This window comes from Monodelphis domestica, chromosome 5 (assembly GCF_027887165.1).
Source record: "Monodelphis domestica isolate mMonDom1 chromosome 5, mMonDom1.pri, whole genome shotgun sequence".
Taxonomy (NCBI): Eukaryota; Metazoa; Chordata; class Mammalia; order Didelphimorphia; family Didelphidae; genus Monodelphis; species Monodelphis domestica.
Window position 1 is genome coordinate 30,137,814 of NC_077231.1, and position 65,148 is coordinate 30,202,961.

General features: G+C 42.1%; 1 protein-coding gene and 1 long non-coding RNA gene across 7 annotated transcripts; one reads left to right on the top strand and one right to left on the bottom strand.

Annotated features, from left to right (window-relative positions):
* Positions 1 to 17,076: 17,076 nt before the first annotated feature.
* On the top strand, positions 17,077 to 32,030 carry GTSF1 (gametocyte specific factor 1). 5 transcript variants are annotated; one of them, XM_056797991.1, is made up of 9 exons: positions 17,077 to 17,231; positions 19,209 to 19,330; positions 23,166 to 23,266; positions 25,106 to 25,232; positions 25,697 to 25,780; positions 26,248 to 26,311; positions 28,504 to 28,598; positions 30,332 to 30,368; positions 31,898 to 32,030. In XM_056797991.1, the coding sequence occupies exons 2-8, from the start codon at positions 19,315 to 19,317 to the stop codon at positions 30,346 to 30,348; spliced, it is 504 nt and encodes a 167-aa protein (XP_056653969.1). In that variant the 5' UTR covers positions 17,077 to 17,231; positions 19,209 to 19,314; the 3' UTR covers positions 30,349 to 30,368; positions 31,898 to 32,030. The 5 variants fall into 5 exon arrangements, with proteins under 5 accessions (XP_056653969.1, XP_001380321.2, XP_007506456.1 ...); XM_001380284.5 differs by having other exon boundaries at positions 31,924 to 32,030; XM_007506394.3 differs by lacking the exon at positions 17,077 to 17,231 and adding an exon at positions 18,223 to 18,436 and having other exon boundaries at positions 31,924 to 32,030.
* Positions 32,031 to 34,276: 2,246 nt separating this feature from the next.
* Positions 34,277 to 57,951, bottom strand: LOC103099878 (uncharacterized). Of its 2 annotated transcripts, none has more exons than XR_008912016.1 (2): positions 57,649 to 57,951; positions 34,277 to 34,744 (listed from the first exon to the last, which is right to left on the bottom strand). It is a non-coding gene; the product is annotated as an uncharacterized LOC103099878 (long non-coding RNA). The 2 variants fall into 2 exon arrangements; XR_474320.3 differs by lacking the exon at positions 57,649 to 57,951 and adding an exon at positions 36,591 to 36,886.
* Positions 57,952 to 65,148: the final 7,197 nt, after the last annotated feature.

The window sequence follows — 65,148 nt, forward strand, 5'->3', positions numbered from 1 at the left end:
CAAAGTCCAGTGCTTTAAAAACCTTTAAAAACAATACTATATTTTCTTCCTTTAAAAAACAATACTATATTTTATATGCAAAGTATTGGGGTCTAACAGATGGCAAACTAGGCATTAGCCTACCAAAGTCCATCCACAATTCTTTCGAAGTTCTTGGTTACCAATATCCTGCTTCCCAAGCAGAAAAACCTAGGGGGGGAAGCATCAAATAACTAACTGGAATGTCTCGATTATCAAGTAGTCTTAAGCCTATTTCCAACTATGATGCTTCCCCAAAACAAAGGGACTTTGAGGCTTCTGTCCCTTTATGAATAGGGTGAACTGTGTAGAAAATTACTGGGGGTGGAGGGGGTTTAGGAGTGGGGGGACAACATTATTTACATCCTAGACACATACCAGAGCTTAATCCATTGGTTCCATGTCATTACCCACAAAGCAGTTGGCTCTGTCTCAGTAGGCCTTTTTTATGGGTTCTATAGGCAGCTGGACTGCATCAACAGGGAAAGGAAAGAGTCAAAGTGATTTGGTTTCTTCTTCCCATGTATCCCCTTACAGGACACTTAATAATGGGCTTTGCATTTGCTGAAGCTCATGAGAAAAAATACCTGCGTCCTCTGGAGAGAGCAACCATTGCATAAAAGTTATTTTTAAATGGCAAAAGAATAGACACTCAGAAATGTGTTTCTGACTGTCCAGTCAGTGAGAGACCAGAAGAAAATGAATAATAATGGTTGGCATTTACATTGCACTTTAAGGTTTGCAATGCCCTTTACACATTATTGCATTGATCCTTACAACCATCCACTGAGTAAGATCTAGTTTTACTGATGAGGAGACTGTCAGATTCACATTAAGTGAAATGCCCATAGTAAGTGATGGAGGCAGCATCCAAACCCAGGGCTCTCCTGACTCCGGGTCTAGTGTTCACTTGTTTGATTGTACATTCCCAACAGAAGAGAATTTCTGATCATTCGTCTGTTATAAGAAAATGAGCAGGAGGGGATGCTGCAAAGGAAGAAGCAGGAAGGTTCCAGAATTCTGGAGAAGTGACAGGACTGTTCTGGAACCTTCCTGCTTCTTCCTTTGCAGCACACCCCTTACTTATTTCTATATCAGAGCAGAGAGGCTGGTTGATTGTTGTCCTTCAGACTTGAAGAGGATCGAAGGACATCACTCCCTTGGGGTGAGCCTGTACTCTGTCTCACTATGGCTGGTCAGACCAAAATGAGAAGGTGAGCACAAATAGCCCATGTGGACATTTGGGATGGAGATCTCTCTGACTTTGCATACTCGCTTTTCTTTTGAGCTACTAACTATTCTGCGTTGCTCGTAGAGCTCTGCACTTTTCTGATTCACAGCATGCCGGACAGTCCTGTGCCAGTATCTCCCATGTCTCATAATCAATACCAAACGGCTTCAGAGAGACCCTGAGGGAGATGCGGGAGACCTTGTATCATGTCTTCTGGTCCCTGAGTGAGTTCTCCATAAAAAGAGGTTTTTAGGGCAAATGTTTGATGGGAGTTCAGCTTTCTGCAGTGGAGCTCGAGAAAGGACCTCAGTGTCTAGTACCTAATCTTGCCAGGTTGTCTTCAAAGTCTCCCTAAGACAATTCAAATGGAAGCGATTCTGTTTCCTGGCATGGCGCTCGTATACCATCCAGGTTTCATGCAACAATGAGGTCACCACAATGGCTCTGTAGACCTTCAGTTGAGTAGACAGCCTCATCCTTATCTCCTACACTTCCCTTCCAAATCTTTCAAGCACTGAGCCAGCTCTGGCAATTCACACATCAACCTCATCGTCTGTGCGCATCCCTGAAAAGTGTACTGCCAAAGTAAGTGAACTTATCCACAGAGTTCAACATTTCTCCATTTGCTGTAACCATATGGATGGTGCAGTGCTGGCTGGTGTTTCCTTGGTGCTGTCGAGTCAACATTAGCACAAGCAGAAGGGAACACACACACATTTGGTTGTGTCTCAGTCTCAAAAGCTGAACTGAGTGTACAATAGTCTGCAAACAGAAAGCCACGCACCAACTCTCCCTCCTCTTTAGTCTTGACTTGTAGCCTTTTCAAGTTAAATAGTTTTCTGTCCGTGTGGTAGCTAATCTCAGCACTATTTTCATCATTGAAGGGGATGCCAGGGCAGGAGCAAAAAGGAGAAGCTTGCAAATTTGTACAGCACTAGGAGTGAGAATATTGGGAAAGAAGTGAGGAAAGGCAGCTGAGGTTAGAGACAAACCCCAAAACTGCTTTCTCTGGGGAGGACAGAAATAAGCCTCTCTTCCCAGCCTCCTGGGATCATACCAGAAGACCTCCACGCTGTACCTTACTGCCTTCCATGCTATGAACTAGATGAAATTTGTCTTTAATCCCCTTCTCTTTTCCCCCTTCCTTCTCTGGGATGTTTCCTGCCTTCCTGAAATACCCTTCTTTTCCTAAACCTTCTTTCCAGTTCCCAAATAGGTGTCTATGGTATTCTCAGCTGTCAGAGCCAGAGAACTGGAGCCAGGAGACCTCAGTGCTAAACTTGTCTATCACCTACAGTCTGTGAAAATGGATACAACCCCCTCCCTAAGCCCCAATTCTCTAATCTAGATAATGAGAATAACGCTATGTACGTGATCTACCTTGCAAAGTTATTGCGAGGCAAGACCTTTATCAAATTTAAAGCACTACAACATATAAATTGTTACTATGGTCCATTATTCCTTTCTAAAAGAGCTACCTGGCTGTGGTATGCTTCTAACTAGAGCATGGATAGGAAGCTATCTACTCTGGGGTCTGCCCTCCCCCATCTTCAAGGGGGATCATAATTCCCACTTTTGTGTAGCATAGAGAAAAGACCATAGATATGCCACTAATAGCCTTTCAGGGGAGGACCAGGAACTTTCAGGAAGCCAAGGAGTTGCTGGTCCTTCTATGGAGAAAGAGTTTACCTAGACACCTAGCATTGGCCAGCGCAGGCAAAGAGAACAGAACAGCAGGAGACCTCAATCAGAGGGGGAAATGGCTTGCTTAATGACATCGCCGAAGGCAGGAGCTGTCCCAGACCCCCATTCGCCCTAGCCACATGGGTTCCCTCAGGTATGCCCTGCTGTGCATTTTCCCTTGTGTGTGATCCCCACATGTGTATTCCTTCCCCTCCCTCCCCTCCTCCTACTAGGGGTATGATTACTTGTAAGAGAGTGAGCCCTTCTATGTACAGAAGGAATCTTTTTTGCCATCTCTATTGTTTAAATGTCTTTCACTTTGAACTTTGTTCTCTGGTTGGCAGATAAAACATCTGTGTGGGGGCAGCTAGAGAGCTCAATGGATTAAGAGCCAGGAGGTCCTGGGTTCAAATTTGACTTCAGACGCTTCCTCGCTTGGTGACCCTGGGCAAGTCACTGAACCCCCATGGCCTACTCCTTACCGTTCTTCTGCCCTGGAACCAATACACAGTATTGATTCTAAACTGGAAAGTAAGGGTTAAAAAAAAGAAACATAAATGTGGGCGTGTGAAGCAGGGCTTTTAGACTGCAAAGGGAGACATGAGATCAACCTCTGGGTACAGTGGGATTTGGGGGACTGTGATAGGTTGGTACAACCAGCGCAGCCAAACGACTTACGGCTGCCAATTTGCGCCCGATTCCATCATCGGAGAGGAAGAGTGGAGGCTCTTGGTCAGCTATGGTCTTGGGATCCGAGTTCCATTGGATTCTGCATGGCGCGACGATGCCGAAATGCACACGAAGCCCACGTTGAGCCTCTGTGACTACGATGGGCAGTCGGGAGAACAGGGGCATTCACCGTGTTCCCAAAAGCCCCCCCTTGGGCACAGGCTTCCCGGCAGACTCTCTTCCCACTTGCAACTCTTCCTTTGGCTCCGTGCGCTTGGGCACCTCCCTCCAGTTTCCCCATCTTCCTCATCCTCCTCAGGGAAGGACCAGCCTAAGGGGGATGGGCTGGGAGCATCTTCCCTCCTGTGAGTCGTTATCACATCCATTAGGTACAAGCGCTTTCAATACAGTGGGACCAGCCATCTGGCCTCCAGTGCCGTCAATGCTTCTCTGATGTCAGAAGCATGGCACTGAAGCGAGCTTCATTGGCATGTCGGTCCAGACGCGCTTGAAGTTCTCGCCTGTCTGTCTCCTCCAGCTTGGAGGTGAAGCACTAGCTGTGAACTGAATGCAGATGCCCTAGACGAGGACTGCTGATCACACTTGGGGTGCCGTGGGCTTGTGGATTGAAACAGCCAGATTTTCTTTGCCTCCCTATCTGCCCCTTCTCCTTATCTGCAGTCCCCCAGCATCTCTGGGGCAGGGACTTCTGATCGTGGCAGGCCCAGCCTACCTTCAGCCGTCTTTCATCTGCAAGGTCTGTTTGAACCTCCCTGGAGTGAAAGCATATGGTAAGACTAAAAAAGGAGAACACAAAGAGAGTTAAAAACACAAATCTGAATGTGAAAGTGCCAACAAGGAACCAAACACAGGCTGGCATCTATGGATTCCAGACAGCTCTCCCTATCAGATCAAGTCAAAAATTAAACCCTGCACAGCCTGCCAAGTCTGTGACTCCTTAGAAAACCCAAAACAGGATTTCGTGGCTCCCTGGAAACATTCGATCCCACTGAATGCAGAACCTGCCGGGATAATCAGTGGAATCCACTTCCGGGGGTGACCATGAATCATGTTGCCAAGGAAAGTAACCAGCAGGAATCAGATTCAGGTTTCCGGTTATTATTTAGCTGGCTCCAAGAAGGGCTGTTGTATAATTTACTTGACCACTCCCCCCCCCCCTTTAAAATACAGTCAGCTCATCCAGTCAGCACAGCAGGAACCTCAGATAAACCAGGTATTGAACTTTCTGGGTTGGAAAAGGAATGAAAAAAAGAATATAAGAATAGATACTTTAGGAACTGTTATTTTAAAATCTCTGCTGAAAGACAGACCCAATTTTTTTTTCCTCTAAGAGCTGAGACGGTGGGGCTTGTTCACCGGGGCTAAATGGAACTGCTTTATCAGTTGAGGATTCTGTCACCCTGATGAGACATTATTGAATTCAGTCAAGCCTGGCTGCGTTGTTTTCCTTTTTTTTTCCGTAGCTATTCTTTCTTCAGAAATTTCAAACTGCAGGAATCTGAATGAATAGTACTTATGGGTCACAGAGTAACAGTGTCAACAATTTCACAAAGATTACTGCAATTTAAAGCCTGAAAAATCTTCAGCATCTGGGGACAAATCATACAGGCCTATACAGTTGAAGCAGTGATAAAGGAAGTAGCTAAGGGCTTCATGAGGGTTGGATTTAACTGGGTTCCTTTGGGGGGGGGGGGGAACAATTGTTTTAAAATATCTAAAGATCAAAAAAATGGCTGCCAAGAATAGAGTTATATATTTTTAATGGTTTGGGTTAAAGCTACCATGAAGCTTTCAGTTTTAGCAATTATCTTTCAAGTAACATACTAAAAGCCTCTTCTCTGGCAACAGACACCTCTCATGCCCCCTAGTCAGAAAGAAGAACAAGCTTTACAAGCTTAGGACACAGCATTTTCATCAGGCACCCCTTGGGTTTCTGCTATCAAATCCACATTCAGGCCTCCGCTTCAGTCCCTAGAGGTATCCCTCCCACGTCAGTGCCTGAGCTATGATCTCAAAATTAAAGTGGGCTACTATACAGGTAGAGATGGTTATTACGCATTTAACACTCAGAGCTCTCGGGCTCTAGTCCTTTTCACTTAGGGCTAACCTAGACCCTACCTGTTAAGTTGTCTTGGCCAACCACAAGAAACCTCCTGCTTGGCACTTGCTGAGATGTGTTTATACTAGCCTACAGCTCCCCCCATCTTCTTCCCTTCTCATCATACATACTTCTATTCATTTATTTCGTCAATAATCTACGCGGCCAAACATTGAGCTCCCACTCCACGAATCACCTTTCAAGCAAAAGGACACTTTTTGAGTATGTTAAAAAGAGGATTCTTGCTCAGATATGGTTTGGACTAGATACCCTCTAAGTCCCTTTCCAACTATGAAACTGATTTTGTAGCATTTGTAGAACCAGATTTTAAAAATAAAAACCCTGACCTTCCATCTTAGAATCAATTCTGTATATTGGCTCCAAGGCAGAAAAGTGGTCAGGGCTAGCTAGGCTTTGGGGGGTAAGTGAGTTGCCCAGGGTCACACAGCTGGGAAGTGTCTGAGGTCACATTTGAACCCAGGATTTCCCGTCTTTAGGGCTGACTCTCAATCCACTGAGTAACTAGCAGCCCCCCAGATGTATATAATTTTGATTGATAGGTAGAAAAGATTAAGGAGAGCTTCCTAGGTGGAAGAAATGCTGAAGGTGAGTGACTAGTTTGGCTAAAACGGGGATGAAGAGTAACAAAAGCTAAGGTAAGAAAGGTAGGGTTGGGATTTTTTTGTCTCCATTTTTTCTAACCACATCTGATCAGTCACTAGATCAGGTGATTTTTTTTCTCCTTTGAAAATTCTCATCTATGCTTTTTTTTCCCCTTTCTATTCTTGTATATGTCTCATACTCAGGATAGTTTATAAAGGCTTCCAGAGAGAGATTCATAGAATTTTGGAGTTAGAAATAACTTTAGTGATCATCTAGGCCAAACTTATTATTTTTATGGAACTTTAGAATTGGAAGAGACCATAAAGACTATATAGTCCAAATTCTCTCTCCCAAAATTATGCAAGTAAAGGATGGAGAGGCATGGCTAGACAAAAGTTCCTGTGCAAAATAGCTAGGGGTATTTTCCAGAGGACTGCAAGTTCTCTGTGAGTCAACAGTATGACATAAGAGCCCAAAAAAAGATAATGTGACCTAAGTCTACATTAATAGAAGCCCAGTGCCCAAAAGAGATGTCCTTCTGGGTCCTACTGTACTCTGTCCTGGCTAGACCAGCTGGAATAGTATAGTCAGTTCTGGCCATCTGCTTTTAGAAGGACAGTAATAATCTGTCTAAATAAAATTTAGAAGAGGGCAAGCAAGAGGATGAGAGAGCTGGAAATCATGTCAATTAAGTTGAAGGAATTTGGGATATTTAGCCTGGAGAATAAAAGGCTTAAGGGAAGATACTTAATTGTAGTATTTCAATTCAATGTAGTTTAAGAAAAATTGATTATTGCATTAGTGCAAAGCACTATGCTAGGACCTAGAAAATAAACTGTATTGATATACAGTTCCTGATCTCATGGAAGCAGCAACATAATGAAGTAGATAGAATACTTGGCTTGGAATCAGGAAGACTCATCTTTGTGAGTTCAAATCTAGACTCAAACATTTAATACCTGGACAAGTCACTTTACTCTGCTTGCCTCAGTTTCCTCATCTGTTAAATGGACTAGAGAAGGAAATGGCAAAGCGCACTAGTATCTCTGTCCAAAAAAAAAAAACAAAATAGGATCAAGAGAGTCAGATACAACTAAACAATAACAAAAAGGGGGATCAACCTTAAAAGAAATGTAATGAGGATCTGGTGCATAGGCAGATCCCATCATGGAGAACCTAGAAGCTTGTTTCTCTAAGAATCATGATGATATGTGAGGAAAAAGTTTTTTGGAAAGACTGTGGAGCATGTATGGACATTCTGTAATGGGTTTTATTTGAGTAACTAACATGATTGGGAGGACTCTCTTTGATTGGTTGCAGAAGGGCTTCAAGATAACCCATCAATTTTGGCTACTTCCTCCATCTTCCCCTTACTCCCACTGCCCAGGAAAAGACCATGAGGGCTTTCTTGCCCTTTTGAAGCCATCTGGCCCCAAAGAAATAGATTGGGTCCTTGGCTTTTTCCTTTGTTCTTTTTCTATTCTAGGTGAAGAAATGGAACCTCACAACCTAGTGAGTTCATTATGAGGATACTCTGATCAACAAATATCCAGCTTTATAACATTAAACATATTAACAAGCTTCAGAACAAAACTGCTAATGGTGGTCCAGGGAGGAAAGTCACTAGAGGTGGAATTTTCATCCAGCTTTAAGTTAAAGAAGAGGTGAGAATTCTGAAGGCAACAGGAGTGAGAGGAGCTTCTGGCAAGATGGCCTAATGAGTCAAGCCTAAGCCCAGTGCCACTTCAAAGAAGGAAAGAAAAAGAAAAGAAATCTTCACAGGAAAAACCTAGCAGGAAAATTAACAGAATGACTAAATGAGCAAAACGAAAAGAGGCCCCACTATGAAACCATGACTAAAATGAAACTGGGAAGCATGTCTAAAAGGAAAAAGAATTAAACAAACAGTAAACCTCTAGAAGACTGAGTGTACATACCTAAATAACCTTTAGAATGTTTTAGAATAACAACAAGAGAGATAACGGCTGATCTACCACCTAATTTCTTTCTTGTCCTTAATGGAGATTTCAAGGATGTTAAGAACTCTGGGATTCTGAAAGGAAAGCAATTCAAGAGGAATGATGGAAATCTATCAAGAACAAGATTATAGTGATGGAAATATATAAATTATTTCAATGCAGAAGAATGTGGGAGACAGAACAGAGAGAACAATAACTAATTCAGATTTTTTAAAAATAGTTTTTAAAATATGGAAGCTGGAACTGAGAATAAATGTTGAGAGTGCATGAGACAGTGTCAGGAAGGCTAAAAAATCCAGAATAAGGCAAAGCTTACCAAAAAAAAAAAAACATCAAGTGTGAATTTCAAAACTATTCCACCCTAATCAGACCATTCTTTAGAAGATCTGATTTAGCTATTTCCTGATCAATAACAATAGAGATACTTGGAATAACAGAATCAGGTCTTAGAAACCCACATTCTCCACCCTACTCAGTGTAACAAGATTGCATCAAACTCAAGATTTAATTATTTGAGAAAATGGCCTTCAACAGACATGTACAAAAAAAGGACAGACCTCTGGGCAGTCCTAAGTCAAGCTTGAGACATCGATCCTGGAGCTTGAGGTTGGAGGAGCCCCACAGACTGCTTTCCTTCAGATTGGTCACATGAGTGATAAGAACTGACCTCTTTCCCTGCCTTGACTCTCCAATGCCTTAACACTGGCGTTGACTCAGCCTGAGCCAGAGTGGTTCTGAGTTAAACTCCTTTCCTTCTCTCCCTCTTTCCTTCTCTTCCCTCTCTCTCCCTCTAATATTTTCTTCCTCCTGTTGTAATTAAATCACCATAAAAATTTGTCAGCTGACTTAGGTATTTTATTATTTGGGATTTCCCTAGGCAACCATTTAAATTTAGATTTTTTTCAGTCTCAATTATAATTTTAACTGTTACACAAGATAAGCAAAGATTTTGCTGCCAAGGTGGTGGAGGTAGTGTTCTGTTAGGGGCAAGACACGAAGCATATTATGCCATATCACAAGTTAATATGGAAATATGTTTTGCATGACTTCACATTATTATTGATATCATATTACTTGCCTTCCCAACAAGTGAAGGAGGGGTTGGAGGTAAGGGGTGATTTGGAACTCAAAATTTAAAAATGAATGTTAAAATAAAGTATATTAAATTTTTTAAGTGTTTTTTAAAAGACAAGAAGAGAAGAAAAGGTTAATGGAGGGTGAGAAGATAATAGAAGTTGCAGAGAATATAGAACTACTCAACTATTTAATTCTGTTTTTTCTACCAGGGAAAATTAGGTTCTGAGGGAGAAAGAAAGGGAAGGGGGAAAGTCATTAACAAGGTGTAATAGGAATTGGGGAACTGACTGGTATTCTGGAATTTGTAGTTCAAAGGGATAAGAATTCCCTGCCAGCCCTGAGAGAGATTTAGACTAACACAATCTTTAAGCCTGGGACTCAAGCTTGAATCATGCCTGGGAATTGCATGAACTGAGCAGCAGAAGCAAATGGAGAGGAGGTGTCCCCAGTTCTCTCCCTCCCCCACCAGGGAATTAATGAGCTGCGCTCAAGAGAAAAGGTGATGAGGGGTCATGGACAATCTCAGAGAAAAGAGACTGAGAACAGAGCTAGGCTGCAACTAAGAGGGGGAAATGACAATGAGAAATCAGGACTTTACAGGCATTTTAAAGCAATGAACTAGGACTGACTGATGCCAATCATCATCATCGCCTCTTTAAGGACTGAAGGAAGCTCCAAATAGTCTAACTGGTCTATTCCCCATCCTTGTCTGATAATAGGCACTGTTATATACTCATTTCTTGTTTTTTTTTTAAGCTACCCCCTTTGTCCTGATTTTTTGCTTCGTATTAAAAAAATATATGTGGTTGGTCACAAAGATTTTTATTGAATTGCCTATATATTTAATCTTTGCTCCAAAAAGAATGGAGAAAGCCAGGGGCTTTTTGGAAGCATAATAAATTTAAGTGAGGGCACTGAACTAAATCTCTGATGGGTTATGAATTTTCCTAACTTGGGGCTCTGAGGGATTATGATACTATTAACAAACTCCATAAGATGACAAAGAAAAGGGCCACACCGACCTGATGACCATTATATTGCTGCCAATACTTTAAAAGGAGTCAATTGTTGTAAAGAGGATGACTGATTGAATTGCCATGATGTGAGAGGGTAGAGAAACAAGCAGGAGAGGGCAGTGAGCAAAGGGAAGGACCTACCCTGAATTCTCCACGTGGAAGGAGGCAGTGAAGTGCCCGGTGAATCTATCCAGGGCTGGTCCTTCAGTAGGTAAGGCTGGGGAGATTTCAGCTCTAACTCCTTTTCAGAATGGAGAAAGAAATAGAAAGAAGCAAGTATGGGCCAGTCCCACTCTACTTCATGGCATACCTACAGTTCACAAGGGAATTAAAAGTCACAATAGTTAAAAATATGACAATATGTCCTCAGTGAGTTCAATTCTTCAAGCTCAGAGAAATACAATCTCAAAATACTGAAATAATTCATAGTGATTAATGAACCACTGTCATTAATCACTGAAGAAACATGGAAAAAAGTAACAAGGAACTAGAAATGGGAAAATGTCTCTATTTTTAAAAAGTGAATTCTCTAAATTATAAGTAAGCATTATACTCATTTCTCCAAGAATACTAGAAAATTATTAAAATGGAGCAGTTGTGAATGAGAGGGGATATTAACTATGAACTAATACAAGTTCTTTGAGAATAACTCTGGCCAGACTATTATCATTTCCTTTCCAAATATTAAATTAAGACTACTATTGAAATGAGGGCTCTTTGTGTTAGTCTGAGGAGTTTTAAAATGAGATGATCAGTTTCTCCTACTCATTAAAATTCCAACATTTGGTGACCCATTTTGACTCCCCAAATGTGGTTGACAAATAAATATCCACCCTGGAAGGAATGGGGAGAGGAAATGACCCCACTGGAAACTTACATGTCTAAGAGATTAAAGACTATTATTTATAAATAGCTGGAAATTTAAGGCAGTTGTTGCAGTCTTCCAAATCTTTGTCCAGATTGGGGTGGTGGTATGGGAGCTCCTCCAAATAGCTTCCCATCTGGATGGGAAAGTGCCATTTCTAACATGTTAGAGACATGAGGGAGGTTTCTAGGATAGCAATTGGTGGAGATGAAGGTGTACTATATATTACCTGTGCTTTTAAATCTATACTTTGAGATTTCTGAGATGTGAGTATGAGACTTAAGTTATAATTAGGGACCCCTCCTCAGCTGATTTCAAGGGTGAAAGCTGTAAACAATTTAAGATACATAGGTATATAGGATAGTTGCCAATTAATTTGAACACGTTTTTCCCCCAGCCTCAACTTGTTTAGTAATGGACCTGAAATAAGGATCTCAGAAACCACAAATCAAGCACTATTAAATTAATCATGGCATTCATAGTTTAAAATATTCTACAATTGTTAGCACAAAAGTCCTGCTTTGAAGATTCATCATGGCATGACAGTGACCCTAGATTCTCAAAGCCAGAAAAATGTGAGCCCTGGCAGGTTTCACGGTGCTGGAAAGGCTTGGAATACAATCTCAGCAACAAGCAGTGTCTTTTATCTGATTATCAGTTTCATAAAGGGCTTTGGTCAGAACATGATCAATTGTTTGGCCTTCACAAACTATGAAACAAAACATACAAAATGGCCCTCAGGCCTGTGTGGGTCCTTTTCCATTTATGCAATTATAGTACCAATATAGCAGAAAAGGAAATAGAAAGCTTTAACAGTTATGGTTTTTAGACTTTAAAAAAAAAAAGATCTAGGGAGACACCTCCCCTACACCTTCCCCTCCCCCCAAGCAATGGGGGTTAACTGACTTGCCCAGGGTCACACAGCTGGGAAGTGTCTGAGGCCAAATTTGAACCTAGGACCTCCCTCTCTAGGCCTGGCTCTCAATCTACTGAACCACCCAGCTGCCCACCCACACCCACACCCACACACTCCTTTATAGAAAGGTCCACACGTGTATACCATTGCATATTTTTTCAGTCTTTTTTGATGTATTGATTGGTTTTGCTGTTTTTTTTTCTTTAAAAAATATTTTTTGTTATATGAAATGGCTCTGGTAAGGCGAAGAAGGAAAGATGCTGGGAGAATGTAAAATGTAATGTAAAACAAAATAAAAAGAACAGTAAACAATTGGTTTTAAGAATCAGTTTTTTAGATTTTATACACGATGATAACCAATTGCCTGTGACAATATGCATACCTTGAAACTCAATGACTTCAGTTAGAAGGTGGCATAGAAGAGGGGGAAAGATATATTGAAAAACAGGAGGCCATATTAAAAAAAAAATTTAGATCTGAGGTTTATAATCTACCCAGAAATCTCACACTTGTAAATCATAACCTTTAAGAAGGGACAAGTTGTGACTCTAAAAATGGGAAATGGATCCAAAAAAAGGCATTAAGATTATCACCAAGTCTTAGAAAATATTGACACAACAGGGTCAAAAATCTCCAGAAATAACCTGAAAGTCAGTGGACACCCATCTCTTTTCCAAGCAGAGATATGTGGCAAGTAAAGACAATTGTAGTTTAGAATACAATCTAATTTACAAAATTACAAGAGTATGGCAGAATATTATAAGTATTGCTTACCAAAACAGAAAAAGGAGTGTTACTTTCAAAAAAAAAAAGAAAAAACAATGGGTAGGATAACATTCTTTTTTAAAATTTTAAAATATTTTTCCTTGTTTGCATATTTCATTTTCTTTCCCTACCTTCCCCCCTCCTGGATCCAATAAGCATTTTCACTGAGTTATACAAATGTTATCATACCTATTTCTATATTACTCATTTTTGCAATAGAGCAATCTTTTAAAACAAAAACCCTCAAATCATATATCCATATAAACAAGTCATTTGTTTTTCTTCTGTGTTTCTACTGTGACAATTCTTTCTGTGGATAGCATTCTTTCTCCTAAGTCTCTTGGGATTGTCTTGTATTAGCAAAGTCCATTACATTGTATTGTTCCACAAAATTTCACTTTCTGGGTATAATGTTCTCTTGGTTCTGCTCATTTCACTCTGCTCCTGGAGGTTCTTCCAGTTCATATAGAAATAGGATAACATTCTTACAAAAAATGTATTTAACATGAGACCCAACTAAGCTAGATCATCCCAAGAACATTTGTAGCTAAAGTTAGGACAACAAATTCATGAAAAAAAAGAGCAGACTTGCCAGTGTTTCTATAGGAAGCTATTATCACGACCAAAACATGAGAAAGTAAGAATGATTCTTAAGAAGATAAAGTTCAGGGGGCAGCTGGGTGGCTCAGTGGATTGAGAGCCAGGCCCAGAGAAAGGAGGTCCTGGGTTCAAATATGGCCTCAGACACTTCCCAACTGTGTGACCCTGGGGAAGTCACTTAATCCCCATTGCCTAGCCCTTACCACTCTTCTGCCTTGGAGCCAATACACAGTATTGATTCCAGGATGGAAGGTGAAGGGTTTAAAAAAAAAAAAGATGTTCAATTCAACAAACATTAAATGTGCTAATTACTGAGAATGCAAGGAGAAAAATGAAGAAGTCCCTGCCCTCCCAGGGTTTACAATCTAAGAGTAGCTAAGAGAACTATGTACACATGCCAGAAATCTATGCTGGTGATTTCATATATCTAGGGTGATGGGGAGAGGAGAAATAAGAAAGTTCTATTTCTTACCTTCTTGATGGGTGGAGGGAGAGAATTTGGAACTGAAAATAAAAATAAAAATAATTTAAGAAAATAAATGAAATTTGGAAATGTGATTTCTGATGGACTGAAGAACTGATTTTGGAGAGAATTCAAAAAAGAAGAGACACTAACACCAATAATTATTTGAAGATGATTCTATTACAAAAAGGAGACCAAGAGGATATCACAGCATCTCTCAATCTTTATCCCTTTATTATCTATAAAATTTTTATAAGTGATCTATATATATATATATTGAAAACAATAAAAGAACAGACTCAGAGATGCTTTCCTACAGACCACGTCAGTCATATAATTGGTATAGCGAATCCAAGATCTTACTGCATTTACTTTTTTTTAATCTTGCCTATATGCATTTGTCTTGTGTCATTGCCCCTTTGTCATCTTTGTGAGCCAGTGCCTAGCTTGATCCTAAATGTTTGATTGATTGGCAAAGGATCCAGGATACAATGTCTGACCAACAGAACCAGAGAGGAGTAAGAAAAGGCTGAAGAGTGTTGTGCTTCCTGTGAGATTTAAAATGGTTGAGGTCTTAAACTGTAGTGAGTTAAAATGGTGGAAGATATAAATTGTGATAGATATAAGAGAGGGTGAGTAAATTTGACCCCAGAAATATGTTTCACTACAGTGTCTTGGGGTTTTAAATCAAATATAAGGTGGTCGCCAGGGAAATATTCCCAATTATTCAAATGCCCAAGTCAATTGGGTTTTATAGAGATTTTAATTAACAATACAATGAGTAATCAAAGAAAGAGAGAGAGAGAGTAAGAAAGGAATAAGTATGAAGGGCCTCAAGTCAATATGGCCTAGACCTGAGTCTTAAGAGAGAAATCAGTCAGATTTTTAACACTCACCACAAGGTCTGACTAAACAAGGATTCTAGTGACATCAGGCCAACTCCATCTCAGCTGACTTCACCAGAGAGCCTTCCAGCCAGAGACTGTTCCAAAAGCCCTCTCTTAAGAGATTCTTCCCAAGCTGTCCTCATCAGAGATCCTCCAAAAGGCTCTATCCAAAAGGATCCTGCTTTTTCTTATATAGGGGTTTTTCTCCCATGTCACCTCCCCTAAGTCCCTACATCTACCAATCACTGTAGACGTTTTCCAAAGGACTGCCCATCTGAATTCCTGCTAAGTCGACCAATCTCCTCAGTAAATCTGAACCAGTGAAAACACAGCTGAGTCAACTAATCTCATCAAGACAAAACTTGCCTGACCCTTTTAGGTACCTAGCATCTCATTGTATCAATTCTAAAAACAGGCCTGGCTCAAAGAACTCCTTGCCCCACCATAAGCATGGATCCAAGTACTTTCTTTGTTTAGCAAGGAGTTTTCTGCCCTAAAGCAGTCTTAAGTAAGGTTGGAGTAGAGGTCCTCCCATTTCTGATCCTGGCGAGTTCTCACATCAAAATGGGGAATGTTTCTCAGTAGGGAATTTGTTCCAATTAAAAATTCTCCGATGGGAAAATTTTTAACATTCACAAGTCTGAGAGATTTCAAGATTTACATTCCTGAAGCCTACATAGCAAGACCACTCTGCAGAATGTAATTTAAAGCTTTTTTTACATGCAATTCTCCTACAAGACTGTAAATTTTATTAAAAATCTATGACTTTTCTACACTTTATGTCCTCCAGAACTACCACAATGCTCATAGCCACTTATATTATAAGCTTGTTCAGTTGAAATTAATTGAAATTACTGTTTGCATTAAAGCAACAGTGGACTCTTCTAATCGTTAATCCTTTATAATCTGTTCAAAGAAGTCCAAAAGAAAAAAAGCAATGAATTTTAAAACAAAAGCAAAAAAAACAAGTTATGGGGGAAGCAAGGTACCACAGTGCCAGGCCTGGACCTGGGAGGTTAAGAGTTTAAATCTGGCCTCAACTGTGTGGTCCTGGACAAGTCACTTAACACCATTGCCTAGCCTTTACTGCTCTTCAGACTTGTTTTGGAAAGACTCTGGGCTTTTCCCTACTACTAAGCCGCCATCTTGGCTCCACCACCCCCCACCTTCCCTTTTGCTTTGGAAAATATAATTAGTACTGATTCGAAGACAGAAGGTAAAGGTTTAAAAAAAAAACCTCTGTTATCTAGAAATAGAATGAAATGCCCCTAAAGCAATGCTTTTATTCTCTGCTGGTCTTCAAATAAATACTGGGGACAATTTCTTTTTTTCAAACAATGTTAGTTTAGGTTAAACCAGATGACCCCTGGTCTCTACCAACCTGAGGAGTCTGAGATGTAATCATTAAAAACAAAACACAGTAATAACCAAAGCTTTAGGTTTTATTAACATAAGTAAAGGGTATTCAGAATGCAAAACAAAGAAGTTTTCACTCCATTGAACTCAGGTTCTCAAGGCTACACCAAGGTCCCTTCTAATTGGAGGGTTCCGGAGTAACAGACTTGATTTGATCACCACTGAGCTCTTTGAAGCACTCTCCCCTCCAATACTTTCCCTCTGGTCTACACTATCACATATTACCCCTTCTGGCCTCTAGAGCCCCAATCTTCAGGAAATAAAGACTACTCCAAGCTCAAAGCTCAGGCGGGGAGCACTGAAAATTGTCTTTCCTCCTTGCCCTATTCTTCCTCTGATATCCTGCTTTTCTATTCTCTCTTTTCACCTTTTCCTTCTCCACTTTTCCCTTCCCTTCTACTTTTTTCTCTCCTCTCACTAATTTTTCCCCTTTTCTCTTTTCCCTTTGTTCCCTTTGCTTTATCCTTTAACACTTTTCTTTTTTCCATACTTTTTCTTTCTCCTCTCCTTCTCACCTTTCCTTCCGACTAACCTTCTTTTTCCTTCTTTCTTTTTTCCTCCCAAACCCCCTTTCCCGTTCTCTCCTGGCTCCTCCTCACCTCCCAAGACCCCGGAGCCGAGAAAGCGCCATTTTCCCTCCCAAATCATAAGCAGCCCCCTCCTCGCCTCACCAGAACGTTCCAGAACAAAGGACAAGCTAACAATGGTGCCTCTTTCTGGGTTCTCGGGCCAAGAGTGGGGGAGGGGGCCGAGAGCCTCGCTCTAAGCTTCACTGGGAGCCTAGGGAAGGGGGGCGGGGACGGGGAGCCAGCCTGCCACCGGAAGTGGGCTCCGCCCTAACGCCAGAGGCCGGAAGTGGGCGTTGCCTGGGAGCTGAGGTGCGGCTACCACAACTGGGAGCTGGCAGTGCGGCTGGGCTCTGAGGTAGGGTGCGGTCATGCGCCTGGAGCGGGCTCCGCTTTAACCCCCTTTCCCATGGCAAGAACTCCCCTTCCCCGCTCCCGGGGACACTCCTCTCGAGTGGCCCCTGTCCTGCCCAGACCCAGGTCCCTCCTCCAAACCCTGCCTCCATGTGCCTCGTTCTGGAGCGCCTCGCTTCTCTCTCCCGCCCTTTTCCCGCTGGCGCCGCCGCCGTCGACAGCGACGACCGTGGGGGGCGCGCTCAGCCCCTGGGTGCCCGCCTTCGCCCCGGGGCGTCCTCCCGCCGCCTCCCTCTGGCCGCCCGGCCCCCGCTGGGTTCAGCTCTCCCGGGACCTTTCTCTTTTAAAGGGAAGAAACCCCCAAGGGGTCGCTGCCGCCCAGCCCCCCAAACTCGTGCGAGGGAGGTAGGGTGGGAGGCGGAGAAAAAGCGGGGGGCGAGGGCACGGGCACAAAGGTGATAAACCGCGTTGTCAGAGGTGATGGTGTGGGATTGGGAGGTTCCCCCGGACCCCTTTTACAACTTTTCGCACCTTTAACCCCAAAGTCCAGCCAAACCGTGGTCGACCCCCGAGGGAACTGGTTTGGCTTTTTTCTCCCCTAACCCTGTGTTCTCTTCTGTCAAAAACCGGACTACTCGCACCTAGGAGCCCCCAGGCGCCTTTGTGGCTTTTTCGATTCTGTTCCCCACCCCCCACTTTTAAAAAACAACAACTTGGAGGACCTCTCCGGCCAGAGCCAGCCTCTTAATTGAGTTTGTTTCAAAGCTAGAATGGTATCGAGAAGCCCCACAGGAATCTCCCCTGCCCCCCCCCCCCCCCGGACTGATCAGAATTTCCGGGGGGAGGGGGAGCCTCCTCCCTGAGTGAGTGTAATTAACCAATCAGCTCTAGAACGGTTACGCTCCGAGGGTTCCAGCGGGCCATTTGTGTTTTCCAACAGGGCGTTCCAGGACTGTTATGTCACAGAACGGGGGGAGGGTTACCCGGGGTGGGGGGAGACAGTTCCCTAGAGAAGAGGAGCTGTTAATCCAAGCCAGCACTTGGGCAGGGGTGCTGCTGTATGACTTAGAAGTAGTTTTTGTTTCTCTCTCTCTCCCCCCCAACCCCTCAACGATAAGCATATTTCATCACAATACCCACTAATGAGACATCTCCTCAGATGGAAGAGGACTCAGACACCAGTCATACTTCATTTTCTGCCCCTTTGAGGTATCTGTTACAAATCGTCTCACATCTGGTGATATCATCTAGGAAATGGACAGCCCTCTCGAGTCGTCTTACCCAGAAGTATTCCTGTTGAGCAAAAAAAGAGAATGATTGTTACCTGGAGGAACTTAAATATCACCACCGTTAAGCTCTGCATGAGGTGGGGGGTGAGGGTGGCTGGGAGAAGCTCCTGTAGAGTGTGGGTGAAAGAGCAGGTCGCTGAAATCATTCAGTGACTGATTTTGCCCCTTCAGTGTTCAAGGAAGACGGCTCTGGATGAATTCAGGGGGCTGACTGAGAATCTACTGCCTGGAACTGGTGTCTTGTAGTTTCCAATCAAAAAAGGAGCACATTTCTTTCCTTCTTCCTACCCCCTTTTTAAGAAGTTGAGCAGGGACTTTAAAAACATGTTTATTCCTGTGTTTTTATAATCAGGTGTTTAAATAACATGGTACTCTTCTGTTTTTGTTTTTATTACCTTTAAGCAGCATTTCAAAACTCAAGATGGTAAAGAGGGACAGGTAGTTGTCATAACAGTAAAATAAGCCTGCCAGTTTATCACCTGAATACAATTTGAATTGGTTGTCATCTTCCATTTTCCTTAACTGTTGGAGGGCCTGAAAATCTGCTTATTGCAGTGAATGTGAACCTGGCTGAGTTATATAAGTTCTTTGTTTAAAAAACAAGCCGAAAAGGGTTGCACATATTCAAGGGATTTGATGAGGGGTTTTTGTTCTTTTGCTTGTGCCCAAGTTAAATCTGATTTTAATTTCAGTTGACTCCGTTTCTTTGAGTTGGAGCCTTTTGGTGGATGCCATTTCTGGTTCCCTGAATCACAGCTTTGAGAGAGCACTTGGGTCTGCCTCCTTTTCACTGCAGACATGGAAGACAATTATGGTATGTCCTTACTGATAAATAGATCTCTGCTTGCTCTTAGAAAAGAAAGACCTTGTAATTCTTTCTGACTGACCAAGACTTCTAGCTTGCTGTAAGTGCTGAAAAGGATAGCAAAGAAGTTCCTTCTAGGTGCTTGGGGCAGGTTGGCAATTCACAGGGGGAAGCCTGGTAAAATTACTACTGCCATAATGATATTTAGAAGTACTCACATTTGAAATAAAGGCATTTTAAATTTTGTCCAAAAGGGATATTTGAAGTCAAAAGAAATAGAAAAATCAGGAGACGTGGTTTAGTTCTCCACTAATTCAGGGTTCTAGTCACTTAACCTTTCTGGAATTCAGTTTTCCCAACTGGACCATAGGTAAAATAATCACTGAGCCCTTCTATTTACAAAGCTTATAAGAGTATAAGGTAACTGAGGCTAAAGTTCAATGAAGCCATAAGACTATAGAATTCTTGGATAGAATCTTATAATTCAACAGACTTGGGGCCGTCAGGGAACCAAAGGGAATCTGGTATCTAGAATGAAAGCATTTTAGAACTTGAAAGAGCCGTAAAGATGGCTAGTTCAAGAAGTGTCCAACTCACAGCTTAAAATGGTAATTGGGAAATGTTTAGCAAAACAAAAATACAATCCAGCATAGATGATGTTAATTTCTGGTTTTCTAAATCCAGTTGGCAGTTAACCATTTCTGTTGGAATTTGACACTACTGACCTAGATTTGCTCAGAGTCACACTGGCAAAGTTGACAGAGCTAGTTTTAACTTTTGTTTAAATAAACATCGTACCTTATCTTAATGTCATCCAAGATAGAGAAATGTATTGTACATACTTAGAATCCCCATCTAACTGGAAAATTGTTCTTAAGGAGTGAAAGTCATATCTCTAAAATAAGGAACAGTGATGTTAAGTTGATAATTAATAGATTAAAAAGTCTAAAATGAGGTAGAAATTGCTCTTATTGACTATGTAGAATTGTTACCCTTGGGACTCCTTCAGTGGATCCATAAGCAACTTTTAAGAAACTTATTTACATTTCAAAAATTCCTGCAGATTCATTGCCACCTGGATTTTTTGGTTTGTTTGTTTTAAACAACCTTTCCCATGTAACTCTTCTAGACAGTGTCTGTTACTTTATCCTACTACTGGTTATTTTCTGATGTAAAGATGCCTCTTCACAGGATGTATATTTTTCAAATGTTCAGTCAGTAAGCACTTATTAAACAGTGATAAAGGCACTGCCCTAAGTTGTGGGACACAAAGGCAAAAAAGAAAGGTCTGGCCTTTGGGGAGTGTGCACTCCATTGGAAGAGATAATATTGTACATATATCAGTATGTACAAAATACTTAAATATGAGGTAATTGGGTAGGAAGCACTAGCAACAAAAGAGATCGGGAAAGGTTTCACAGAGGTGGTGATATTTTAGCTAAGTTTTGAAGGAAATTAGGGATTCTTTTTTTTTTTTTAACCCTTGCCTTCCATCTTGGAATCAATACTTTGTGTTGGTTCCAAGGCAGAAGAGTGGTAAGGACCAGGCAATGGGAGTTAAGTGACTTGCCCAGGGTCACACAGCTAGGAAATGTCTGAAGCTTAGGGATTCTTTCTGATAGGCATAAGTCAGAATTGTTGCAGACATAGAGGACACAGCCTATACAAAGGCCTAGAAATGAGAAGATAAGAATATTGGGAGCAATAGATATTTTACCAGAGTGACAAAGAATTAAATCTCTTAATCTCAAATAGGAGTATCTTTGGGACTGCCATGACTAATAATGCATTTGTCTTTGAAGTCTCCTTCATGTTCCATTTCTTCACCATTCACTTTGGCATATTGCCCAAGTCTGAGAAACATCAAAGTGAGTGCCTCTGAGCAAAGTTTTACAATGGAGGTTACCCTGCTAAGATATCCCTATTTAGTCCTTCGCCCAAAAGGCCATGAAGAGCAGATTGGAGATTACATAAGTTAACAGAAGCAAAACATAATAGCAGAAAACTGTCATTCTGTCAGCTCTGACGTATGCAGCTGTATGGGCATGAATCATAAGATGACATCCATTCTGTGGGCTAGTGACATGGTCTAACATTTACTAGTTATGGAACAGAGCAAATGAGGGGAAACTAATCAGAATTTACATCTGTAAACTCTCCCTTGATGTCCTGGAACATTAGACTCAGAGACTGCCGATCAAGAAAAGGTTGGTAGGCATAATAAGCCTCTGTCCTCTAAGACTTCCACTCCTCTCTGCTCTCTCTGTCCTTCAAGTCTCCTCTCTGGCTCATTTGCATCATGATCATGGTTAGCAATTTATTCCATGTTTACCACTCTTCCAGTGAAACTGTCGGCTTCAATTCTCTACTGACTCCTGATTTCCATAGCTGTCCCCTGGCTTATAAACTTCATTGTGAATGGTTTATCTTTTTTCACTGTTATCAAACCTTCAGTGGCAGTAAGGGCATGTTGTTAGGTTATTATAATCCATGAAGAATAAATTTAACCTTTTCACTTCTCCCCTTTCCACATTTGGGACAAATCCTGGATGTCTTCACAGAATTTGAAGGTTGAGAGACCTCAGAATTCATCAAATCAAATTCATTCCTTTCAGAGTCATACCTAATAATTGGCCCAGCCTCTTCTTAAAGATCTTTCAAAGAGGGGAACCCACTAATCCTCAAAACCACCTATTCTACTTTGGATCAGCTGTGTAATTGTTAGGAAATTTCTTCTGACTAATCCTTAAATTTGCCTCTTGTCAACCTCTACTGATCTCTCCTATTCTTTGGGTGCCAAACAGGTCCAATCCCTCCCCATATGATGTCTCTTTAAGGTAATTGAAGACCACTATCACATGTCTCCTTGAGTATTCTCTGCTCCAGGTTAAAATTTTCCTTGGTATTCTTTCGTGGGCATCTTATGATATACTGGGGGTTGTTTTTACATTCTAAACCAGACTTAAAGGTCTCTGGAAAAAAATGTGTGTGTGTGTGTACACACTTGTAGTAACTGACCACATCACTTAGAGCCTGAGGAAGTTAAAATCTTGTACCTCTGTCACTGATCTTTTATAAGACTGATTTCAACTAGATTCTTTGGATTTAGAGAAATTAATACAGTCCCCTCTGTGTTAGGTCAGATAAAGTAATTATTCTAAAACATGAACAATGAAGATGCCTTTCTGATTTAGTTTCTGCTTTCATTTGAGTAATAACTAGATTGTATATTTACTAAATTCTTTTAAATGCCTTGAGAGCAGGGAACAAGTTGTACTCTGTACAGTACCTTCCACATAATAAATTGTGCGCTTAATAAATGGTTTTTGGGTGAACAAACAAGTAGCTAAGATTAGGAGCTCTTCTTGAGAACCTATAGAAGAAGCAGATCCAAAGGAACATTCTCATATTGTTTGTTAAACATATATAAGATACCTGCCTAGACTAAGTACTATAGGACTGAACCCTGCATTCCTTTTTCTCAAAAAGAAAAGGTTTCATTTAACCATTTGCTTTTATAGCCTACAAGTAAACCACTAACATCTGCAGTTATGCATAAAATCAAAGAGGAATGAACAATTCAGGGTGTATGTATGGTTCTGCTAGGCTCATTAAGATTCTCTGACATCTTTTTGTCTGCATTGAGCTGTGATTCCATTTTAAAAGATAGTCACTTTTTTAGATACCTTGGTTGTTTTTTTTAGATTGTCTTATAAACTGAAAAATAGAAAATGTTTGCAATGATTAAACCTTGCTGATCCCTTGAAAATCCAGCCTGCTTCATGAATTGCAGTTTTCCATGTGCCATTTTCCTTTGTATTCATTGTGTTTTTCTCTTTTGCAGTTGATTCTTTGGATCCAGAGAAGCTGATACAATGCCCATATGATAAAAACCATCAGATCAGGGCCTGCAGGTTCCCTTATCATCTGATCAAATGCAGAAAGGTAGGGTATTGTTTCCATCACTTGACCTTTAGTGTTGTCCTAACTTATCCCTTTTTAAAAAGTAAAAATCAGATCATTTAGTGCACAATTTTTAGTGGACTGCCTGATTATTGCTTGATAAATCTTTCTCTAAATTGTCACAACATTTATAGGAGGGACTTTCTTTTCCTCTAGGTATATCAGATTATTTTTGATTGTTTGGAGATGTCAGGAACAACTCTAGAAAAGTGATGCTTTTCACCTTTATTGATAGAAGATAGAAAACACAAATCTTTGCAAGCAATAGGAAAAAACCCTCCTCCTTTATGAATTTAATCTATTCATAGTTTTGGAATGTAAGGGTCAAGCACTATTAGAAGTTTTTTGTATTTTTTAGTTAAAGATTTATAACTTTATTTAAATTTGGCTATCTGACTAAAATTTAATTTCTAGTTCAGTCTCAGGAAAAGATTATTCTCCAAAAATCACTGCTTCATGAAACTTGAGCAGTAAGCATCTTTAGAAAATACCTTGCCAAGCTTTCTTTCTTGAATTAGAGTAGCTAGGGTTAACCTCATTGGTGGTATATTACTAAAGACACTGTCATTGTTGTTGAAATTCAAACACCTGAGACAAGAAAGTTCTACCAGGTGTAATGCTGTGGAAGTGTTTATGTTCATTCGACTTACTCAGCAATAAATTTAATATTAATCACCAACTGGAAGGCAAGGGCCCAGTTTCTCAAGTTCATAATGGATTCTTAATAAAGAAGTGGTTGATTAAATCCTCTTCCCCTCTAGAGACTACTCTTGAGCAAAATCCTTGACCTGTTCTGTGACCATCAGCTCTTGAGGCTACTTGAGTCTACAGGTGGCAGCGGTCTAGACCCTTTTCCTTCCCTTGGCCCTTGGACACTTCTGATGGTGGGGAAGTAATAGATGGTTCCTGGAAGTCACAGCTATGCCTTCCTTTCCACTGGAAGGAAGCAACTCTAGCTCTTCCACCCACCCAGATTGGTGTCCCCATGTGTCTTTGTTCCCTTCTTCTCACAACTCCTCCTTTGTGCTTTTCCCTTCCTATTTCTTGCCATCTCAAGCCTGTGTTAGCAGCCAAACTGAATTTCTTTTGTTCCTCATTTGTCTTTGTTTTGATGCTAGGATTTGGGTAGAATGACATCACTGACACTGTATTTCAAGAACTGGTCACCAGTTCTCTTTTCATAACTCTTCCTAAGGTTGCAGTAAAGGTCAGATTGTTCAGACCCTTATCCCAGGACTCATGTCTTGAGATGTGCTTTATTGTGTTAAACCTGAACAGCCCTCTGCTGCAGCTACTTGAGCTCCTTCCCAGCTGCTTCTCCAGCCTTCCAGTATCTACTTTAGTGAAGGCTCTGCTGCAGCCTAGGCTATGCATGTTTTTGACTATGGCCATTGATCCTAAAGATCAGCAATCTGATGTTCAGAGATTTGTATTCAATTTCAGGTTGAATCCTCCTCTCCTGGAAAAAGTGACCTTGAAATTTAAACATGGGGATTGAGAATCCTATTCAAATAGTCAGTTCTGTGTTGACTTGTCTTTGTTGATAAAAGCCACTTCAACCCTCCTCAGAGTCCTGAAGCTCTATCTACAATGAATATAATTATACTTAAATTGTGGGGAGTTTGTGAGGATTAATTAGGTAAAATCCAAAACATCTATGAATTGTAAGTAATCACTGTTTTGATTTTCTGCTAAGGATTTTTACCCTAGTTAAGCCACCGACTCAGAAAAAAATTTATAAAGCATTTGTAGAATAAAGCTAAGCCAAGCCCTCATCAGAGGGCTAAGGAACAACAGACTTCTTGATTTTTGCCTCTATAGAACCACCCTGATGTTGCAAACAAATTGGCTACGTGTCCCTTCAACGCTCGTCACCAAGTTCCCCGGGCTGAAATCAGCCACCACATCTCCAGCTGCGATGACAAAAGCTGCATTGAACAGGATGTTGGTAAGGATCAGCAGCTTAAGGTGCTTTGATATTGGGACCTGGCACCTGGAAAATTGATATACCACATGATTAGTTTGATTTTTTTTTTGGTCTTTCCATTCCAAAAGGTCATTACTTTTCTGTTTATGAGATTTTATCTCCTAGCAAGGATAGCCTGTCATGCTGTATTTGTCAGGCCCCTTTCTCTTCTGAACAACCTATTTTTACTAACAATTTATCTTAAAAATAAAAATCTCATATTATTGCCATTAATATTATGTTTGACTTTCTGTGTTCTGGTTCTCTCCTTGGCCACCACCCCCCAATCCCCATGGGGTACCATGAGAGAAGAGATAAGGTCCCTTTGTTTAGATTTGTCTGTCTTTCAAAAACAAAGAAGCATTTGGCTGCCCTGCCTACTAACCCCTTGAAGCAATATAACTTGGCAGTGCCCCGTGCTCATGTAGGAATCTATTGTTTTGCAGTCAGCCAGTCCAGGAACTACAGATGCGAGGCTCTGACTGTGAACACATGGCAATGCCCTCCTTGTGATGAAGACTGGGATAAAGGTTAGGTACCATTACTTTTTTCTCTTTACATAGCTTCTCCATAGTCAAACTGATAAGCACAGAATGAAGATTTCCCTCTTTTAAGGACATGCCATATTGTTTAAGATGCCTGATAATTTTTATTGGGCCCTAGAATGAGTGCTGTTGTATTGCGTGGTAAACACGTGGAACAGCCCATCTCTTGGTGGAAAAAAAACCCTTCCTCACATCTGTTTTTTCCATAAATTGTGTTGCACCATCTGTGTTTAGTTGTTAATAGACACATTTATTATTATTTATGCTATGTGCGTTTATATCTTTCAATTAAATTCCTGCTACACTGTCACTTAGTCAGAACACTTGATCAATTTTTACTCCCTTCTTTAAACTCAGGCGCTTGATTCCCCATTTCACAGCTTCTGCCTGCTGGCTCACACTGGTGCCTTCCTAAATAAGTGTCACAAGCTGTGTTTTGCTTCCCTTGGCAGATTTGTGGGAGCAGTCCAGCACTACCTTCGTCTGGGGCACTGCTAACTGCAGTGGCAATAACAGGTAAGGAAACTGGTGACTTCTTATGCGCCTCCTTCACACTGAATATTTGGTTAAGTCGCCCCCTGGTTGTCTGGCTGTCTCTGTAATGGCCTTGATGGCTCCATACTCTATAAAGTGCAATCTGACCTGTTCTTGGGGGGGGGGGGGGGGGTCAGGACATTATGTAACATTGGTAAACCACACAGTTTTACTACTTGGTTTTTCCTGATATATTTTATAAATAGTCTTTTTAAATCCCCAGTTTTCCAGATTTGATAGTTATTTTTTCCTTTGGGTTGACAAATAAAGATTAAAGTTTTTTTCTAAAGTATTGGACTTTCCGGGTTGGGAGATGTTAAAAATTCCTAAAGGGAAGAGATCTGTCTCTTCACTAGTTTTATTTCTAACTTAAAAGTAATAAGATGCATTTCACTCTATTCTTGAAATACTTTATCAAGGCTAGAAACTTAAGTAGCAAACCCAAGGGAGAATTTGGGAATGGAAAATGAGTGGCTAGTATCCTCCGGGAAAATTTCCCATTTGTGCTTTTCTCTTTTTCCAAACGAACTGTTGAGACTTCTGATTCCTAGCCTCCAAAGTCAATAGTAACTATGCTGTGTGTCCACTGTTTTGTAAGTTCATGGAAGTAAAAATCATGTAGATTTAAATAATAAATTCCATTAGAACAGCTTTTATCCTATTTTATAGTTTTATGAGGCTCACTACCTTGGACTTAGACATCTTGACCTTTTTCTTTGTCTTTTATGGTCAGTCAGTGAGTGATTTGATGGGCCCATCATGAATTTGAACAGTAGATGGCATCCCTGTTTATCTCAATTTCAGTTAACATATTGGACAGTGAAAATGGCTAGAGTTGCCTGAATGCTGGTACAGAACATTGAGCCATTCAGAGGAGGGGTAATCATTCTGGAATCAATCAGGAAGACCTGTTTCGATAGAAATGTTTTTACATTTCAGTTCTGTGTGGGTTGTTTTCTGATTGGCCCTGTATGTTCTCTTATCTGAGATATTGAAAGTTAATCCTCACATGACCCCAATTTACCAGGACAGTGTAAACCTTAAAATCTCTTAGACTTGTGAATGTTAAAAATTTCCCCATCAGGGAATTCTTAATTGGAACAAATTCCCTACTGAGAAACATTCCCCATTTTGATGTGAGAACTCACCAGGATCAGAAATGGGAGGACCTCTACTCCAACCTTACTTAAGACTGCTTTAGGGCAGAAAACTCCTTGCTAAACAAAGAAAGTACTTGGATCCATGCTTATGGTGGGGCAAGGAGTTCTTTGAGCCAGGCCTGTTTTTAGAATTGATACAATGAGATGCTAGGTACCTAAAAGGGTCAGGCAAGTTTTCTCTTGATGAGATTAGTTGACTCAGCTGTGTTTTCACTGGTTCAGACTTACTGAGGAGATTGGTCGACTTAGCAGGAATTCAGATGGGCAGTCCTTTGGAAAGTGTCTACAGTGATTGGTAGATGTAGGGACTTAGGGGAGGTGACATGGGAGAAAAACCCCTATATAAGAAAAAGCAGAATCTCTTGAAGATATTCCTTTTGGAGAAATCCTTTTAGAGGATCTCTGATGAGGATCACTTGGGGAAAATCTCTTGATTCTTGATTGGCTCTGGAGAAGGGAAGCTCTTGGAGGACAATCTCTAAGGAGGTCTCCCTGGAGCTCCTCTAAGGGGACTCTGTCCCTCTGGAGGCTCTGGAGAGAGGCCCTTTGGAACAGTCTCTGGCTGGAAGGCTCTCTGATGAAGTCAGCTGAGATGGAGTTGGCCTGGTGTTACTAGAATCCTTGTTTAGTCAGACCTTGTGGAGAGTGTTAAAAAACTGACTGATTTCTCTCTTAAGACTCAGGTCTAGGCCATATTGGCTTGAGGCCCTTCATACTTATTCCTTTCTTACTCTCTCTCTCTCTTTCTTTGATTACTCATTGTATTGTTAATTAAAATCTCTATAAAACCCAATTGACTTGGGTATTTGAATAATTGGGAATATTTCCCTGGCGACCACCTTATATTTGATTTAAAACCCAAGACACTGTAGTGAAACATATTTCTGGGGTCAAATTTACTCACCCTCTCTTATATCTATCACAATTTATATCTTCCACTATTTTAACCACTACAGTTTAAGACCTCAACCATTTTAAATCTCACAACAGTTAAACTCCTTTTTCTTTTTGCAGCCCTGCAAACAACGTAGTTGTGGAACATAAGAGTAACCTGGCTTCAGGCATGCGGGTTCCCAAGTCTCTGCCATATGTATTACCATGGAAAAGCAGTAAGTAGGATATTGAACTGAACTGAAAGTGTCATTTTCCCCATGGTGTGGGTAGTTATCCTTGATTATTCTGGGGCCTGGTTCTGCTGTTTGTTACGTACACCCTTCTCTGAACTCCATACCATTAGAGGGACCCTTAGACAACCCATTCATTTTATGCCTGTCTACCCAGACACATTCTGAGGTAAAGAACCCAGTTCTCAAATCCATAACTAAAAAAGACTGTGGAGAACCTTCCAGAGAAAGCACAGTAGGACCAGAGATGACAAAAGAAGAAAGCTATAGCTAAAATTGATGCTTACTAAAATCATTCAGTTAATGTAATAAAGTTCTCCATCTGCAGAACACGGACGACCAGCTAGACTGTATCTCAAAAGAGAGCAAAAGTCTAGGAAATAGGTTTAAGCTACATCATGAAGCCTGGTGGACCAGATGTAATAGAAATGTTTCTGATACTGAAGTGGGAAAATAAGGCAGTTTTGAAAAGTCAGTTTTCTGAAATGCTCTGTTTGTCCAGAAAGCACTTATTAAGAAATTAGGATGGGCATTGGCCCTGATGAGGATACAGAGTTGGACATGTCTGTCCTCAAGGAGTTTACAGTGTAGTAGGATGGAGAGAAGTACAAAAATAACTGATACTAGTAGAGTATAATAGGTAATAGTTAATAAGAGTTTAGATATAAGATTATATAAGATAGATATACATGTCTAAATTTAGATGTAAGATAAAATATAAGAGTTTAGAGGAGGGAATTTAGGCTAGGGGAAATAAAAGATTTCATAGAAAAACCGGCCCTTAAAGGATAGAGATTGGATTTCAGCAGATTAAGATGAGAGGTGGAATGTGGGAGAGGTCCAGGCATAGAGAATGGTTTGTGCAAAAGCTTGGAAAAGGATGGAACCTGTTCAGAAACTCTGTGTCACCTTGGCTAGTGTAACAAGAAAGCTGAAGTGGAGGAGTAGTGTAGTGGGGAATAGGACTAGAAAGATTGAAAACAGAGTGCGTATGAAAAGATCTTGAATTCCAGACTTGAAAAAGTTTAGACTTAATTTACCATAAGGAGTAGCAAATCACTGAAGGTTGATCAGGGGAGTGACATGACCAGATGTCCAATGCCTTCATTTTATAGATGAAAAAATTGAGAGCCAGAGAAATCAATTTGGTACAAAACATAAGAGATTGCAAATAGAATTAGGATTAAAACTAGATCTTCTAATTCTTAAACCACATTTTTTCCTACTTCATCCTATTAGTGTTAAAATATATATATATATATATCCTTGCCCCCCCCCCCCAGCCTTTTAAATTTCTTAATCCCAGAACTGTGGCTAATATATCAAATACCCAGGAAACCATTAACCACCAATTTCTAATTTAATGCTTACACTATAGCATAACTTCTGAATTCAAATGCCCTTGGTATCAATTTACTTTGCTAGTGTCAGAACTAATTTTGAAGTGTTTAGCTATGTCTTAAATTTTCTTTTGGTGAGAGGCCTATGGTCATTGAGCATGAGATTTACCAAATTAATTGCCTAGAGACTTGAATTTTGAGAGTGGTTTTTTTTTCCCCTTTTGGTTATAATATTTTGTCACTGACTTGCAAACTCTTTTAAAATGTGGTTAGAATTCTTATATCACAGTAGAGGTCCATGTTTAGTTAGGAATAGGAGATAGAGAGTATGTTTCTGTTAACTTGATGTATTTATTTTGAAATATTTCTACTCCATAGATGGAAATGCACAGTAACCGAAAATCTATCTCATCAAGTAAGTGTTTCCATTTTATTTCACGATCTCTTCAGATGGTAACAGGATTTAACTGGACATAAAGCAATTTCAGTACAATTTTCTCTCAGATGATAGTACCCAATTAAAGCTTTGTGTGTGTGTGTGTGTGTGTGTGTGTGTGTGTTGTTAAGTATATAGCCTCAGTTACAGCTTTACACGCTAATGAATAGGCATTTGCTGGTTAAATTGGAATTCTGTTAACATGCCAAGTTGTTTTCCTTAACATCAGTACACATTGCCCACTTTTTCATTTTTATCAAAGTTGCATTTTAGACATCATGCCTCTAATGGACTGAGATTAATCAGACAGCTGTGCTTCATCACCCTACAATTCTTTACCAGTGCAATACAGTTTAGCACTCATCAAAAAAATCATACGTTTTTTAGATGAACACTTAGTTGTTATTTGTCCCCAGAGGCCTTGTATTGTTGCTGTTGTCTGATCATTTGATATGGCAGGACCTTATAACTCCTTGGAGAGATTAAAAATCTTTGCCTTTTCATAAACGAAGATGACCCCACAGCAAAACCTATTTGAATCTTTCAGACTTAACCTTGAGGTTTATTTTGCCCAGCCAACACTATTCCAGGGAAATAAAGGAGTGGCTTAATTCTAGGTCTTTATTAAACTTTTTGGATGATGGTGGATCCAGGACATAATCATTATCTCATGCCAAAGGTCATTAGCTTTTTAATTCTTGTATTTCAGAATATATGTATAAGATGTTTAAAGCTAAGACCCCTTAACTTTTAAGAACTGATGCTTCTCAGTTTGTTGCTGTTCAACACCACATTATCCAGTATTTATGGAATCAAGAAAGTGGAAAGGCTCTTAGCTCCCAAAGGAGAGGCTATACAAAAGCCTGGGGAGTGTCAGGAAAGCACAAATTGAGGAGTCCAAATGAATCGTCTCCTTGAGCTCTGAACTCTGACATATTTCACAGGATATGTGGTGGCCATGTGCATGGCAACTTGCTGGTCAAGTGTGGCTCTTCTAAGGAAAGAACCTAGGAAAAGCTGCCTCCCTTAGTACCTAAAGACTAATGCTTCTCTTCTTTGGAAATTCATTCTTCATATATCTTCAACTGAAAAATCACTGCTCTGTATTACTCTTAAGATATAAAATGAGGGGGAAAGAGATAAAAGGAAAGAAGTAGTTTTCTAGGGAAAGGATCCTTATGAAAAGCTGCCTCAGATCCTGTAACAATCTATAATGAGTGGATTCAAGTTAATCAGGAAAAAAATTTTTGCCTCCAAAAATTTAAGTGGTTTCTTCTCCCAAGCACATCAGAGAGCTGAGGGGAAGTATATGCTGTTATGTAGAAGGGTGTTCTTGGACTTTTATGTGCCTGGCACCATCCTGGAGAGTACCTCTCTCCTGGAAAGGGTTATGGGTCAGAGTAGCCAGGTGGGCTGCCACCTTAGGCCAATAGGAGGAGGTCTTCATTTTACTGTGGCATCATAGCCCTTTGTCAAATGATACTGGTAATGTTTTCATTAGTAAGTAGACTCTTCTTTTTCTGTTTAATTGCAGATGACAGACCCAAGAAGACACTTTTGCCTCCTGCTACTTAATACCAGTGGGTTCTTCATTTCTCTTCCTAATCTTATTTTGGAAAGATAAACTGTCTGTGGCTCTGATTGACCAGTCCCCTTTTTTTCTCCCCTCCACCCCTTTCTGTTTTCCTCTTGATTCCTTTCTGTGAGGCCTCAGAAAGCTTTTCCTAATAAACCACAGACTTACTAAGGCTGACCCAGTAGCTTCCCTGAGAGCAGTGTCAGCAACCCTAAGAGCAAAACCCTCTCTCTTACCAGGACACCCAGATTTTGAACCTAAACTAACCCCAGCAGATAGAAAACATGGCCAGAAGTAGTGCCACTTAAAGCTTAATCCAAATGCACTCTGTATAGTAACCAGCCTTATTCAACATTCATATAATTGGCCAGTTATTAGCCACCAATCCATGAGATCTTTGAGATGAGGCCAGGGCTCATATAGTTTTCTTTTAGAGTATTTTACTGTTTCCATCTGCCTTTTTTTACTTCTTCCCCAATTGCTAGAGGAAATCTTACTAGCTGTCAGAAAGGTATGTAATGGGAAGTGAATATTGATGTGGAGGGAGCTAGCCATTCAACATGTAATGTGGAACAGGCTTACCACCTCTATGGAAAATTTGTTTAACTTCAAAAACCTCTGAAGCTTTAAAGTAGACTTTGCTGGCTTCCCTAGGGTGGGAATATCTCAAGCCTCAGTTCTAGTCTAGGATTATGGGGACCAACCCGCCATCTTGTTGCCAAATCACCCATATGAGGAGACTTCCTAATCTCTGGGGCCCAGTTTTCTCAGATAACGTTATTCAGGCTCCATCTAGCCTAGAGTCTGTGAGGATTTGGCATTGATAAGGGACCCTAAGCTAGGTACGAATGACTGAAAATTATCTGCCTGACCATCTCGGTCAATAACAGATAAGGAGGGGCTGGGCTAGTGGGAGGGAAGGTATTGTGGACCCCAGGTACAACAATGAAGCAGGGCTATCACTGGGACAAACAAGGATCAGGCCAGAAGAGATCTCTTCCAGCTCTTTCGGTGGAGTGGGTAAATAGGTATGGGGGGTGGGGAGCTCATGCCATTTCTGTCCCCAGCCACCTCCAGTTCCTGCCTTCTAGGGAACAGCCTGGCCTGGGCCTGGTGGGATAGGATGAAAGTGAGGGAGGAGGGGCTGAATATTGTTGGGGGGGTAGCTGTGCTTCTGACTTTTGTGGGTGTTGGAAGCATCACTGCTGCCCAGCTTGGGGAAAGCAAGTGATCGAGTTTCACCTCAAGCCACTCATGTTCCTTTCACAGGAATCATGTCACCCTAAGGGGATTGGGTGGGCAATGACTACTCGGGATTGTCAGGCATCCCCAAGGGCAAGTCACTACAGCATCTATTATTCCAAAAGAACAAATGAGACCCCCACTCCCAACATTCCTTTTGTTTACTGCTTCCCCTCTGGAGGTTAATTACCAGTAGCCTGGCCCCAGGAGTATGAATAGCTCTCACTACAGATTACCTGCCTGTGTTAATTGTTAGCACTCCGGAGTGGGCTGGCTAAAGTCCCATTTCTTCCCTAAACTGATGATTAAAATAGCCTGTTTGGCTGGTTGAGGAGTGGACCTGAGATTGTGGGTGTTTCTGAGATTTAGTGATCAAGATCAAATTTGCTGCAAATGAGTTGGGAGATTCCCCCAAAGGGGGGTGGGATGGGGGAGTTGCTTTACTTGACTGACTAGATTTCATGGATCAGGAATCTGAAGGAAAAGCCACTACTGAGGCCGCTTTCCTTGGAATATGAATGAAAGATAAATACTTGCATTTCCTAGTATCAATCATGCTGCTAGTTGAGGGCTCCATTTAACTCTGGGCTATAAACATGATTCAAATATCCATTGCCCAGAGAGGACTGAGCCCTGGATTCTGGCTTTATTCTAGGCTTAGGCCGTGCCTTGGCCACTGAGGGTTTGTTTTTTGGTGAGATTGCCTTTCCCTGCAGGGGTACACTTGGAAGTATCATGGTGATAAGTGAATGTAAGTGATAAGTGCCGCTTAGTTCTCCTGGTAGCTCTGCCTGTGCAAAACAAGGAAAGCATTTGTTTGGATTTAATTTAAAATGACTTATTGTGATACAGGAGTTGCTTGCTTGTGTTTGTTAGTCTCAACATCAGCACGTGTGTATGTATGCATCATGTATGTGTATTGATACATTTTCAAAATTCAGTTTAAGTTCCAAGTTGAGTAAAAAAATTAGTAGATAAAACTGTGCCTATGATGGCTATCTGTAAAGAGTCAGTGTGCAGAACTCAGGATGTTTTGTATGACATTTTAAAATGTTTTCACTATGGTAAATTTGGGGAAAGAAAATTTATTGTGTGCCTGTTGCATTGTTTAGAAAATAGAAGATAAACCCAGGCTTTAAATACTGTGAGAAAAGTTAGTTTCATTCTTCGAGCCTGGGCTTCCTGGTGCTTCCATGTTTCAGAACACATCCATAGTCTTTGTCAATCTTGAACTCTTCTTTAGAAGCAAACTGATATTTCCAGGGACTTTAATCATCAGCTTCATCCTAACAGCCCCAAAGCCTGGCCCATCCTTGTAGACCTGGTAAACGAAGCCCTCTGAAAGAAGAATTGGCTCCTCGGGCCAGGCCTCTAGCCCCATCCAGGTCACAGACTCTTCTGGTGAGACTGCAGTGAAATCTGAGATTTGTTTGCCTCAAGGAAGAACAGCACCTTGGGCAGCGGGATCCCAGGAGAGGAGCCATATGGTCAGCAGAGCTGTATTTTTGCTTCCCTTGTGGAAGGACTGCTTCGAGACCTAGAAGGAAAGACCACATTGAGTTCACACATTTTACATGGAAGAACAAAGCATGGTCTAAATGAATACTTCCTCGAACTCAAACCCTGAATCTTTATTTTGGCTTGTGTGCTTACACTGAAATAAAGTACCATTCAGTGAAGTTAATGTGTTTCCCTTTGCTCATCCTCGGGTTTGGGAGTCAGGAGAAAGTGGGGCTAGAATTGTCAGGGATTCTATGCCATGTTCTCAGGAAAGAAGATAGGGAAAAGAAAAGGTACATGTTAGAAGTTACAGGAAGTCACATTCTGGAGTTCCTGTTGAAGGCTCCATGGAGAAATCTTGTTGCTTTGTAAGCATCTGAAGGAATTTGTCTTCAGAGGAAAAAAATAGCTCCTCCTTCCTGGTATTTACTCTCCTATGGGGAGAAAGAACCTATGCAAGGAACTGTAGATACACAGTAACAGAAGGAAAAGTAGCAAACAAAATCAGGTAGACTTCCTGTAGGAGGTAGCAAAAGCTGAGTTTCCAACAGACACCAAGGCATGGTGAGGACATGGGTGAGAGGTTTATAGACCTGGCAATTGTGAGTAAAGAGGGAAGGTGGTGGGAGGTGAACCTGGTGACTGGAAGGATTGTTCCCTCAACAGGAGGAGGAATGGTAGAAAGAGGTAAGAATTGGGGGGGAGGGGGGGGAAGTAACATGATTTGGACTAGTTTGTCAGCCATATTTTAAGAAAATGTAGAAGGCGTTGAAAAACAGGATCATTTGAGAAGATGCCTGCTTCAGTCACAAGATCCCAAGGCACAGAGTTCCACATTAAGTGTGCTCTTGGAAAGTGGGAAGCCAATACAGATATTCCTCAGATGACCAGTCCTTGCAAATGAGAGCCGCAAAAGTAGATGATAGGAAGGAGAAAATATGAACCTGGATAAACTAAAACATCAAATGATTCTTAACCAAAGCATTAAGGATTGGTTGTAGTAGATGGTAGTGCTTTCAAATACTTGCCTTTATGAGAAAATTGAGGTCAATTGCCTTTTTTAAAAATGGGAAGTGATTATTCTTTTGAAGATGAAGTTTGTGAACCCATGCTTCATGCCTGCTGTTTTTCTCCTGATCATGCTGTACTTGATTATTATGCCAGGCTTTAAAATATTCTTTGACTTTCCAGGTGAGGTGAGAGGAGCAGACAGTGGGAGAAAATATCCTAGCAAGTTGGGGTTTTGTTTTGGTTTTTTAACTAGGGAGGATCAAATGTAGTTTTTGAAATACTTAAAGCAAACCCTGTGAATTCCCTTATTTCTCAGAGATGTAGTTTCTACTTAATCTATCACTAGACCTGAAGAAAGAAAATCTTCAAAGACCCTTCACTAATTCTTAGTGCTTGGAAGGGTTCATCTGGAACTCAAAGGCCTGGTATTTATAGAAGATATATTTAAAGTGGCTTTTTGGTTGTATAAGCTAAGCCAGGAATTAAGTGGGCCCGTTATATTAGGTTCCTGCACAGTCTCCTTTGGGTTCTTTTGAGGACCCACTAGATTTTTGGCTTAATTTTTTTTTCTCCAATTGCTCATTCTCTTCTGGGACATCAAGACATCAGCTGCCTTTCAGTATTCCATTTCCAGTTATCCAAAGACTTTGCCAATTGGGGTTTTTGTTTTTATTTTGTAATGACTTAGTTTTGCTTTGTTTTTAATTTTCCCTTCTTACAGACATCTAGCCACTGGTATTGCCTTCAAAGATTTTAATGGAGCTGCAGAATCTGCATTTCTTCCCTGCTAATGCTCTTTTCCATTTTAAGTCCGGTTTGCAAATGTATGTTTTGTTCTCTCCCTTCCACACCTCCCTGTCCCCTCTTCTCACCCTACTGCCAATATTGTGAACTTCAAGAGGCAAAGGAAAATCCCTTTCCATCTCCTCTTCCCATTGTAGACTGCAGAATCACTAGGGCCCATGTGTCAAATTGTATATCTCTTGCTGAGTCTTCACACAGAGATGTTTCTAGTTGGCAAGAAAACCATTTAACAGCCTCTTTGAAAAGGCACCTCACTGCAAGGTCATCTCCGGGACTGCCTTTTGAGCTGTTGGGTAAACGAGATGAGATTGAAGCTGAGTCTCAGCCAAGGACTTTACAGATAAACACCAGTAAATACAGTGAACACTTACATTGGGATATGGAGAATATCTTTTCCACTCCAACGTCTTTTTATTCAGTGAATACCTACATGTGTTTAGTTGCTATATACAATTTTGAAGTAACAAAGCCCCTGTCAGTGGATCTCGGCTCTCCCTCGGAATGGGTACTCATTCCAAAGGTGCAGGTTATAAAATCCCATCATCCATGCTCATTTTCTTTTATTCCTTTCCTTGGCCTTCCAGAAATTTACCACGGTGAATCCACCCAATTTTCTGGAGACAATTTACCTGACATACTTGTTTGTAAGTTGTCTGCCTGGAGATGCAACTCGCCTACCTTATTGACCTGTCCCTGATAACATTGCCCACCATATACCACTTCATTACTTTCTAGGTGGTAACCAAATTCTTTGGAGATTGTACATTTCCATTCTGTAGATCATGCAAATCCCTGGACGAATAGTATATTGTATATTTCATCAAAGGAAGAATAGTATATTGGTGTTAATACCTTTGTTTTAGAGGGAAACTTGATCATTGAAATAATTGTGAAATCTTCCTGAAGTAACCTGGTCTGCTTATCATCCCGTTCAATTCTAGATTCATTTTATCTATTTGCCATGACTGTCCAAAATAGTGATACTATGGCTTTATGAATAATTACACCAACTCTTGAGCTAGTATGGATATCATTAAGTAGCTTTGCAACTCCAGGGCTTGATGCAAGCAACATAATGGCTAGAAACACTCATTAGTCCAATATTTCCCACAAATAGGAGCATCCAAAGGACCTTAAGAAATGGAAAAGAAGAGAGAATACCAAAATCATGGCGGGGGGGCTGTGGTGGGGAATAATCCTCAGACTTTAACAAAAAAGGTGACTGAAAATATCAACTCCTACCCATCCATTTGCCTACTTTCCCATGTATTCAAAGTGTTGATGAGATTAAACATCCATTGAGGGCATTTGCCAAGTACCTGCTATGATTCCAGGCACTGCTAAGCAATGAAACGCAAAGGACTGTTGAGCTGTCAACAAAAAAGCAAAGGAAAGAAATTCCCAATGAGTTCACCATCTAGTTAGAGAATCAACCTACCACTATGTACAAACAACATATGGACAAGATAAATTGGGAATAGTCTCAGAGAAAAGGCACTAAGATTAGGGAGGAGCAAGAAGGGCTTCTTGCAAAAGTTGAGATTTTAGCTGATTTTTTTAAGGAAGCCAGGGAAACTAGGGAGAAAATTTGTTATAGGCAGCGGGGACAGCTAGTAAAAATGTGTGGCAGATGGGCTATCTTGTGTGAGGAACAGCAAGAAGACTGGTGTTAACAGGAATTCAGGGTAGAGTGGGGAGTAAGACTTGAGAAGACTAGGAAGGGACCAGGTTATGAAAAGTTTTGAAAGCCAGGCAACCTTCTCTTTGGGATATTCCACAGCCAACCAGATGTACAACCAGATGCTGGGTTTGTACTCCAATGAGATAATAGGGAAAATGTGTACAAAAATATTTATCGCTGCACTCTTTGTGGTGGGAAAAAAAAAAGGAAAATTAGGAGGATGCCCTCCAATTGGGGAATGGCTGAACAAATTGTGGTATGTGTTGGTGATGGAATACTATTGTGCTCAAAGGAATAATAAAGTGGAGGAATTCCATGGAGACTAGAACAACCTCCAGGAAGTGATGCAGAGTGAGAGGAGCAGAACCAGGAGAACATTGTACACAGAGACTGATACACTGTGGTACAATGGAACGTAATGGACTTCTCTACTAGCAGCAGTGCAATGGCCCAGGACAATTCTGAAGGACTCATGAGAAAAAATGCTATCTACATCCAGAGAAAGAATTTTGGGAGTAGAAACAGAAGAAACACAACTGCCTGATCACATGGGTTGATGGGGATATGATTGGGGATATAGATTCTAAGTGATCACCCTAATGCAAATATTAATATGGAAATGGGTTTTGATCAATGACACATGTAAAACCCAGTGGAATTGGATGTCAGCATGGGGGGTAGGGGTGAGAAAAGGGAGGGAAAGAACATGAATCATGTAACCATGGAAAAATATTCTAAATTAATTTAATAAATCCCAAAAAAAATCAATATAGAAGAATTACTTGATTTGGCATCTTATTGGACATGGGGAGTGAGGGAGAGTGAATGGTTGGGAATGATTCCAAAGTCGTGGATCTGAATGATTAGGATAGTGATATTTTCAACAGAGAGAATTTTAGAGAGGGGGAGTTTTAGGAGAGAAAATCAATTCCATTTTTAACATTGCCCCCTTTGGGATACCTATAGAATTTCTAGGAGGAAAGGTCTAGCAAATAGCTGATTAATAGAGGGCTAGCTAGATTTATTTGTGAGTCATCTGCAAAGGAGCTGAGAAGTGAAAGGGATCTAGGACAGCTTTTGGGAAACAAGCCCTGTTAGGGAATATGGAATGTATTGACTGAGCAAAGAGGGCTAAGAGTAAAACGTCAGATCTGAGCAAAGCCAATAGAGAAAAGCATCATAAAAGCCAAGGAAGCAGGTATTGAAAGACCAGCAAATAGAGCAATAAAGAGATCGTGGATAACGTTGGAATCTTGGAGCAATTTCAAGGAGTGGGGGAAAAGCCACATTGCAAGTAGATTTAGGAGGTAACAAGGACCAAGATGGCAAAGTAGTAGTAAAAAAATATAGCAAGCTCTTCCCAACCTCCCCCCAAAACCCTCCAAACATTCTGAGCAGGAATTCAAGAAAAAAAAATAATCCCAGTTACCCATTTTTCTATCCAAGGTCAACATAGGGAAACAAAGACAAAATGGGGACAACAGGGAAAGGGTCTAGCTAGGAATGAGTCATTCAGTCCTGGTTTATCTACCTGTGTTGCAAAGTACTAAGGGAGCTGCTGTTGGAGGTTGGTTAAAAAAAAAGGCTAAAGGGGAACTGAGGCTATGCCCAAGAGCAAGGAGAGATATCAGACCCACAATAAGGCACTGCCATCTTGTGCAGAAACAGGTGCCAACTGACGGCTTTGTTGCTCAGCACCCAGTTCTTAGTCACAAATTCAGGGCAAACTAAAGAGAGAACCTGAGCCCAGGGATGGCATCTGTGGATAAGGAGAGGTTATAGACTCTATTGATTGAGGAACATATTGAAAAGCAAGCAGCAAATATATGGTTCAGACCCCAGAAACAAAGTGAAGTCTCAGTTTTAGCCTCCAGTCCAGTCTGAAACCTGTTGTGAAATCACTATGGTAGGAGTCCCAAACCAAAGTCTATAGCTCTCTCACTGAACCAGGAGAGCTTTCCCAGCTGCTTAATAGTGGCTGAGGCCAGCAGCCTGAAACTTCAAATGGGAAAAGCTCCATAGTCTTATTGCTCAGGCACAGACCCATGTCAGGAATTTGCAGACCTTAGACAAGGAGGCAGAGATCATATTTGCCCTGGATCAGACCAATTTAGAAGCACTAAAAGCTCACTGGTCCTCAGCTTGATCTTTCCCTGAGATATTGGAAAAATAATACTTGGTACCTCAAGAAAGCATCAACCTACACGTTCCCTTCAGAAGTTTGAAGAGCTTGGACCTCACATCAAGTCAAAAATCAGAAAATGGGTTGGAAGAATATATGGTGACAGGAATGCTCAAGACATAAACCTAGAAGAAGAAAACGATTCCAAAATATTTATGAACAAAGCATCAAAGGAAAGCGCAGCTTTGGTACAAGTTCAACTAAAAATTCCTAGAAGAGATATAACAGGAATTTTAGAAAAGAGTTGAATATCCATTCATAAGTGAAATGAAAGCACTAGAAAAAAATGAAAAAGAAATGAAAACTATGAAAGAGAATTGGAAAAAGAATTAACAGCTTGAAACAAGAGACCAAGCAGCTTCTTGCCTGACCAAAATTAGCATGAACCAAGTATAACCTAATGACTTCATGAGACAGTAAGAAAAAATATATAATCAAAAGACTAAAAATCAAATCAAGAACACATGTGATACCCAGTGGAATTGCGCGTGGGCTATGGGAGAGGTGGTGGGAGGGGGGGAGGGAAAAAAAGAAAATTATCTTTGTTTCCAATGAATAATGTTTGGAAATGACCAAATAAAAATTTAAAGAGAAAAAAAAATAAAAAGTAAATAGAAAAAAATAAAATAAACAACAGAAAAAAAGACTAAAAAAATAGAAAAAAGTGTCAAATATCTCATAGCAGAACAACTAGCCCAGAAAACAGATCAAGGAGAGAAATTTTAAGAATCACTGAACTAGTGGAAAGCCATAACCAAAAAAAAAAAATCTAGATATCACATTTTAAGAAATCATAAAAGGGGGCATCTGGGTGGTTCAATGGATTGAGAGCCAGGCCTAGAGACAGGAAGTCCTGGGGTCCAATCTGGCCTCAGATACTTCCTACCTGGGTGACCCTGGGCAAGTCACTTAACCCTTTGCCTATCCCTTACCACTCTTCTGCCTTGGAACCAATACACAGTATTGATTCTAAGATGAAAGTTAAGGGTTTTTATAAAAATAAAAAAAGAAATCATAAAAGAAAACTGCCTAAACTTCTTAGAACCACAGGTCAAAATATGAATAGAAAGAATTCAATGATTACCTCCTAAAAGAAACTCCAAAGTGAAAACTCCACAGGAACATTATAGTCAAAATCCAGAATTTCTGGGTCAAAGAAAAAATATTAGAAACAACCTGAAAGAAAAAAATCAAGTACCAAGGATCCATGGTAAAGAACACATGTAATTTAGCAGCATCCATCATAAAAGAACAGAGAGCTTAGGGTACCAAAGGAAGAAAAAAACAAGCATTTATTAAGAGCCAGGAAGTGCTACATTTTACTTAACAGGGAAATAGGAAGAAAAGAATGAGATGGGATAGAGGGAGGACAGATCAAAGGCGGAATTATTACAAAGCCAATCAAGCTCTGAGGATACTAAAATACCTAGAGGTCTTTTTGCAATGGCAAAGAATTGGAAACTGAGGAGGGGGATCATAAATTGGGGAATACCTGAAAAAGTTATAGTATGTGAATATGATGGAATACTAGTGTGTTCTAAGAAATGATGAAAGGGATGGATTCAGGGGTACTTTGGAAGACTTCTATGAACTGATGCAGAGTGAACTGAACAGAACCAGAACTATTTTAATAAAGACAATAATACTGTAAGTCAATTTTGAAAGATTTCAGAACTCTGATCAGCATAATGGCCAACCACAATTCCAGAGGACTAATGATGAGAAATTCTACTTAGCTCCTAAGAAATGAAATATTCATGAGTACAGAATGAGAAAGATAGATAAATTGGAAATTACCAACATGGACATTTGTTTTGCTTGACTGTACATGTTTGGAACAGAGCTTTTATATTCCTTTTGTTTATTTGGCAGATGGGAGATGAGAGAAAAAAGTCTATTTTTGTTGACTGAAAAAATTTTTTCACTAAAAAATAGGTTTGGGAGTTCACAAGATATTGAGTTTATCATATATGACCTAGGTGCTCAATTCATTTGCACACTAGCCAAGAAATAAGATGGGAACATCAACACAGAGGTCATATAGAATAGCACGGCATGGGCAGTCCAATATAATAGGAGCATGGCCCAATTTCGTCTCTGGCTCTGCCACAGAATTGCTGCAACTTTGGCCAGTTATTTCACCTGTTGCTCCCTCAGTTTCCTCCTTTATAAAATGAGAGAAATGATCTCTAATATTGAATATGTATATACATGAAGACTAGTTTCAGATTCTTACAGAATTTACCCATGTCATCCTCTTCCAAAGCTCTCTCTTTTTAAGGGGGTCCTTGAGAAAGGCAGGGGTCAACAGGAAAGATCATATCTCTTTACTTAGTCATATTTTATTACTATGAGGGTGGAGAGACAAAGTCTTCTGATCTTGCAAGGTCATTTGTTTTCCTGGCAACCCATACCTCAGTGGTAAGGTCAAGTTTAAGTGTCTAAGCAAGCCAGTTTCAGAGTTTTGATTTCTAAAGATACTCTATCTCCATTTCTCCAAGAAAGAATTCCTGGGTTAACTCCCAGGGTTATAAGTGGCTTCAGAGTCTGAAATTAGTTGGGCAAGCATTGGAAGGAGCAAATAGGTTCCAGCTAGCCATACTAAGGAATAAGAACTACTGTAGCTGTCTTTGGTGCTAATGGGAGAGAGTGAGAAATTGGTTATCAAAAAACACTGAGTGGTCATGAGATTAGAGAATGCTTCGACTGACTCTACGTCTTACTCTTAGACCACAAGGGAGGCTGTAAAGCGTTGACAGTTTGATAATCGTCCACTTCAGTCTTTGTTCAACAGCTGGCAAATCCAGAACCCCTGTGTGAGTCCACCCACCTACACCTCCCATGGTGGTAAAGGCAAGCCGGGAGGATTCGCTTCTTCCCTCCTACTGCTGGGAAAACTGAAGGACAAACACACAGACTTTAGTTGTGACAAATTATTTCACTTTTCTAGGCCCGAGTCTCATTTTTAAATGAGGTGATTGGCGAATGTAATTAACTCCTCTACTAGCAGCAATGCAGTGATTCAGGACAATTCTGAGGGATTTACAAGAAAGACTGCCATCCACATCCAGAGAAAGAACTGTGGGAGCGGAAACACAGAAGAAAAACAACTGCTCAATGGCAAGGGTTGATGGGGATAGGATTGGGGATGTAAACTCTACACAATCACTCTATTGCAAATAGATTAATAATATGGAAATAGGTCTTGATCAATTACACATGTAAAATCCAGGAATTGCACTTTGGCTACAGGAAGAGGGCTTGGGGGGAGGGGAGGGAAAGAACATGAATCATGTAACCATGGAAAAATATTCTAAACTAATTAAATAAATGAAATTTTCCAAATTAAAAGAAATGATAAAAATAAAAATATCTGGCTCAACAAAACAAAAAATTAAATAAGGTGATTGGGGATCAGATTAGATGATCACTAAGGTATCCATTCAGCTCTATTACTGATTAGAAGCAAAAAGGGGATATAGTAGAGTCAGAAAGGTATGAGTTCAAATACAGACCCAGAATTTAATAGCTGTGTGACCCTGGGCAAATCGCTTTGCTTAAAGTAAAAATAATAAGGGGGCAGCTGGGTGTGGGTGACCCCCTATGTGGTCAGACACAGGTGAGGGATGGATTAGTTTGGCTGAACTATTTTCTTCCTCCTTTTTCTTTGCTCTAAAGGATAACTCTTTGGGAAGGGAAGACGAAGGGATATATTGAGAAACTGAAGTGATATAAAGGGGGAAGGAAGCTGGGTGGTACAGTGCATAAATGGATAGAGAGCACTGGGTGTACAGTCAGGAAGACTCAAGTTCAAATCCAGCTTCAGACCTTTACTAATTGGGTGACCCTGGACAAGTCACTTAAGCTTTGTTTCCTCATCTGTAAAATGGAGACAACAATAGCCCTGTCTCCCAAGGTTGTTGTGAGGATCAAATTCGATAGTCACTATAAAGCACTTAATGCAGAGTGAGACAGAGTCAATACTGTATAAATATTAACTTAGATGAAAACAAACGAGGGCAAAACAAAAGTTTGGGGGAGACCAGAAGAACAGGGGCATAATCTAGCTCTGTGGCATCCAGGGGAACCCTAAGCACAAAGCCTGAGCTCCCCAAAGGGTGAAATTCTAGTGCAGTACAAATCAGGGGGAGAGTGGACAACCCTCGAGGTGTCTTGGTGTTGCCAATTCTCCTGGACAAGCTGGGGAAGGTTGTAGATCTGGGCGCTGTCCAGCAGATGGCGATGAGATCTCAGACAGCACCACCAGGAGAACTAAGGCACTTCTGAGCTGGGGAAGGGGCTCTGAGAGACCCAAAGAACCTCCTGGAGAGGAAATAGTGGGTCTCTGCTGCTGCTGAGGCGGCTGCTCATCTGCCTCTTCTTTTGCGTCCCAAATCTTTACCATGAGCCTTAGCGTGGCCCCTGGGTAGGACTCCTCCCAGTTGTCAGGATGTATCTAGACCCCTGGGCGCCGTTAGTGAGCCAGTCCCAGGAATTAGAGCCGAAAAGGGACCTAGAGACCATCCAGTCCAGCCCCACTGGGCAGTGGAAGAGGGGAAGTGCCCGTGGTCACACAAGCAGCAAACTGATTCCGTTCCAGGTCCGCTGGCTGCAAACCCAGCATTCATTTCCTATCCACAGAGAATGCTTTAAGAAAAGGAGCTCACTTGAGACGGGGAAGAAGAGCGGTGCCTTCCTAAGCCAAATTCAAGGACCCTGGGCCATCTGGATGTTTGCCAGCTGGCATGAAGCCCACTCCCACCGTGGAAAGACCAGCATCTCGGCTCCACAGAAGGCTCCAAACCGGGTCACACGCATCCCCCAAAGTATTCCTAACTCTTTTCCAACCCTGAATGTAACCCAAAGCAGGAGCAGCAGGTGCTGAGCCCTCCAAGACTGGCAGAACCATATTCCACAGTCAGCTGTCTGGCATCTTTCGGCATCAAGCTTCCCAGTGCACAGGCAGGCACCCTGCCTGGCAGTGGGCAACGTGCCAAGACCACCAGCCTTAGGTGCAGCCAGCCTGCCAAGCCACAGGGCATCCTTTGGCACCATGCCCATCAGCTTTTCCCACTCTGGGCTGGATGAAGCCCAAAACCTCTGACAGCCCTCCTGAATCTTTGGGGAAATGGAGTTCATTCTTTCCTAGAAACAGGAGGGGAAATGGAAGCAAGGGCAGAAGCAGCTGAGGCTCGGAGGGACAAAGGCAGTACAAAATAAGTGAGCAGGGCTTGGCTTCAGTATTGTCTGTGCTGCTCAGACACCTGAGTGATCTTTCACAAATTGAACTATTTGTTTCCCCTGTAAAAGGGCAGATTGGACCAGATGCCCTCCAAGATGCCTTCCAGATTGGTTCCTTTAAAGTAAGGTCATGGTTCAGCTGGAACAAAAGGGAACTCATTTCCCTTGCAAGAGAAGAATTGTGGCAGCCTCCCTCCAGACCTTTCCTGAGATACCCAAAGTCTTGAATGAAGGGAAGGAGCTTTGTACTATGATTCCTGGAAGCAGTGTGGCAGGAGGAGACTGGGGAGGCTTGGAAGCCTCCATCAGAATCACCAGAAGAGCTGCTCTTGCCACCCTCCATATCACTCAGTCCTTTAGGTGTCATAATTTGGGGTGGGGGGTCCTTGTCTCTCCCCCCCTGCCCTCCCATGGGTCAAGAAAAGCCACAGACCACAGATGGAGTCAGGGACTGTGGAAGAAGGGAAAATCCTGAATTCCCAGGCACCACCTTCATTTCCTTAGTCTCTACAGCTGGACCCGCCACTTCCTGCATATTCAATGGAATAGCCAGAGCCAAAGATCCGAGACCTGGCCAAGGGATCCTACTCCATCAGTCCCGGTGTGCCAAGGAGGCCAGCAAAGCCATGCCTAAAAGCCTGGCATTCACTCATGTGATATTTTATCTGCCTCCTCGAGAGCAGGAACTGTCTTGCCTCTTTTGTAGCCCCAAGGCTTAGCCCCATGCCTGGCACATAGTAGGTCCACTGATTGATCCTCACTTTCTCCTCTCTTAGTCCTTCCCTACAGGTCCCTGGTACTTCCCCTCTGTAGATTTGTTTCACAGCCTCTCCCTGGGCAAGTTCGGTGGAACTAGTAAGGAAACCCCAATATGAGAAGGGGACCCCAAGTTCGGGGATAGAAACAATAGCATATATTCATCAATAGATTCCTAGCACACAAAACCCTTTGCTCACAGTCACCCTCTGAGGTAGGTTATACAGACATTCTTCTCCCCATTTTAGAGAGGAAACTGAGGCTCGGGCACCTCCTTCCTGGTCCAGGTTTTCATTCTCTCTCCATTAGACTTAATCAATCATCCCCTCTTCTACATACTCCCCTTTCTTCCCAGTAGCCAAAATAGTTTTTTTTAATAATACGAAGAGAGCTACATATGTGTCTTATTACCACTCTCCAGCTTTAAAACTTTCAAATACTCCCCACTACTTAGAATCTAAACAGTACAAACTCCTGACCCTGGCATTTAAGGCTTTCTGCAGTCTGCTTCCAACTTCACTTTCCAGACACCCACTGGCTGCCCCTGGGCCCTGGATATCATCTATGTTTCTTCTCACAACCCGCCCTCTGTTCAAATCTTTCCCTTTTCTACGATGCTACACAGGTGCCACTTACTTCTCTGAGATCTTCCCAGATTTCTTATTAGCATGAAAATTTCTTATGAAACTTTGTCGAGCCCCCTTCTTCCCCTATTATCCCACTTTGAGGTTCAGTCATTTGTGTACACGTCCCATTATATTATAAGCTCCTCAAGATGAGACCTTCATATTCTTGGAGCCTAGGATGGTGCCTTGCATATAGTAGGCTCTCAACAAAAGTATTTTTATTTGGGGCATCGGGGGTGGCTCAGTGGATAGAGCACCAGGCCTGGAGGTCCTGGGTTCAAATATGGCCTCAGACAGTTTATAGCTATGTGACCCTGGGCAAGTCACTTAACCCAAATTGCCTAGACTGTACTCCACTTTTACACTGAAACCAGTACTTACTACAATATTTTATACTGATTCTAAGACAGAAGGTATGGGTTTTTTAAAAAAAGAAAGTACTGACTTCCAGGTAGACGTGGCTGGCTTCCTCTCCTCAGACCCAACGACACAGATGACCTCAAACGACCCCCCCCAAAAACAAAAACAACCATCCTCATAAGAATGGAGAGACCCCACACTCAGGTGCAGCAGAAGGTAGGTGGGACTCCGGCATTTCCACAATGTAAGGGAACGAAAAGCTGACCCACCCTCCATGCCTACAGAGCCAGAGTTTAAGTCAGCACTGGCCAGAATCAACAAGTGAGGGAGGGACACCCCAGGACTGAACAAAGGGCAGCCCCAGGTCTGGGGACCTGAGTAAGACCACCAAGGACCCACTCCTGTGAGTAGTAAAACCCCAAACCCTGGCAGGCGGGCAAGGGGAACACAGATCACGGGTGCCCAGAACTAGTGCACTATAATCAACAAGTGCGCGAAGGGATCCCCTGAAGTGAGCAAGGGGCACCCACAGGTCTTGAGAGTTAACTAAAACCACCAAAGACCCATACCTGAGAGCAGTAACACCCAAAACACTGGCAGGCAGTGGAGGGCAGACCCTGGGCTGCCCCAGGAAGACAGCGCAGCTTCGGAGAACCAACAATTTGCCTGAGGCTAACACCTTGACCATTAAACCCTTAAACTGAGAGCAAGCCCTCCTCACTCAGATTTCTGACTGGAAAAGGGAGGAAAAAAACATAGAGATGGCAAACAATGCTCAGAGTCAGCCTCCCAACACCAAAAAAAAGCAAGAAGAAGGGGGTGACTTTGGACACATTTTATGGAGCGAAAATACAGAATACAGAGGAAATAGAAGAGGAAACACAAACAAATGCTCCAAAACCTTCCAAAAGAAATGGAAATTATCCACAAGCTCTTGAAGAATTTAAGTTGGAAGTTATAAAAAAAAAAAAAAGGAAGCCTTCTGGCAGGAAAAATGGGAAATAATGCAAAAGGAACTCAGCAATCTGAGGGACCAAAATACGCAAATGCAGAAACAGCTTGTAGTCTCAAAAAGCAGGTCAGACCAAACTGAAAAGGAAAACCAGTCTTTAAAGGTCAGAATTAAGCAACTGGAAGACAATGATCTTGCAAAAGAGCAAGAATTAATAAAGCAAAGTCAAAAGACTAAGGAATTAGAAGATAACATAAAATATCTCACTGGCAAGGTAACTGACCTGGAAAAAAGAGGAAGGAGAGACAATCTGATCTACCAGAAAAGCCAGAAATAAACAGTAATCTTGACATCATAATACAAGATATCATCCAAGAAAACTGCCCAGAGATTCTAGAACAAGGGGACAAAATAGGCATTGAAAGAGTTCACAGAACACCCTCTACACTAAATCCCCAAAAGACAACTCACAGGAATATAATTGCCAAATTCCGAAGCTTCCAAGCAAAAGAAAAAATCTTGCAAGAAGCCAGAAAAAGACAATTTCGTTATAAAGGAATACCAATCAGGGTCACACAGGACCTAGCAATTTCCACTCTGAATGACCATAAGGCATGGAACATGATATTCAGAAAGGCAAGAGAGTTGGGTCTTCAACCAAGAATCAGCTATCCATGAAAACTGACTATATACTTCCAGGGGAAAGTATGGGCATTCAAAAAAATACAAGATTTCCAAGTATTTGTAAAGAAATGACCAGAGCTCTGTGGAAAGACTGACATCCAAACAGAAAGGGCAAGAGAAACATGAAAAGGTAAATATGAAGGAAACGGAAAAGGAGAAAAATGTTATCTTTTTTCTTTTATTCAAACTCTCGTCTATAAGGACTACATTTATATCAAATTATATATATTAACATGTGGGGGAAATATAATGTGTAACTCTCAAAAATTGTATGCATCATTAGAGTAGTAAGAATCACGCATAAGGAAAGTTTGGGGCATCAAGAAAATATGGAGAAAGGGGGGGAAGAAAGAAAAAGGGAGGGGGGAATCATTGATGGTACTAACATATACTCCAAGAAATAGAAAAAAATACTAAATAGAATAATCTTTCTCACACAAAGATACACATGGGAAGGGGAGGGGAAGGATTCTCTTATAAGAAGGAGAGGAAGAGAGTTTTTACTTAAACCTTACTCTCAGTGAAATCAACTCTGAGAGGGAAGAGCATCTAAATCCATTGGGATCTTGAATTCTATCTTATCCAACAGGGTAAGGGATAAGGGAAAACCAAGGGGGGTAGGGAGGGAGGGAACACAAAAAGGTAGGGAAGGAGAGGGGGGAGGGAAGGGAACAAAAAGGGAGGGGTTAGAGAGGGAAGCATATCAAGGGAGGGGACTAGGGGGACTGATTTAAAGTAAATCACTGGTTTAAAAGGTTATAGCTAAAGAAGAAAGGTCAGAATTAGGGGAGGATATCAAAATGCCAGGGAATCCACAAGTGACAATCATAACTTTGAACGTGAATAGAATGAACTCACCCATAAAACATAGATGAATAGCAGAATGAATTAGAATCCAAAACCCTACCATATGTTGTCTTCAAGAAACACACATGAGGTGGGTAGATACTCACAATGTCAGAATTAAAGGATGGAGTAAGACCTTTTGGGTCTCAACTGATAGAAAAAAGGCAGGAGTTGCAATCATGATATCTGACAAAGCCAAAGCAAAAATAGACCTGATTAAAAGGGATAGGGCAGGTAAATATATTTTGTTAAAAGGGAGTATAGACAATGAGGAAATATCACTAATCAACATGTATGCACCAAATGGTATAACACCCAAATTTCTAATGGAGAAACTAGGAGAATTGAAGGAGAAAATAGACAGTACAACCATATTAGTGGGGGATCTGAACCAACCACTATCAAATTTAGATAAATCAAATAAAAAATAAATAAGAAAGGTAAAAGAAGTGAATGAAATCTTGGAAAAATTAGAGTTAATAGACATATGGAGAAAAATAAATAGGAACAAAAAGGAATATACCTTCTTCTCAGCACCACATGGCACATTCATGAAGATTGACCATTCTCTAGGTCACAGAAACATGGCATACAAATTCAGAAAAGCAGAAGTAATAAATGCAACTTTTTCAGATAATAAGGCAATAAAAATAATGATCAGTAAGGGTACATGGAGAGCCAAACCAAAAATTAATTGGAAATTAAATAATATGATATTCCAAAATCAGTTAGTTAGAGAAGTCATGGAAACAATTAATACTTTCATTGAGGAAAATGACAATGGTGAGACATCCTTTCAAATCTTTTGGGATGCAGCCAAAGCAGTACTCAGAGGAAAATTCATATCCCTGAGTGCATATATCAGCAAATTAGAGAGGGAAGAGGTCAATGAATTGGAAATGCAAATAAAACTTGAAAGTGAACAAATTAAAAAGCCCCAGAAGAAAACCAAACTAGAGATCCTAAAAACTAAGGGAGAAATTAATAAAATCAAAAGTGATAGAACTATTGAACTAATAAATAAGACAGGAAACTGGTACTTTGAAAAAACAAACAAAATAGACAAAGTACTGGTCAATCTAATTAAAAAAGGAAAGAAGAAAAGCAAATTAACAACATCAAAGATGAAAAGGGGGACCTCACCTCCAAAGAAGAGGAAAGTAAGGCAATCATTAAAAACCACTTTGCCCAACTATATGGCAATAAATATACCAACCTAGGTGATATGGATGAATATTTACAAAAATATAAATTGCCTAGACTAACAGAAGAAAAAATAGAACTCTTAAATAATCCCATATCAGAAAAAGAAATCCAACAGGCCATCAAAGAACTCCCTAAGAACAAATCCCCAGGGCCTGATGGATTCACCAGTGAATTCTATCAAACATTCAAAGAACAGCTAATCCCAATACTATACAAACTATTTGACAGAATAAGCAAAGAGGGAGTTCTACCAAATTCCTTTTATGACACAAACATGGTATTGATTCCAAAGCCAGGCAGGTCAAAAACAGAGAAAGAAAACTATAGACCAATCTCCCTAATGAATAGAGATGCAAAAATCTTAAATAGGATACTAGCAAAAAGACTCCAGCAAGTGATCAGAAGAGTCATTCACCATAATCAAGTAGGATTTATACCAGGAATGCAGGGCTGGTTCAATATTAGGAAAACCATCCACATAATTGACCATATCAACAAACAGGCAAAAATCACATTATTATCTCAATAGATGCAGAAAAAGCCTTTGATAAAATACAACACCCATTCCTATTGAAAACACTAGAAATATCCTTCCTAAAAATAATAAACAATATATATCTAAAACCATCAACTAATATCATCTGCAATAGGGATAAACTAGATGCATTCCCAATAAGATCAGGAGTGAAACAAGGATGCCCATTATCACCTCTATTATTTGACACTGTACTAAAAACACTAGCAGTAGCAATTAGAGAAGAAAAAGAAATTGAAGGAATTAAAATAGGCAAGGATGAGACCAAGTTATTGCTCTTTGCGGATGACATGATGGTCTACTTAGAGAATCCTAGAGACTCAACCAAAAAGCTAGTCGAAATAATCAACAACTTTAGCAAAGTTGCAGGATACAAAATAAACCCACATAACTCATCAGCATTTCTATATATCTCCAAGCAGCAAGAATTAGAAAGAGAAATCCCATTCAAAATCACCTTAGGCAAAATAAGGAATCTATCTCCCGAGACAAACACAGGAACTATATGAATACAACTACAAAACACTCTCCACACAACTAAAACTAGACTTGAGCAATTGGAAAAACATTAACTGCTCATGGATAGGATGAGCCAATATAATAAAAATGACCATCCTACCCAAACTTATTTATCTATTTAGTGCCATACCCATTGAACTTCCAAAAATTTTTTTTACTGATTTAGAAAAACCATAACAAAGTTCATTTGGAAGAACAGAGGATCAAGGATATCCAGGGAAATAATGAAAAAAAAATACAAAGGAAGGTGGCCTTGCAGTCCCAGATCTCATTATATTATATTATATTATATTATATTATATTATATTATATTATATTATATTATATTATATTATATTATATTATATTATATTATAATATTATATTATTATAAAGCAGCGGCCATCAAAACAATTTGGTACTGGCTAAAAGACAGAAAGGAGGATCAGTGGAATAGACTTGGGTTAAGTGACCTCAGCAAGACAGTATACAATAAACCCAAAGATCCCAGCTTCTGGGACAAAAAACCACTATTTGACAAAAACTGGAAGACAGTATGGGAGAGATTAGGTTTGGATCAACACCTCACACCCTACACCAAGATAAATTCAAAATGGGTGAATGACTTAAACATAAAGAAGGAAACCATAAGTAAATTGGGTAAACACAGAATGGTATAAATGTCAGACCTTTGGGAAGGGAAAGACTTTAAAACCAAGCAAGATTTAGAAAGAGTCACAAAGTGTAAAATCAATAATTTTGACTACATCAAATTAAAAAGCTTTTGTACAAACAAAACCAATGTAACTAAAATCAGAAGGGAAGCAACAAATTGGGAAACAATCTTCATAAAAACCTCTGACAAAGGTTTAATTACTCAAATTTACAAAGAGCTAAATCAATTGTACAAAAAATCAAGCCATTCTCCAATTGATAAATGGGCAAGGGACATGAACAGGCAGTTCTCAGCCAAAGAAATCAAAACTATTAATAAGCACATGAAAAAGTGCTCTACATCCCTTATAATCAGAGAGATGCAAATCAAAACAACCCTGAGGTATCACCTCACACCTAGCAGATTGGCTAACATGACAGCTATGGAAAGTAATGAATGCTGGAGGGGATGTGGCAAAGTGGGGACATTAATGCACTGCTGGTGGAATTGTGAATTGATCCAACCATTCTGGAGGGCAATTTGGAATTATGCCCAAAGGGCAATAAAAGAATGTCTGCCCTTTGATCCAGCCATAGCACTGCTGGGCTTGTACCCCAAAGAGATAATAAGGAAAAAGACTTGTATAAGAATATTCATAGCTGCACTCTTTGTGGTGGCCAAAAATTGGAAAATGAGGGGATGCCCTTCAATTGGGGAATGGCTGAACAAACTGTGGTGTATGTTGGTGATGGAAAACTCTTATGCTCAAAGGAATAATAAAGTGGAGGAATTCCATGGGAACTGGAAAGACCTCCAGGAATTGATGCAGAGTGAGAGGAGCAGAACCAGGAAAACACAGTGGAATCCTGTGTCAGCTATGGGAGGGGTGGTGGGAGGGGGGGGGGAGGAAAAGAAAATTATCTTTGTTTCCAATGTGTGAAAATGACCAAATAAAATAAATGTTTTAAAAAAAAAAGAAAGTACTTTAAATTGTAAAGTGGCACAAGTTTTGTTTAGTTTTTCTTCTGTCTTAGTATCAATACTAAGTACAGGTTCCACGGCCAAACAGTGGTAAAGGTAAGGGCTAGGCACTGGGGATAAAGTGACTTGCCCAGGGTCACACAACTAGGAAGCATCTGAGGCCAGATTTAAGCTCAGGTCCTCCTGACTTCAGGTCTGACTCTCTATCCAGCTCTTCCTTATGTTCTAAGATTTCTAGGCCAGCTGGTTCAAATCTGGCCTCAGACACTTCCTAGCTGTGTGACCCTGGGCAAGTCACTTACCCCCATTGCCTAGACCTTGCCCTTCTGTCTTAGAATGGATGCTAAGGCAGGGGCAGATAGGTGGCTCAGTGGAGAGAGCACCATACCTAGAGTTAGGACGGCTTGGATTCAAATTTGGTCTCAGATGTTTCCCAACTATGTGACCCTGGACAAGTCACTTACCCCAGTTACCTAGTCTTTTCTGCTCTTCTGTCTTGGAATTGATATTTAGTTTTGATTCTAAGGCAGAAGGCAAGATACTTAGTATCGATTCTAAAACAGAACATATTTGTTTAAAAAAAAACTTACTATGTACAAATAGAGAATTGGGGGAAAAATAATGCTATGAGAGCAATTGAGGAGTTTGTCCCACCAGGAAAAATGGGGAGAGACTTCATGGAGAATTTGGCATGAGGTAGCTGTTTTCACTATTCTGTTTACCATATGAATCATAGAATGTACAGCCTTAAAGGAAGTATAGTGCCAGTTAGATTTGGATAGGAAAAGGGAGGGCCAGAGAAAACAAGGAGCAAAGGCCAAACAAATGGGGCATTGGGGACAAGGAAGCATGGTGGGCCACTGGAACTACATGGCAGGGGGAGAAGAGCCTGATAAAAAAAAAAAAAGGAGGGGACTGAAGGCAGGAACTGCCTATCTAGTTATTTTAGCTATAGGGACCAGGAAGGGGTAGAGGGGATTGCTAGATGCTGAGCAACCTTTGAGTAGATTGTGCTCGTTTTGGTCCCTTTCCCCAAGACTGCCAACATCCCAAATCTCCAACTCCATGAAATTATCCCTGACAAGAATAGAAGGGAAAGAAGGTAGAAAATGCAAGTCTCAATTCTCTGAGCCTTCCCTGTCTCTGTTTTTTTCTTGGTCTCCTTTCCTCATCTAGAAAATGGAGAGATAGCATTTTCACTATCTACCTTGTTGTAAGGGCTAAGCATTCAATCAGTATTAACCCTTTAATGAAGATTGGGAATAAAGAAGGAGTCTTTACTGGAGCAGCATCTACCTAAGCCCATCCTTTCCTCATCCAAGTACTAGATTGTCTCTGTCCCTGTCTCTCTCCTAATCTCTCTGTTTCTGGCTCTCTCTCTCTCTGTCTTGCCTTCTGTCTAGTCTTAGAGAAAGATCCTGAGCTAGTGCTCCTTCCCTCTTTTCTCCACCATCACCTTTAGTGATGTCTTCATCATCATCGTGGAGAGCAGCTGTCTCCAGGAGAGAGGCATGGACAGTGGTATGACTGAAGAGATAACTAATAAGGAGCAAACATGGATGGGTATGTCTCCACCACAATTACACAATTACCCCCTTTTACCCATTATCCCAGGGCTCTTCTCATTGCCATGAGGTATCATGTCATGGAAACAACGAATGTGAACTTGGACAGTCTTTAAGAGATAGTGGAGGATAAAAAGCCCATGGAGTCACAAAGATTGAACACAAATGAACAATCACATCAAACCATCAGAGTCGATCTCTACCTGAGTTTCTGCAGCAACTATGCAGATGATTTGGACAAATCACTCCACCAACGATAACCCACTCCCATTCTGCTGGAGGGGGGTGGGAGGATGGGAAGGAAAGAACATGAATCATGTAACTATGGCAAATATTCTTAATTAATTAATTAATTAATTAAATTTTTTTCAATTAAAGAAAAAAAAAGATCAAAGTGGACTGAGAGCCAGGCCTAGAGGTCCTGGGTTCAAATCTGGCCTCAGATACTTCCTAGCTAAGTGATCCTAACAAGTTACTTAACCTCCATCACCTAGCCCTTATCACTCTTCTGCCTTATAACCAATACTTAATGTCAATTCTAAGACAGAAAGTAAGAGTTTAAAAAACAACCAACCAAACCAAAAACATGGATCAGCCATTTTAGTTCTCTTTAGTCAAACAAAGACCAGGCATTGGGATTATTCTAAGAGTGTGATGTCCCCAATGGGCATATTAGTTTTCATACTCAGATATCAGTATATAAACATCAACCCATGCAGAAATTATCTCAAATAAAAAAAGAAGGGAGACAGCTAGGTGGCTCACTGAATTGAAAGCTGGGTTCAAATGTGGACCCAGACACTTCCTGGCTACCTGACCCTGGGCAAGTCACTTATCCCCCATTTCATATTCCTTACTGCTCTTCTACCTTGGTATTCTACCAATACACAATAAAAAAAATTGCAATCTGACCTTAAACCAGACCTTTGAATGGCTGTACCACAAAGGGTTAAACCCAAATGTTCAAAACTCAATTGTGTTACTCTTGCTAATTGTTGTTGGTGATTAGTAATGTTTTAGAGCAAAAAGAGGTTAGGAAGATTAGTAATTAGTAGTAATATTTTAATGATAAAGGTAAAATTAGCAATGCTCAGTTGCTGTTGTTGTTCAGTCTTTTTAACTGCAAGACCGTTTTGGGTTTTTTTGGCAAAGATCCTAGGGTTGCTGACCATTTCCTTCTCCAGCTCATTGTATAGATGAGAAAACTGAGGCAAACAGGGTTAAGTGACTCATCCAGGGTCACTAAGTATCTGAGGCAGGATCTGAACACAAGTCTTCCCAACTACAGGTCCAGGACTTGATGTACCACACTACCTAGTTGCCTCTCTTGTACATATTTAATTTCTAAATAAGAAAATACCTATATATGGGGTGGGGCTTTATCTAAATAATGTGGCAACTACTGCTTTAGAGGTCTTTATCAATTTCCTGCACTAGATTGACCCTCTAAAGGACAATCTAAAGATCTGAGTTGAAGTGCTGCTCATGCCCTTTAATGTCCATGAAACCTTAGGCAAGTCACCTGAAACTCTGGGTTTCTGTAAAATGGGGTAATAATTCTTGTGCAGCCCAATGGTTGGTTGGTTGGTTGGTTGGTTTTTTAAAAAGACCTTTCAATGATATACAAATGAGGGCCAGTTTTACAGGTCAAAATGGGAGCGTCATTGGAACTCGACACAGCCAAATGTCAAAGGCACAATGTTGAATGCCCAGCAAAGGCAAGGGGTGAGGGCGTCACTGGAACTCGACACACCCAAATGTCAAAGGCACAATGTTGAATGCCCAGCAAAGGCAAGGGGTGAGGGCAATGGCAAGGCTGGTGAGGAAAGATGGGAGCCAAGGGTGGTTTGAGGCTGGGGGGGAGGGTGATCAGTACAAGAAGACATCCTCGGCTTGCAAGGAGGCTGTGCCTTCTCCTCCCCGGCTGTAAATCCCCCTTCCCCTCAAACTAAGCCAAGAAGAGGAAGGTGATTAGGGGTGGGGTGTGGGGTCAGAAGGGAACCAGCAGTCTGGGCTCGAAGCCAAAGGAAAAGGCCATTGTCTTTGCTGCTTTCTCTGTTTCCTGCACTCCTTCCCCCAGCCCCAGCTCCTGCCGCTCCGTCTGAACCCCTGCCCCCCTCCCTCCCAGCTTGCTCTCTCCTGCCTCGCTCTGCCTCCCTCAGAGAGAAACGGGACCCCCAGGCTTCCTCCTCGCCTTGTTAGAGAACTCCGAACTTCCCCCACAGCCTCTCCCAGGAGATCAGGGGGATCAAATCCAGTCTTGAATTTGGAGATCACTGGGGGACAGTGTTTCCGGGCTGGCGGGGAGGATCCTGGTTTCTCCTCCCACCTACCCCCCATTCTCCCAGTCCCAATCACCGGAAAAGCGAGGCTTTTCTGGCAGAAGAGAACAGCAGCTGGAAATTGAGAACAGCGAGGAGTGTGTGCGCGCGCGCTTGGCTGCGCGCGCGCGGAATGGGAGGCGGGGGGCGTCTGCGCCTCTGGATCCCTCCCAGAGATTTTATGTGCAGGAGAGACACCGAGAAATTCAACTCGACTGAGTGTGGGTCTCCAGCAGCTTCCCAGTCCCTGTTTCTGGTCCCCAATCTCCCCATGAAGCAGAAAGAGCCCTCTCGGGCGCCCTACTACATTCCAAGAGGCAGTGGAAGCTGGACGTTGGCCCCTCCCCTCTGTCATCCCCGGTCCACTCCGGCCCCCCAGTATCTGCCCAAACTTAGCTGACACAAGGACTGGGCTTTTGGCCGGGAGCTGAGCTCAGAACGGAAATGGGCAGTGGGGAGGTGTGATTTATGCCTCTGACTTCAGCGGCTGGAGCCCAGACACGTGGGCCTTCCCTGACCCCCCCCCCCCCCCCCCGCTCCCCACGAGAACCCCAGACTCCCCTAAGTGATCAAAAGCCAAGCCCCGCCCACCATCACCATCTCCCAAAGTCCCATTTTAGACCTCGCCAGAAGGCAAGATGTCACTGCCTGATATCTGAGCCCCCCACGATAAAGAAAAAGTCCTTCCGGACGTCTAACTTCCATCCTTCCGCCTCCAGCAGCTCATCATTGCTTCGGCCCCTCTGGAGGCGCCTCCTCAGAATCTCTCACCTCTCCCCCGTCTATGGCTCTGAATCCCTCTCTTCCACTGGGGGGGGGAGACAGAGGGAGCACCGAGTCAAGATGCCAAGGGCCCACTGTGCCCGCAGGGGCACCCTGGGCACACACACCTTTTCCTCAAAGACTTGTCGAGTCCCTGGCTTTTTGTGGAAGACGAGGGACCAGCACCCAGGATCTCCATGTCTGGATTAAGGTTTAAAGGGAGAGATGGGAAGGCAGACACACACAGAGAAAAGGAGCTGAGGATTCCATGGAGGGGATTATACATGCATGCATACACCTGCCCCAGCCTCAGACCTTTCAGCCCCGATCTCAGGTCTCAGTTTCCTCTGCCCTTTTATCCTGGATCCTTCTTTCCAGGGGAATCCTGAGATGGAAAAATGATCATTCAATCACAGACCATGTCACCTCCCTAGGCAATAAATTCAGGTTCCCAACCAGATATAATCTTCTGTTGGGTCTTTAAAGTTCTTTACACTCTGACCACTTCCCACCTTTTCCTATCCATGATTCTCCTTTATGTAATGACTCCATTCCACTTACAATGATGTACTTGCCAGTCCTGGAACACAACCCTTCTCTCTTGACTAGGCCTTTGTACTAGCTGTTCCCCTATGCTCAGAAACCCTCCTGCCTACCCCAGATCCTTTAGACTCTCCAGCTTCCAATCCCACTGTCTGCAGAAGTACCCACCCTCTGTTTCCCCCTCTGAGATTACCTTCCATCCTTTCTACACACAATTGTTTACTTGTTCTCTCCTATTATACTGTTAACTCCTGGAGAACTGGAGCACTGCTCAGGTCTTCCTTTGTGTCTCCAACACTATAGAGTAATTCCTGGTGCTCAAAATCTACTTGTGGACAACAGCCAACCAAAGAATGATGAAGAAGGCTTCCCACCTTCTGTCAGAGAGGACTGGATAGGCAAGAGATCTACTTGTGGACAACAGCCAACCAAGGAATGATGAAGATGGCTTCCCACCTTCTGTCAGAGAGGACTGGAGAGACAAGAGATCTACTTGTGGACAACAGCCCACCAAGGAATGATGAAGATGGCTTCCCACCTTCTCTCAGAGAGGACTGGAGAGGCAAGAGATCTACTTGTGGACAACAGCCAACCAAGGAATGATGAAGATGGCTTCCCACCTTCTGTCAGAGAGGACTGGAGAGGCAAGAGATCTACTTGTGGACAACAGCCAACCAAGGAATGATGAAGATGGCTTCCCACCTTCTGTCAGAGAGGACTGGAGAGGCAAGAGATCTACTTGTGGACAACAGCCAACCAAGGAATGATGAAGATGGCTTCCCACCTTCTGTCAGAGAGGACTGGAGAGATATGAGGACATTTTTGGACAGGACCAACATAGAAATTTGTTTTGCTTAAACTATGATTATTTGCTACAAGGGCTTGTTTTGTTTTAAGAGACTTGCCTGAGGACAGCGAGGAAGTAATCTGAGATCAATTTTGAACCCAGGACCTCTCATATCCAGGCCTGACTATCCACTGAGCCACCTAACTTCCCCCTGTTTTATTTTTTAGAGGGTAGCCCTGCCCTTTCCTCATTGTTATTGTTCAGTCGTTTTTCACTCTTTGTGACTTGTTTAGGATTTCCTTGGGAAAGATACTAAATGATTTGGCATTTTTTTCTTCAGCTCACAGATCCTTACAGATGAGGAAACTCAGGCAAACAGGGTTAAGTGACTTTTCCAGGGTCACCTAGGTAATAAGTTAGGAAGAGGAGTCTAACTGACTCTAGGCCAGCACTCTATTTTTGGTGCCACTTAAGCTGCCCTGTTACAAAGGTTTTATTTTGTTTTGTTATGGTTTTTAGGGGAAGCAGGAAGATGAGGGGAAGATAAAATATATGCTTTTTAATTGAACAAAACCCATCTTAATTCTTAAAAAAGAAAAAAGGAAATGTAATTGAAAAATATGTAAAAAAAATGAAAAAAATAAATGCTCATCGACATAGGATAGTGGCTAGTTTGTACCAAAAGCACAAAACTAGGAATCAGTTGACCTAGGGTTTTTTTCTCAGCCACACCACTTAAATAAATACTTTGGCCAAGAGGGCAGCTAGGTGGTTTAGTGAATTGAGAGTCAGACCCAGAGATGGGAGGTCCTGGGTTAAAATCTGGCCTCAAACACTTCCTAGCTGTGGGACCCTGGGCAGGTCACTTAGTTTCCATTGCCTAGTCCAAGACAGAAGGTGAGGGTTTTAAATAAACTACTTTTAAAAAAAACTACATTGGCAAGTAGTTTAATCTCTCTGGGCCTCAGTTTCCTCATCTGTAAAATGGAGAGATTGTTGAGTGGAATAGGGATTAAACTAGATGACTTCTAAAATCCCTTATAGTTCAAACTCTTCCCCTTCTCCTAATATTCTATTTTATAGTTTTCGTTTATGAAACCCTCTCCCTACAATAATTCTGGGGAGTAGGTGGTCCAAGTATCATTATGCCCATTTTGTGGATCAGGAAACTGAATCTCAAAAAGGTTAGATATAGTTGGCAAGGATATTGGAGTGGTTTGCTTCTCCAGTGGCTCCACTAAATCATTTTGTCAGGCAATCAGAAGTTGTGACTTGCCCAAGGTTCCATAGCTAGGAAATGTCTGAAGCTGGATTTGAATTCAGGTTTTCCTGACTCCAGGTTCTTAACCATTGAGCCAAGCTGCCTCCTTGCCTCCCTAAGGGGGCCTTCTTTCACAGTTGACATCAATTATTTTATTTGACACTCACTCAATTCCTTTGAGGTAGTCAAGGCAGCTATTATTATCATCATTTGACAGATGAGGAATCTGAAGCCTAGAGAGAGGTTAACCTGACTTGGCCCAGATCAAATACACAAGAAGTTAATAGCAGAGTCGTGACGGGAACCCAGGCCTCCTGACTCCCAGCCCAGAGCTCTTTCTAATTCATTGCATTTCCTCTTGAAGAATGGTTCAGAGGACTCAGGGGCGTGCCTCCCTTGGCTTCCTCGAGCCCTGCCTCATGCCAGTCTCCCTGAATTAGAAACTTAGACCTCTGGGTTCTAATTTCTGTACAAACTGCTCTCCCCCAAGTGGAAAAGGAGCTCTGGTTCCTCATTCTCAAATTCCCTTTTCCTGTCTTCTTCCCTACCAGACTCCCTTCAAGCTGCCCCCCACCCAGCCCTCTAGGGTCCTGAGCTCATCTTGGTTACTTTATTTGTTTATTCCCTGGCCCCCCACCCTCAGCATCCCTGCTGCAGTTCACCTAGAGGATGTCCCAGTTGGAAGGGATTTCAGAGAGCATTTATTCCAAAGGTCCATGGATAGATTTTAAGAGATTTCTGATTTTGGGTGGAATAAAATGATATCTTTCTGCAACCATGTACTCATATTCATATGAATTTTTCAAAGATAATGTTATTCTAAGAAGGGATCCATGGATTTAGTCAGACTATTCAAAGAGTCCATGGCACAAAAAGGGTTAAGAACCTCTGATTTAGCCCATCTCTATGCTCTGGAAAAATGATTTCATGTTGGGAATCCAAGCACCTGGGTCCCTTCCCAGGGAAATCTCTCCCTATTCTCAGGGCCGATAAACCCCCACTTAGCCCATTTTGCCTCTCAATGGCTTTCCCTTCTATTCTTACCCCACCCCATTCTCTTCATGTCATTTGCCTAGGGGATGGATTTTTCTTTAGGTGCATTCTAATCTTGAAATCCAGAGTTGGGGAGTCTTTCAGACCACTCTACTGGACATAGTAGTAGTCCACCAAGCCCGCTGGGATTCAGAGAGCCCATATACCAGATTAAGGAATTCACCCAAGTAAGTTGAGTCAGAATTACAGAGAAAGGGGGCAGCTAAGTAGCTCAGTAGATTGAGAGCCAGGCTAAATCTGGCCACAGATACTTCCTATCTGTGAGACCCTGGGCAAGTCACTTAACCCCCATCAAGTAGCCCTTACAACTCTTCTGCCTTGGAACTAATTGATTCTAAGAAGGTAAGGGTTTAAAAAAAATACAGAGAAAGAGGTTTATGGGAGAGAGGAGATTGGCCCCTCAGTTTCTAGCCCATCACCCCTCCTTTCTTTATAGGGTCTCCTCCACCCTCCCCAAAACTCAGCGCTCTGGCTTTGGTACCCCTCACCCTTCTCTCCCTTCCCTGGGGGCCCAGGGCTGGGGCTGGGAAAGGGATAGAGAGAGAGAAGTTGGCCATTTTAGGGCAAAGGAGCCGTTATGGGGAGACGAGACAAACGGGATGGGGGCAGCAGGGGAGGGGACCCAGAGCTTAGAGATTCCTTATTGGGAAAAGCCCCTATCCTGAGAGACAGAACCCAGACCTGGGCACCCCGCCAAACTCAGGGAGAGCTCTCTGGGCTCCAGCCCCCTGCCAGTGGGGACTCCGCCCCACCAGACCAATGCCCAACAGGGGTCTCAGACACTCACACCCATTTCCTTAAGCCCCTTCCCCAGAGAACACCACCACACACCAATCCCCCAAATCAACTGAAAGTAAACATTCAGTTCATGATAGGGAAGATCTGCCCTGAGCAAGCTGGGAACCCAGGCACCCTGGTTTTCAGTCAAAGCAGTCTCCTTTGTTTCTCCTCTTCTGGGGCTCTATCTTTCCAGTCTACCTCCATTTCCCCAGATGAGCAATTGTCTGGGCGATGCCCTCATCCCCTGTCCCCAGGATGGTCTAGGAGGGCAGAAGAGGGAGCCTGAAGGGCTACTCCAGGCGGGGGCGGGGGGGGGGGGGAGTGCGTGGAGAACATAGACTGAGGGTGAGTAACTATTCCCCCTGGGATGGGGGGGCCGTGACTAATCAATGGTGGAAAGCACACATTCCTTGACTTGGAGTGCAGCGGTTGGAGGTGAGAGATGGGGGTGGGGACCTTGAGGGAGAGGGCAGAAGGAGAAGGGATGGCCATGTAGGGACACTGAGAGGAGGCAGGAGGCAGGGCAGGAGGGAAGAGCTGGAGGAAAGGAACTCTCTCTAGCCCTGCTCCTCAGGGCAGGAGTGGCCCAGATAAATCCTGGGTCCTCTCTGACCAGAGGAATCTGCTCACCTACACACACACCCAGCACCAAGAGGGGCTGGCGGGCAAGACTTTGGGGAATGGGCACTCATGGGCAAGAGCTCTGAATGCCCAGCTAGCTGATGCCACCCCCCAGCCCCTCTCCTCCCAGTGTCCTCAGCTCAGGTCACCCAGGCTTCCTGGAAAAACTCCTGGCTGCCAGGAGTGGTCTCTTGGGGGACGGGGACGGGGACGGGCAAGTGATGCGGAAACAAGATGGGAGTAGAGGTTTGGTGTGAAGGAAGGAAGACCCAGGAGGAGGAGCCAGGAAGGAGAGGAACAACAACCAAGAATTTCCTGCCTCTTTTGTGCCCCCACCTAGTCTTTCTTGCCTCTGCCCCCAAGCAGGGCACTAGCCTGGGCAAGGAGTGGGGGAGCAACCTCTTTGGGAGGTTCTTCTGGCTTAGCATCCTTCGCCCCATAGTCTTCGGAGCCACCCAGGCAAGCGGGGAGGTAGGGGGAGTCTCCTGGAAGCTCTTGTCACTCTTCTCCTTCTCCAGACTGCTCACGCTGGCTCCTTATTAGGGTGACTGGCCAAGGGGAATGGGGAGCCATATCTGTGGCCGGCCCTTCCTAGAATGTTAGCTGGGAGGGACCCGGGGCTCATGAAGCCCCACTGAGTAGCCCAGCGGCAGAGGAGAGGGGTTGGTAATTTGCCCAGGTCCACAAAGCTAGTGGGTGGCAGAGTTAGGATTTGAACTCAGTTCTGAATGGCCCGGCTACTGCTTTTCCCAACACAGCACCCTGCCAGAGTGGGACCTCCCACTGCCAAAGCACTCACTTAAGCCACACAAATGACAGACCGTGGCTACACTCGTGCAGTGCTTGTGCATCGCCAGGATCCCAGGGCTTGGGATTTCGGCGTTGGAGGTTAGACCCCTGGAAGTGCATGCAGACAGGGAGATGATGGAGGGAGCCAGGACCTCCCTTGGAGCCCATGTGGACCTGGGTGAGTCCTAAGGGGACTCTCTAGGTCTCAGCCTCTTCCGCTTTAGCATTCATCCTCTCTAAGACAGCTTCTGGTTTTACTATTCTTTGTGCTGAGACAGCCCCAACTGGGCATCTGGGGACAATCAGTCAGTCAGTCAGTCAATAAACCTTGCTAAGCCCCAGAGATACAAAGGGCTGAAGGCAGCCCTGGCCTAACAGGAAGACAAGAAGGAGAGGAAATGTACAAACTCTACATGGGAAATAACCAACACATGGAAGGCTTGGGAATAAACGGGTCTGGGGACAGGCTTTCTGTAGAAGGTGAGACTTTAGCTGGGTCCTGAAGGAAATCAGGGAAGCCAGCCAGGAGGCAGAGACGAGGAGGGAGAGCATTCCAGGCTGGGGGACAGCCAGGGGAAAGGTTCTGAGACAGATGATGAGCATCTTGTCCCAAGAGCCCCTAAGTATGGCCAGTTGTCCTGCCATGCACACACATATGATAATCACATTGGAACATGCATGCTCTAGTGGGCTTCCTAACCAGTCCAAGTGTGTGGGCTCAGCTCCTGACCCCCTACCCTACCCTAGCCTGGGCCCCTATCTAGGCCTGTTTCCCCCAACCCACTCAGGGTCCCCCAGCCATTGTTTACAACAGCAGGGAATGGGGGTGGGGAAGGAAAGACACTCTGGGCCCTTCACCCCCAAGTCCACGGGCCTCGACACTGCTTAATGATATGATTAGGGCTCCTGGGACCCCAGCCTTTAGACAAGGGCAAGGAAAA

Coding starts and splice junctions, on each gene's coding strand:
- GTSF1 (XM_056797991.1), top strand. Junction 23,267..25,105: donor ATCTGATCAAATGCAGAAAG/GTAGGGTATTGT, acceptor TTGCCTCTATAG/AACCACCCTGATGTTGCAAA. Junction 26,312..28,503: donor AACTGCAGTGGCAATAACAG/GTAAGGAAACTG, acceptor TTCTTTTTGCAG/CCCTGCAAACAACGTAGTTG.